At 40.8% G+C, this 72,089-nt stretch overlaps 2 protein-coding genes across 4 annotated transcripts; both read right to left on the reverse strand.

The window, feature by feature from the left end:
• Positions 1-15,418: 15,418 nt before the first annotated feature.
• LOC147635275 (E3 ubiquitin-protein ligase APD2-like) lies at positions 15,419-37,223 on the reverse strand. Of its 3 annotated transcripts, XM_086802510.1 has the most exons (11): positions 36,898-37,221; positions 36,633-36,750; positions 35,953-36,059; positions 18,671-18,790; positions 18,428-18,524; positions 18,211-18,285; positions 17,942-18,027; positions 17,445-17,588; positions 17,087-17,156; positions 16,203-16,512; positions 15,419-16,102 (listed from the first exon to the last, which is right to left on the reverse strand). In XM_086802510.1, exons 2-11 carry the CDS (start codon positions 36,730-36,732, stop codon positions 16,024-16,026), a joined length of 1,188 nt encoding a protein of 395 aa, XP_086658636.1. In that variant the 5' UTR covers positions 36,733-36,750; positions 36,898-37,221; the 3' UTR covers positions 15,419-16,023. The 3 variants fall into 3 exon arrangements, with proteins under 3 accessions (XP_086658636.1, XP_086658637.1, XP_086658638.1); XM_086802511.1 differs by lacking the exons at positions 35,953-36,059; positions 36,633-36,750; positions 36,898-37,221 and adding an exon at positions 19,082-19,193 and having other exon boundaries at positions 18,671-18,994; XM_086802512.1 differs by lacking the exon at positions 15,419-16,102 and having other exon boundaries at positions 16,318-16,477; positions 36,633-37,223.
• Positions 25,189-32,891, reverse strand: LOC147635276 (uncharacterized). Its single transcript, XM_086802509.1, has 4 exons — positions 30,978-32,891; positions 30,512-30,851; positions 30,253-30,414; positions 25,189-30,164 (listed from the first exon to the last, which is right to left on the reverse strand). The coding sequence occupies exons 1-4, from the start codon at positions 31,877-31,879 to the stop codon at positions 29,709-29,711; spliced, it is 1,860 nt and encodes a 619-aa protein (XP_086658635.1). The 5' UTR covers positions 31,880-32,891; the 3' UTR covers positions 25,189-29,708.
• Positions 37,224-72,089: the final 34,866 nt, after the last annotated feature.

Below are 72,089 nucleotides of genomic sequence, written 5' to 3' on the forward strand. Positions count from 1 at the left end.
CTCAGTTTGTTCGTGGAGTTCGTCCGTTAAGCTTTCCCGCTTCTCCGCCAGCCCTGCCCTCCTTGCCATCTTCGCCTTTCTGCCGCCATTTTCAGCTACTCAAAACCCTGCACCTTGGTCTGCAAGATTATGGGTAAACACCCGTCGCCTCCCTTGAAGACCTCACCTTGGTCTGCAAGATTATAGGTAAACCTTGGAGATTAAGTGTTGACAAGTTGACTAAAAACCTCATCAATAGGTTGAGCCAACACTAGAAAGGACGATAATCTTGTAACCCCTAGAATTTATATATAGTCGCAACTAAGGTAGACACCCCATTCGTGACAGCTCTAGCAAGGCTAAGCCCTTTATATCAGTAAAAGGAAGAATCTAGACAAAGCTAAAGCTAATGCTAAAAGAGAAGTTAAACTAGGTTATGTTTTATCAAAGAGGAAGATGATCTTCTAAGTACTTCAAGTAATATAACATCTAAGATCGTCTTATCCAATTCCAAAAATCCAAAAGAAGTGTAGGAGGGGAACCACATGCCTCTTATGGCCTCTCTCAGGTCAAAGAAGTGAACCTTGCTCGGCCCTAAATAAGACCCTAGGCCAATGCACATTGCCAAGGACCTCACTCAAGAACAAGAGGGAAAATGGATAGCCCTCATTAAAGAATAGGACGATATCTTTAAGATCGCTTTGCATGGAAATACATAGACATGCAGGCTATCCCATATCCTTGTTGTGGATGGTGCAAGGCCCTAAAACAAAAGACCTTGCCAAAGCGTACCCAAGAAGAATGAAAAAGTAAGAGCGCGTGTTAACCTCAAAAAGATTAATTCCACCATATTATGTGATCACTACCTAAATTAGCTTATACCAAATACGTGTTGAGCTTCTCTTACTCATATCGTAGTAGGTGGAGACTTGGCACCATTGCTCTCAAAGAGATCAAAGGAGCTGTTGGTCTCTATGGCACCACTTGCATGCCTTGTCATGCAAAACCTAAGGATCAGCAAAGGTCAAGTGGGTGGTGGTTGAGGAATATAGATTAATGCCCGATTGTTTATCAGCACAAGCACTTTTGGCACTAAAGATGGTGTAGTACCTAGTGGATGTGCTTCAGTCAATCTTGAGAGGGTTACCATCACTCGCACAAGGATATGTTGGTGGTAAAGTTATCTTTATTTACATAATTTTTTAAATATTTTCTTTGTCAATCTTGTACCATTATTAAATATATACTATAATAGATGTACAATTTAATAGATCTATGATTATAAAATATCACCATTGATTAAAGATTCTAATAAGTAAAGTTTTAAACGTATATTTGGAATGATTTGCAATGTTTGGAATGCAATATGTTTTGAACAATAATCATATACTTTATATTCCACATCCACACAAAAGCCTACAGACAGCTGATAACTGTTAAATTTAGAATTGTTGAGTAAAGGTGCATTGCAACACATGTAGGGAGAAAAAATCTTATTAAAAATAATGAAGTATGGTATGAAATGATAAACACATTTAATGTGTCCTAGGATTTTTGATGATGCATGACACTCACCAGCAAAGGAGATAGTGAAGGCTTTGATAGAGGACATTTCCAATGGCCACTAAGGTCTGAAGTCTTCCACTAGCTCCTTTGACAAAAGATTTTTTCTACCCTTCACAACCAAGCTAGACATTGTTGGAATTGTCTTTAACAAGGAAACTCTTGTGATAACCTTCAACTTCATGAGCCTTTCAGGACTACTGGGGGAGTAGACCTCAAATAGCGAAATCATTTTTTTCAAAATGCTATTAAGCTTTATGTGCACATAAGATCATATTAGGGAGTTTGGGAAAATCCCATTACTTTGGGAATTTTCTTTTCAATCTAAATGTTGGTGTATCTTGAGCATAATAATTCCACAGTTGTCGGAGAATGTGGATTTAGAAACTACTCTTCAAGATCTTTCCAATGATATGTCTTAAGATCTTTCCAATGGTATGTCACATGAGGGGGTTTTGACAAAATCTTAAAAGGGTTTACCATGCCCCCCATTTTTTAATCTTGTAAAATGGGAATTGGGATTTTCCCAAACTCCCTAATATGGTATTACATAGTTGTGAAGGGTGAACAAGCCACCAGTAAAGCTTCATACAAAAAAGGCCTCAACATCTAGAGGTCCATTTTTGCATGAGATAGGCCTCCACACCTTAGCCATTAGCAAATCACAAAAAAAAAATTTGTCAAGTTTTTCAAGACCTGGCGTGAACAAATTACCTACTCTTCTTCATCCAACTACAAGTCATGTGAAACCTGTGATAGGTTGGTTGTAACCTAAGAGTGCTTTTTGTGGATGCTCATCCTACCTAGGACCAGATAGTTGCTCCTTGAGCTTCTCAATTTCTACACCAATATGGCATACTTTGGAGCAGCTTGGGAAATGGAATCCTAGATGGTAATGATCATCCATACTTATGCCATCATAACACATGATTTCATAGATAATAAGAGGTAGAGCACCTTCTACTTCAAAGTCAATGACATCATTGCTTAGGACCGATAGTTTCTCCTCAAGCTTCTCAAAATCTACATCAATATGTCATGCTCTGGAGTAGCCCGAGAACTGGAATCCTAGATGGATGCTCATCCTACCTAGGACCAGATAGTTGCTCCTAGGTGGATGCTCCTTCTACCTAGGTAGTCAATGCTCCTCCTAGCTAGGACTAGATAGTTGCTCCTTGAGCTTCTCAAAATCTACATCAATAAGTTGTGCTCGGGAGGAGAAACTTGGGAAATGGACTCCTAGATGGTGATGATGGTAGGAATATCATCCATGCTTATGCCATCATAGCATGTGATTTCATAGAGAAGAGGTAGAGCACTTTCTACTTCAAAGTCAATGAAATCATTGCTTGTATCTCTAATTAGGATGCAATAAAGCGCATCCTATTTCATGTCTACAAGCTCTAGTACATCTTGTAGAAGGAGGTACTCCTCACCTTCTATGGTGACACGAATCAAAGAATCCACACATTGTGGCAAAGTGGCCACATATGGGTCTTATGAGGGAAGGAGGGATGGTTGTGAGTCTTGGGAGACAACAAGCGAGAACTCTCCATAGCCTCTAGCTAAAAATCCATTGACATCTCAACTAATCTTAACAATGTTAGCAGCTAAGATGAAAATAATTCAACTAGGTGAATCATAGCTTGCTCAACATAATAGAGTGGGATAGAGGTGGTCTAAAGATACAAAGGAGCATGGTAGAGAGCTCTCTTAATAACCTTCTTAAATGGATATTTCCAAGCTTCACAGAAAACAAGATGTCCAAGGGGACCCACCTAAGTGTAGAGTCAACTACAAAGCATGTGACATTGTCACATACAATGTAAAAAGCAGTCATGGTGTTGAATGATCATGCTCTAGGGTAAAAAAATATATGCTCTAGCTCTATGATTTTATAAAACCTAGGATAGATAGATCTAGTCATTGAGATGAGAATAGCAATGAGACAGCGATACACTTGTCAAAAGGCTGTGCAAGCAACTATGGTTCATGAGAGATATGAACATACACAAGATAATGAAAAATAAGGGGCACTAAACATAGACTAGAGGAGGAAGGACAACCAAATGAGAAACAATGTAAATAAAATAAGTTATGAGTACTTATAGCAATTCTATGGCTACTTATAGTTATGAGTACTTATGGCAGTTTTCTGAGTACTTCTAGTTATGAGTACTTATGCTAGTTTTATGAGTACTTGTAGTTATGAGTACTTATGCTAGTTTTATGAGTACTTGTAGTTATGAGTACGTATAGCATATTATAACAACTTATAGTTATGAGTGTTAAAATTAAGGGGGAAAGAAAAGTGAGCCATTCATAATGAAAATAGACTTGATTGCATTGATACAAATGAGTTTGTACATAGTGCTTATATAGCCATGAGAGGTATACTCATTGTGACTTGATACATTTTTGGGATGACATCGTCAATGAGGTAGCATAATCACAAGTGGCTAGCAAAGGAGGTGATTCTAATACATTTTATCCTATGTGATATGTTACCATATTATAGTAGTGATGTGTGTGAACACACTTAGGACCGCCGGGGTACTTTTTCCCTCACTAGGAGGTTTTTTCCCCCGTGCATTGTATATACGCCCATTATCTTCTAGGGCTTGTTATCTTTCATTTTCGGCACTCATAATACACTACTGTGTTGTGCTCAAGCTTCCTCATCTTCTTGAAGTTGTGTGTGCATTCCTGCAACCCTAATTCCAACAATTGGTATCAGAGCAGGCTTCCTCCTCCCGGGCAGCATCACCGGCACCTGCCGCTTCATCTCCTCCGATTGCAACGAGGTTTCACGAGCGTCTGCAGGTTAGTATATGCCGTGGGACCGCCCGTAGGGCTTGGTCGTTTCAGAATTTTGATATGAAGTCATTTCGCCCTCCGTTTTTGCATTCCAAGTACTGCGCAGGCAAAATCGTCCTACTGTGCAGATTTTCTGTCAAGATTAAAATCTGCAGGACAGGTGCCCATTCGTCTGTTTTGGGCTGTGCTGCATAGCACAGGTCGATTTTATACAGGTTTACCTCTTACAGACAGCATTTACATCTAGTAGTACAGTCATTGGCCATGGCTGACAACAATGATGTATTCCGCATGTTGGCTGCTGAGGATAAGTTGGATGGCACCAACTATCCATTGTGGGCATATATGATGCGACATGTATTGGTAGCAAAGGGGTTATGGAACATTGTGCAGGGTATTGATGCACGTCCTATTGTGGCTGGGAATGCTGCAAACACATCAGAAACAGGTACTGTAGATGATGGTGCAGGCACAAGTGCTGTAGCAGCTGTTCGAGAACCACCACTTTCAGCAGAGCAGATTCGTTGGGATGGTAGAGATGCGCAGGCTCATGCCTTGATTGCGCTGTCTGTCAAACGTACCATTATCCCACATATTCGCTCCTGCAGGACTTCTAAGGATGCTTGGGATGTACTTGCCACATTGTATCAGGCAAGAAATGAGGCTCGTGTTGCTTACCTCCGAAAACAGTTGGAGAATGAGCATATGAACGAAGGTGATTCTATGGATAGCTTTTTGACAAAGATCAAGGATTTCAAAGAGCAGCTCATTTCTGCAGATGAAATCCTGTCAGACAGTTCACTTGTGCAGACTGTTTTGAATGGTCTACCAGATTCTTATCAGGGTTTTGCTTCCACTCTTCGCTTGATGATGAAAGGCAATCCCAATGCCTTATCATTTGAGGAGTTAGTTTCTGTTTTGCTGCAAGAAGACCAGTCAAGGCAAAACAGGAATAATATGCGTGTCGCAGATCAAGCTTTCGTTGCTAGTCAGAGAAGCGGGAAAGGTAAAGCTGGCTTTTCTTCTAGTAAGCAGAAATCTGCAAATGCTGCGCAACCAAAGAAGGAAGACAAAGATGAGAAGAAGGGTGACAAACAGAAGACATTTTGCAAGTACTGTAAGGGAAATGATCATGTCATCAAAGCGTGTCCTAAGCTGGCAGCGAAAGAGGCTAAGAAGAAAGAGGCTAGTATGGCTGTTGCAGATGCCTCTCCTTCTAACAATGAATCTGCTAATGTTGTGCTAGATACAGAATGGGCATTCAATGCGCAGTGCAGTTATGACCCATCTTTGCATGACACATGTATGTCTGCAGTAGATTCAGATGTATGGTACTTTGACAGTGGTGCCACTAAGCATATCACCTCGCAGCGCAGTTTATTCACTTTCCTTGAGTCTGCTCCCACAGGGAATACTGTCACTTGTGCCAATAACTCCTCTTATCTCGTTAAAGGAGTTGGACAGATTGTGCTGAATGTTGCAAATGGCAACACCTTTACACTTTTTGATGCATTGTATGTGCCAGGGATCAAAAAGAATCTGCTGTCAGTCTCCGCATTTGCCAAAACAGGTTTGGTTGTAAAATTTGTGGATGACAGATGTACTGTTCATGATCTCTCTTGTGGTGACATCATTGTAGCATCTGGTTCACTATGTCGAGGGCTGTATAAGCTCAATATGGATGGCAAATGTGTAGAGGATTCAGCATGTGCTATTATGGATACGCAGGCTATTTCAAATGCAAAACTGTGGCATGCACGTTTTGGTCATCTGAATTTTGCAAGTTTGCTGCGCCTGCAGAAATCTGAAATGGTGTCTTCTTTGCCTAAGCTTGAGGCACCTGTCAAGCATGTTTGTGAGGGCTGCATATTGGGTAAAATGCAGCGTGCTTCCTTTCCCAAAGATGGATCAGTGAGAGCTGAACGCAGATTGCAGCTTGTTCACAGTGATGTTTGTGGTCCCATGCAAACTCCATCATTTGGAAACTACCTTTACTTCGTGACTTTCATTGATGATTTTACCAGGCATGCATGGGTATATCCTTTGAAGGCAAAGTCCGAAGTGTTTTTGTGCTTCAAACAGTTTTTGGTTATGGCTGAAAATGTGTCAGAAAGTAAGATGGGCACCCTCCGTTCAGATCGAGGGGGGGAGTATATGTCTTCAGAATTTAATGCATTTCTGGCTGAGCGTGGGATAAAACACCAATGTACAGTGCCGTATACACCACAGCAAAATGGTGTGGCTGAGAGAAAAAACAGGTCTCTCATGGAAATGGCAAGATGTATGGTTAAGAGTCAAAGTCTACCACATGGTTTTTGGCTTGAGGCTGTCATGTGTGCCACTTATGTACTAAACAGGTGTCCCACCAAAGCATTACAGGTTGTCACTCCATATGAGGCTTGGCATGGCCGCAAGCCATCTGTTGGCCATTTACGTGTTTTTGGTTGCCTGGCATATGCATTAGTGCCTGTGCAACATCGCAGAAAATTGGATGACAAAGCTGTCAAATGTATTTTTGTTGGATATAGTGCTGAGAGCAAAGGCTATCGTTTGTATCATCCACAGACAAAGCGCATTTTGGTTAGCCGTGATGTTGTATTTGTGGAAGATGCAGTTCAGCCCTTGGTTTCATGTACTAAGGAGACAGATATCAGCTCACGTGATGTCTATGATACATTGTTGCCTCTTTTCAGTGGTGCACAGTCAAGTGCAATACCTCATGAGGCAGTTTTTCAGCCTATGCAGGTTTTAAATGATGGCACAGATCAGCCTATATCTGATGCAGATGTGCATGATGCACTTGAGGATGAGAGACAAGAGATTGAGGGCTCTAGGAATATGCCTAGATGGCTGGTGCAAACTTTGCGTGACAGCAAGTTGGATGCCCCTTTGTCTAGTCGCACTCGTTCTGGCTCTCATGGTGCCTCTTATGCGTCAGATTGTTATGCATTGGCTGTTTCTAGTATGTGCGATGAAAGTGAGCCTGTTTCATTTGATGAGGCACAAAGTTCAGAAAATTGGATGGCTGCTATGCAAGCAGAATACGATGCTATTATGAAGAATGGTACATGGTCTTTATGTGACTTGCCCCCTGGCAAGAAGGCCATTGGCACTAAGTGGGTATACAAATTGAAGCGTAAGCCTGATGGCACAGTGGATCGCCATAAGGCTAGGCTTGTTGCAAAAGGTTATGCTCAAGAGAAGGGCATTGATTTTGATGAGACTTTTGCTCCCACATGTCGTATGACCACTGTTCGTAGCATCTGTGCATTAGCAGCTCATAATGGTTGGAATGTACATCAGCTGGACATAAAGACTGCGTTCTTAAATGGAGATTTGCATGAGGAGGTGTATGTATCGCAGCCTCGTGGTTTTGTTCAAAGAGGGCAGGAAAACAAAGTGTGCAGGTTAAAAAAGGCTTTATATGGTTTAAAGCAAGCTCCACGAGCTTGGTATGAAAAAATACATGCATATTTGACTGCACATGGGTTTCAGAATAGTCCAACAGAAAGCACTTTGTATGTTAAACGTGTGGATGGTGTACATCTAATCATTGCTCTCTATGTCGATGACATGCTGCTCACAGGACCAAATAAGAGTCATATTGCTGATTTTAAGGCTGATTTGAATGCCTCTTTTGAGATGTCAGATTTGGGGCATTTGCATCATTATTTGGGGATACAATTTAAGCAGTGTGATGGAGGTATTGCTTTGTGTCAGACAAAGTATATTGAAACATTGTTGCGGAGATTTGGCCTTGAAGACTGCAAGCCTATTGCTACTCCAATGGAGACAGGTTTGAAGTTGAGTCTTCATGATGCTGGAGATCACTTTGATGTCACACTCTATCAGACAGCTGTTGGTTGCCTCATTTATGTATGCATTACGAGGCCAGACATTCAGTTTGCAGTCTCACAGGTGAGCAGATTTATGCATAGCCCAGGCATTAAGCATTGGCAGGCAGTGAAGCGTATCTTTCGCTATTTGAGTGGTACTCGGCATCTTGGGTTGTTTTATCCCAAGGGGGGATCATTGCCGCCAGATTTACATGCTTTTTCAGATTCTGACTGGGCTGGTTGTTATGACACACGAGTGTCCACGAGTGGTTTTTGCTTCATGCTTGGAAGCTCATGCATATCATGGTTGAGCAAGAAGCAGCCTACTGTGGCCACTTCTAGTTGTGAAGCTGAGTACAGGGCAGCTTTCACAGCTACGGTTGAGTGTGTGTGGCTCAGACGCCTTATGGCTGATTTGGGTGTTGGGCAGCCATCTGCCACCACCATCTTCACTGACAGTCAGAGCGCATTGGCAGTTGCGCGGAACCCAGTGTTCCATGCTCGTACGAAGCACATTGAGGTGCACTACCATTATGTCAGGGAGAGACTCTCTGCAGGAGAGATCAGTTTGGCTTATGTGCCAACACAGGATAACCTTGCAGACCTTTTCACAAAGGCTCTGCCTCGTGAGAAGTTCGAAGCTTTTCGCAAAGCTTTGGGCTTACTCCCTTTTGTGGATTCGTCCACATAGCTAGACACTTCCCTATACATGAGTGCTAGCTCTTGTTCACCGCATCACTCCAGGGGGGATTTGTTACCATATTATAGTAGTGATGTGTGTGAACACACTTAGGACCGCCGGGGCACTTTTTCCCTCACTAGGAGGTTTTTTCCCTCGTGCATTATATATACGCCCATTATCTTCTAGGGCTTGTTATCTTTCATTTTCGGCACTCATAATACACTACTGTGTTGTGCTCAAGCTTCCTCATCTTCTTGAAGTTGTGTGTGCATTCCTGCAACCCTAATTCCAACATGATATAGCTTAGGGAAAATGATTGGATTATTTTTAACACCCCCCTTAATCCAAACATTTTACCCAATACATGGGCTATTACCTAGTAATCCCCCTTGATACAAGAATGAGATAGAGTCTCCCCTTAATGACATTGGGTGTGTGTACTCTTCTCCATCATACAATCAAGGTAATGTAGGATAAAAGACAAGGTTTTAGTACACAAAAAGAAAGAGTGTACTAGAAAGCATGGGATTCATCAAAATCATGACCAACAAAATTACTTTCTTCAGCAGTGGCAAGATTGGCTTTTTCTTTACTCTTCTTGTTTTTGTCTTTAAAATAACATTTGTGTGGTGGATGGTTGGTTTTACCACAATGCACACAAGGGTTATTAATAAAGCATCCTTTGTGAGATGGTTGGTTCTTCTACAAGTATTCTTCTACAAGTAGCACACTTTTTATTGTTGTTGGTAACACCATATACTCCTCCCGAAGTGAGATTATTATTGAAATTCAGCTTCTTCTCCTCCTCTTGTATTGAATTGATTGTACTCTCCAAGGAAGGAATTGGTTCCTTCTCTTTGAGCATAGTGACAATGTTGTTGTATTTGATAGGCATTGCTTTAAGCAATATAGCTATAGCATCCTCATTAGGCACATGGGCGATTGGATTATTTTTAACAACAATGAGTACTTATAGCAGTTTTATTAAAATTCCTAAACTTTAAAACTAATTATGAACTATAATTTTATCAAAAAGTAATAAGATTCTCTTGATTAAAGGAAATCTCTTAGGATTACATGTCATCAATTAGAATGACTATGCCATCTCGATGATGTGTGGGGATTGGCATTACTTGCAAGTTACATAATTTTCATTTCTATTCCTAGTCTTCCACCTTGAGATCAGAGTTTATAAGGGGATTTCTTGTTATATATTCATGGAAGTACTATAGTAAGGCCATGTACTAATGTTATGGGCACTTTTGTCCCAGCGGGTTTTTTTCTCATGGCCATCCAAGTGTGTACGGACACCTTAGGGGGGTTAGCTAGTATATAAGCAACCACATCCATTGTTTAGGGTTGCTGCTCATTTATACTTTCTCCTTTATACTTGCCAAGAGCTTCATCTCTCTTTGAGCTAGCCATTCTCTCTCATACTCTACACCCTTATGTTCTTCTCATTGAGTATTGTGTGTGTATGAGTTTAACTCCATTATGAGCTAACAATGGTATCAGAGTACAAACTTTAATCTCTCAGATTCTTCATTATTGAAGCTTTTTCTTGATGAAGCTTTGGATTCCTTGCAAGTTTCCATTAAAGCTTTCTTGCACTACTATAGCCGGTATCAACACTTGGTAGTTCTTTCTCTCTTTATGCTTAGAGTGTACGCTAGGTGTTTGGAGACTTTACAAGGAGTGAAAGGTGACTGACTGGTTGGTGGAAGACTTTCAGAGGCTTTATCTACAACGTCGTGACCAACAAATGACAAATGTCTGCCTCCATTGCCAATCCTTGCCATCGACAATAATAGCTCGTCTCCAACAATGGGCCATCAACGACTTCAATAATGGGCAGTCAACAATAGCTCGTCTCCAACTACTACTATCAACAACTTCAATAGTATTCACGATACAATGTCCGACCATACCGTCATGATCAAGTCTCCGTTAACTCACCCCTTTCACCAGACAAGTTGACATGTGGTGGATAATCTTCCATGTGGTAGATAATTCTTTGCAATTGTTGACCAGGTCAAGTTCGATCAAGTGATTCGACTTCTTCAGTCGTCCGATTTCTACATAAATCCTAGAATTCAGCACGATTCAATTGTGTAATTCAGGACCAGTTCAATCGGTGATCCAACCTTTACAATCGCTCGATAAAGGGTGCATTCACAAAAGATGGCAAGCTTAGTGGCTTAAAGTCCCATGATTGGCACAAAGTTCTTCAATTTGTACACTTAAGGGATGCCTCATCGAAGAAATAAGAGCTACCAAATACAAGATTAGTACATTGGTGCGTTGGATCTCCACCAAGGAAATAAGGCGAGATACCTTAGAGTCGGCACGTCTAAACTCCTTGGAAGCCATGTGCATGATGGTAGAAAAGTTTCTACCAACAAGCATATTGACCATTTAAATGCACCTCTTACTTCATGTCATCAATGAGGTTGCGGTTGCAGGGACTGTCCATAGTTGATGGATGTTTTTTTCTAGAGAGATTCATGAAAACCTTAAAGGGTGAGATTTAACACAATTCAATCATCCAATTAAAACGGCAATCCAACTTCTTCAATCACCCAATTCATTTTCATCAATCGATTGATTGATCTTTTTCGAGTCGACAATTCAAATTTTTCAATCAGCAATTCAACTTTTTTAATAGCTAATTAACTTCTTCAAAGGGGTGTCATGTCCATTTTTTAGCATTTTGGCCATAAAATACTTGAGAATTTTTAAAATGCCCATAAAAAAATTACACAACTTTAAAATTAAAAAAAATTGCTTCGACCGACCCTGATGTCACCAATGTCAGCTTCAAGTGCATGTAATTAAGCGCTTCTTTGAGCCTTTTTAAGCGTTTCTTTGATATAGCATAATCAAGCATCATCGTCAGTCCATTAGAAGGGAGATTCCACGATTACAGTCTCTTAATCATAATCTTGGTAAAATTTTATGTATCGAATTTGCCCACTTTGCTCTTGGGTAACCTGTGCATGCGCCCCGAAAGAGCAAAAGCCTCCACGCCAATGGATAGTAAAATTTGAAATTAGAGAAATTATTTCCCAAATGGTTAAGGAATTGGAAAAAATTCCACAAGACCATATTTTAAAGGTCTTTGAAATCTGTACAACTTTTCCTTTGGCGGCTTTAAGTCGCCTTAAAATCGACCTGCAAAACTGTGGCTCGAAAAATTATGCAAAATATGAGCTCAAAATGGCAAGTGCACCTCTGTTGCGGGGGCCAATTTGGGCATCAAGATGGATGAATCAAGTCTGAGTCAGTGAAGCAAAAATGGAAAAGCCATTTCTACAAACAAACAAAAAAAAAACTCTGCCAGAACGCACAAAATTGATAATCTAGACCCATATTTACATTCTAGACAAAAATAACAAAGTTTGTTTTGATGAAAAATAAGTAAAAAAATATTAAGCCAAAAATTAGAGCATTGTTTGCCTCAAAGGGGTCTGTCCTCAGAGCTCAGCAAAATGAGGAAAAATCTGTAACTAGATCATCAAGGTCCTCTGTAGGATGAAATGTAGTGCTCAATCTGTATAGGATGAAATGTAGTGCTCAATCTTAATTCAGTGCCTATTGCTTTGAATGTAGGTTGCTAAAAATTTGAGGTAAACATTAAATCCCTTTCTTAAATGATGTTCTTGGGCATCCCATGAAGCTTATATCTCCTTCACAGAGACTCTACAAAGCTCTAATGCTTCATCTAATCATGAAGAAATGAGTCACCTTTGTGAGGTGATAAACTACCACATAGATGGTGTCATAGCCTCCTCTATATAAGTGGGTGGGATATTTCTTTTCATGGTCTCTAAATTTTTGAATCTCATATGCAATCACTCTCCCATTCTAAGAAAGCACACAGGCTTTCAATTTTGAAAACCTTTAGGATACAATTCTTAGTAGTCATGTCTTTGATAGACTGAAAAGCTTCTTGACATTTATCATCCCAAATAAATTTAGTAGTCATGTCTTTGATAGACTGAAAAGCTTCCCAAATAAATTTAGAATCATGGGAATCTTTACAATGCAATTCTTCCTATCATGCCTTTGATAGCCTGAAAAGCTTCTTGACATTTATCATCCCAAATAAATTTAGAATCATGTTGGGTTAAATCTGTCAATCTTGGAGAAGTCTCTATAATGACTTCTCTCATATTGTGCTAAGCCTAGAAAGCTTTGTGCAAATATCCGATGCACTTGAGAGAGCCGTCCATTGAAGGATAGCCTTGACTTTGCCTGGGTCCATGTGCATATCATCTCTGCATATCACATGGCCTATTTAAACAATTTGCTCGTTGGCAAAGGAACACTTGGATATTTTGGCATAAAGCTTATGGTCTCTAAGCTTCTATAGGGCTTTGCTTAGGTGAACCTCTTGACCAATCTCATTCTTAGAACTTAGAATAGACAGAGATGTCATCTAAGAAAATAAGAATGATGTCATCTAAACACTGAAGATACACATTATCCATGACACACATGAAAATCATATGGGTATTTATCAAGCCGAAAGGCACGATCATGAACTCGTAATGGCTATACAAGTTTTAAAGGCAGTTTGAAAGTTTCTTTATCTTTAACTTTGACTTGATGGTAATAATCGAATCTCAAGTTTGTCTTAGAAAAGATTTTTGCTCGGGCTAACTGACTTAACAAATCATCAACATGAAGTGAATGATATTTATTCTTAATAATCTGCCTATTGACTCCTCTATAATCCCCACAAAAACAACATATACCACAGGTGTTCCCAATGGCAGCACACTCAGTCTAATGAAGCCCTTCTTTATCAAATCCATCTATAATTAAGTGTAATCTTGTACATTAAGTCGATAAGGGGCAAGCACAACTTCATGAATCCAATGATCTAGGAGGATGTATGCAAGGAAGCACATGTTGAAAAGCATCCACATACTCCTCTAATAGTCTTTTTAAGGAACTCTTCCTCTTCTTTCTTGGTCTCTTTGTTTCCTTCACAAGGATTTGAAAGGTATTACAACACGAATTTTAGTTTCATGGCTGATATTTATAACATGTTACATTCATCCATCTCCCATGTGGCTAAATCTTCTTTGCTCTCAATTTTTTTAAGGAACATGAATCTAGACTGATTGTCTATGATAGCCTGGTAGCCATGAAGCATATCCATATCAAGGATTGCATCATACTTTCTCAGATCAAAAATCTAAAAAGTGGTCTTGGACTAGACATCGCCTAATATGAAGTCCAGGGATTCTACTTCTCCTCAATTCCTGCCACTAGTCATCTCAATAGGTCTTCTGGTCTTCTTGTTTGGTTCAAAGTTCAAATTTGCTATTATCCTAGGAGATAGGAAAGAATGGTTACTGCCATAGTCAACAGGAAATTCAAGTTTATTACCAGCTGTTCCTTTTACCAGCTGTTACAGATGCTTGGGTATGCACATTTCCTGATTCAATTGCTGCAAAGACATGCAAGAATGGTTCAGCAGCCTTATCTGCTACTAAGTGGTCAAGGGTAAGCTACAACCTTTATCTTATCTCTAGCATTTAGCCAAGGTTTCTAACACCTCACAAACAGAGGTGTGTGAGGGGCATATGAGTAACTTAACACAGACTAGACTTCTACTACTCTGTGAAATGTTGCTATCTGAACAGATAATGCTTTGTCTAAGGCTAGGTGTGGCTATAAACAATGCTTTCATCCACTACTTCAGTGACCAAACCCTTGGGTATATGAACTTCGATTTTTTGGTGTCAATTTTGCAACCAAGTTTTCTATGAAACTGAAAAGGGATACATCTTTAAACAGCAAACAAAAGGTTAACATGGACACCTACATTAAAATTTCTTTCTTGATTCATTCAATTACCTTGTCAATCCATTAAATGATTCAAAATATCTCCAAGACATAAGCCTAGACCATAATAAAAGTGATGTGGCATTGTTCTATTTATGTTAGGCTGCATTGGCTTCTTGATGTTAGACACTTGGAAATTTGTAGCTAGGCCTTCTTGACATTTACATTTTTACCATGTCAGTGGTACCTTGGAGATATTATTTATTGAGAGAATGAAGTATGTAGTCCTTCACACTTCAATTGGGAAACTAATACACGTACATACCAGCTACACAGGACCTTTGGACGATGTACTTAGTAAAGAAGTCTACATGTTCTTAGAAAAGCTAAAGTCATTGTACTGAAACTAGGTTTACTTTCTATCCCACGCACAACAAAACTGAGAGAAATTTGGCCAGGACTGATGTTAATCATAATCTATAACCCATACTTAGGAATATATTAGCAAGGCTACATCATATACTTGTAAAATAACTGCATCTCTTGTTGACATTTGTATTGCCTCCTACACCAAAAAACCTCTAGCTACGAATCCTTGTGCCTATCTTGCTGATGATTCAAGTACAAAAATATGCAAAAGACTTGGTGGGTACAATACCTTATGGGTCTCCCATGCACAATTGCCGACGACTCATGCATTGTGTGCTGCTGCCTACTACCATCGAAAACCAAATACATGATGAAGTTATAGCAAGGTAATTCAAATATACTGATGACATCCCCAAAAATGTGCAAGTAAGTACTCCAGTCCATCTCTATTTTTGTCCCTTAGTCCCACATAGAACTCACCTTCTGCAAACAAAAACTTCCCATATTACATGCTCATGTCTATTAAGGTAAAAGGAGAATAGGGTACATGTCCATATGATAACGCAAGGGACACAATGCCTTCCGGCAGCAAAGCAAGATGTCAATTGAAAATCTGGTAGGAGCGTGGAATGTGAGATGACTGAATACTCCCGTCAATGATGGCGTTTGTGTAAATTCAGTTAACTTGACTTGATGCAGGCTACATGATCCTGTGCTCAAGAAAACTCTTCATAGACCAGCTGTTTTCAACCATTCATAATCTCTGAGCCATGTGATCACCTGCTTGAGCCAGCCACCACAACAACTCAATGGAGGGCACACCTGCCTATGCTTGGAACACCTCTTTTTTGACTACCCATGAGCAGCGGGTCCTCCCCCCACTCCCTTACGATGTCCCTCCGGCCCAAGGTAGGGAGAATTGGACCCAAGACATCTACTTGAGACTTCAACAAACACTACACTGCGCGTAGCAACAGGGAACTATACTTGGAACACCCTACTTATCTTGCTTATTTTCACTCTGCAAATAGGGCAGGAGCCCGTCTCACCATTCCTTATCCTGCATTCCATCATAACCTCTCATTAGACTTGTCACTTGGCAAGCGACTCATATAATTTTTAGTAAGCACAGTTGTGTAAGGCCTTGCTTTACAACATACCGTTTTGCACATGCCAAGCATGTGGCGAAGTGTCCGCATGGGATAAAGAACACAGTCTTCGGAGCGTCGAGGCATATCACACACAGCTGTGAGTTACACCCATTGTCATTCAAGGAATTGACTGCATCCTCATCATCAAAGTCAGCGTCAGAAACGGCATCCATGTCATCAGCTTTCGGAGATAGTAGAGGATTCCGTATGTCTTCATCCGGAGTAGGCATCTGCTCTTGCTCTTGCTCTTGCTCTTGCTCACTTCGATCAAATCTGCCCACAAGCTTAAGGAACGCCGCAACCAGTAAGAGAATGGCAGCTGCAAGGAATGTGCATTGTTGTTTGAGCACAAACACGATGTTTTTCTTTCTTAATCTTAAAATTATCTGAGACACTTGTTTTTTTTAGTAAATAGGTTTTTCTGTAGTCGCAAGGTTTGGTACCCACTCAAAAGCGGCTTGGTCCTCCGCCCCCAACTTCCAAGGCTCGGCGTGGTCTTCCCCCCCAAGGCTTAACAACTGGTGGTCCCACAAGGAACCACAATGTCAAAGACCCACAATCAACGGGCCACTCAGAGGCGGCTTGGCCTCCCCGCCGGAAGGCTTTACAACAATGGTCCCACAGAAGGATTTACAACTCGTGGTTTCACAAGGAACCACAATATCAAGAGGGGTCCCTGCAGTGACTTGACTGCTCAGAGGCGGCCTGGTCTTCCCACCCGAAGGGATTACAAACTCGCGGTCCCACAAGGAACCAGGGGGGCCTGCAGGGATTTGAACTCGTCTCGGGACCTCCCCTCCCAAAATTACAAGCCCTCACCAACTGGGCTGTACACCCATTGGCAAGATTTCATCTGACTTTTCCTCCAAAAAAAAGAGCAATATTGCCCTTACCTAATACGGTGTAAAATGAGATCCAGCGGACTCCATACGATAGCTCCAATTGCCAGCTCAATGTACTGTTCTGCAAGAGAACATGCAGCAAAACAAAGCTTCAATCTCATGCACGACAGATGGTGGTAAAGATAAGCAATAAAAAGAGTATTTTTCATGACTGAACATGCATTTCAAGCCAAATGTGAGTTCTGCAGAAGTGGTTTATTTTTAAATAACAATAATAATAAAGCATGCACATGGATTACTTGAACAAAAAATAGAAATATGCATGCACATGGAACACATCATTGGATCCCAATGTCCAAGAATCCCCCTTAGTCCTGAGGAAAGAACATCGGCTGCATCAGAGACAAACCTCCGATACAGGTGTGGTTAGCAAAGCATATCGTTTTCCAACCAGTGGAAGCTGAACTTTACAGCTTTTTTTCCCCAAGGAGCATTTGGTGTCAGCAGATTCAGTGCTGTACATTGTCGCATTAACCTCTACCTGTAGTTCAATCTGCAAGATAAGCACATGAATAAGCATACCCTTTGCACATATAAACACCCTATAAAGGGCTTTTCCCACACCCAAGTTGAAAATTCATTAAACGCAGAAGATATCCATGCATTCTCATGCATGGATATCTCATGAAAATTCATTAAACGCAGAAGATATCCATGCATTCTCATGCACTTTTGTTCATGCCATGCTGATCATAATGGCCAAGTTTTAGAGAGAAATCCTAACTGTGCCAATTTTTGCACAGGGAAAACTTGATCAATTTTCGTTTAATGCAAAAGGCCAAGTTAATTGTGCCCATGGGAAGGAGGTGCTTTAACACAGCTAAGGACCCCTTAAGATGCACTTACAGCTACAGGCTGCTGATTCAGATTGCCAACAGCAACATAATAGTCTCCATCTCGCTTGACCTCATACTCCAAGCCTTCAACCTGGCCTGCATGTTAAACCAATTGGAAAGTCCATTGAACTGTAGAATTTGCCCACCTAGTGTCAAGGTAGTTAAGTAGATTTGCAGCATGTGCAGTCTCAGCACTACCCTTCCCATGTTACATTGCTAACTCAAAATTGTAATCCAATGATGCAAAACCTTTCCACTAGATCCACCATAGAAACTCACCATGCACATCTCTCCATACTGCCGCTGCATGAGGATTTGTGGGGTCCTGAATCCAATGTTTTAGACCATTGTACCCTGTAGAAATCAAAGACCCATTCTTAAAACAAATAAATAAATCAAAGACCCACTTCACTGCACGACATCAAGGGTAGTCTGCATGTCTTTGAACATTGGGATTCAGACAATAAAAGCAAGAAAATTGACGCCTGTCTGCTACCTTCGGATACAGTCAGCAGAACACCGTAGAAGCCCCTTGATCTAATGAAGCAGGTTACACGAAGCTTTGAGCCTTGGTTAAGCCACACGGAAAAATCCTGCTTAGAAGACAAAGATAAAAGCATTCTCAACAATGAAAGTTTCTGCTACCTGACCCTCTGGTAGTATTGGCAAAAGTACTCGCTTGCTTGATTACACACGCTCAACTGACTTCAAATCCCATAGTTGATAAGAGAATAATGACCTGATGGTATCCTGCTTCCAGGAGTACCGTGTGATTCTCGTTCCATAAAGACCTTGAGCCAATAACTGGTCGAACAGAAAAGCTATGCAGTGCTGGACCTTTTTGATGGGCTCCACTAACCTGAAGATATTGTGAAACAACTAAATGAACAGCATACATACTCAAAGCACTGCCTAAAAGTAAGAATCTGAGAGTAAAGATTAAGAAAGGCTGCAATAGGCTTGCCATTACACAAACATATACCCCCACTGCTTTTGTCACATGCATCAGCTCCTGACACCATCAAATCTAGGTTATTGGAGTGACTCCATGGCACTGTAAGCCCTATTGATAAAGAGTGAGAGGTCATGAGTGTTGTGAGATGGGGCATGGAAAGGGATTAGATAAGGTAGTACAAAGCTTGAATCGTACCAAGAGCGATGTCACCGGACGCATGACAGCCAACATCCAACCAGCCTATGATTTTAAAATAAAATGTTGTCAACGCTTTTGATCCCTCTTTGAATAGACATGTAACACACGGAAGCTCTGGGAGTCTTCTTTCAGCCCTAAACACTCTCGGAAACCATCTGATGCAAAATGCAGATATAGAGAGAGAGTAGAGAGAGAGAGAGAGATGTGCTGGAAATTCAGTATATTGCTATAGTACAAAAAGGTACTCTTACACACAGCCCTAGGCTGCCTGGAATAAAAGGTGAATAACACCCAAAACTGTCCCCCTATGGGACTCCTACTGATCCAAACCCCTAGAGGGTTGAATGAATACAATATGGGCACACTTTGCCTTTTATAGTATTCTTGAGCAATGTAGAAGCTGGCCGACTGCTGTCGGACCAGCCGACTGGGCCTGAAGCACACATATTGCTGGTCGGGCTGCGCTTCTCCATGGATTGAGGTGCTTGTTGCAGCCGACCTGATCTGGTATAGCCAACGATGCCCTCCCTTCTGCCGACAACTCCTTCCAGGTCTTCTTCAAGCTTTGCTTCATGTCCAACCTTCTGCTCCTTGTGCCCCAACTCTGGTTCTCTTTTTTTGGTTGCCTTCCTCTGGATTAGCCCTGAGAAGGTACATGGCATTGATCATGCACATGACATCCCCCTCTGCTAAACTTGATGACGGGATTCCAACCTGCTCTTGGATGACTATCATCATCCCAAATCTTTTCCCGAAGTCCCTCTGTCATCCATCCATCCCTGACAACCCTTTTCTTTGAAGGCCCACCCTGTTCTCCAAACCACTCTGTCTCAGACTAAGATCTATGCATCTGTTCCATCTAGTCCACAATCCTTTCCTGCCTTGACTCTGAACACCGTCTTGGTCTTCATTCCTGAGAAATGAGTCTGGCACTCTCACATCACTCTTGGAGGATAAACCTCCCTTGGGACTGTTGCCCGAGAACCTATCTGGCTCATAGGACTGCCATACCCTTTGGCTTTGTGGAACACCACCAACAAACCTCCTGGGAGTTCTTCCCGCTTCTGTGTTCCTTGCCTTGGGCTTCGTATCCGTGTATTTTCCTGTACCTTGGACCTGTACACCATCATCTGGGACTGAATCAGTGTTTAGCTTTGCTGAGCCTGATGCTCTAATACCAATGTAACACGCGGAAGCTCTGGGAGTCTTCGTTCAGCCCTAACCACTCTTGGAGACCATCTGATGCAAAACGCAGATATATAGAGAGAGAGAGAGAGAGATGTGCTGGAAATTCAGTATATTGCTATAGTACAAAAAGGTACTCTTACACACAGCCCTAGGCTGCCTGGAATAAAAGGTGAATAACACCCAAAACTGTCCCCCTATGGGACTCCTACTGATCCAGACCCCTAGAGGGTTGAATGAATACAATATGGACACACTTTGCCTTTTATAGTATTCTTGAGCAATGTAGAAGCTGGCCGACTGCTGTCGGACCAGCCGACTGGGCCTAAAGCACACATATTGCTGGTCGGGCTGCGCTTCTCCATGGATTGAGGTGCCTGTTGCAGCCGACCTGATCTGGTATAGCCAACGATGCCCTCCCTGCAGCCGACAACTCCTTCTGGGTCTTCTTCAAGCTTTGCTTCATGTCCAACCTTCTGCTCCTTGTGCCCCAACTCTGGTTCTCTTTTTCTGGTTGCCTTCCTCTGGATTAGCCCTGAGAAGGTACATGGCATTGATCATGCACATGACAAGACACTCCTGTCTGGCCAGTATGATATAGATGCTACTTTTGGCAGCGCTTTCCCATAATGCTGGGCACCTCTGGTAAATACAAGCTTGCATCTCTGATGAGCTTTTTCTTGCACATAGCTGGTAGGCATTTTTTGTAAGATTAAAAGCACTCTTTATTGATTTAAAAATTATTATCTGCTGGTCTCTTGTACACGCGATATATATAGAGAGGAAGTGAAGAAAAAGCAGCTCATACACTCCTTGCTCTCCAATTGTAATGCAATCCTTCTTCCAGCTGTACAGATACTTATAGGTGCATCTGTGGACTATATCACAGGGTTGTGTGGGTGAGTTGTATCGATGGGCAGTACTACAAGGCATTGTGGACGGAGTGTGTGTGGCACAGCGACCATACAGAAGTGGCCTGTGCAGGCAGCTGTGCTGCTGCAGTACAGATAGCAATAGAAGGGGTTGTATTGACTGATTTGAATGAGTAGCTATATGAGAAGATTGTGTGAATGACCTGAGAGAGTTCCCAACACAATGGCTGAAGTCAACTTGGAGCTCAGGAAGCCACATTCTCAGCTTCTCAAAAGATGAGAGGTAGCAGTCAAAGAGTGCCCACCTACATGGCTCACAGAGACACTTTGAGAGACATGTGGAGAAAAGAGTTGAAAAGTCTGCTTCTGTGTAGCCTTTCTCTTCAAGCAACTAAACAAGAGACTCGTCCTTTGTATACTACCGCAGAGGAATCTCAACATGAGGTGGCATAAAGGATGCCAATGCATGTGACAAGAAGTGCACTAGTTAGGAGTGTTTTTTCATAAGACCTCGCAGCTCTTGTGCTTGAAGTATTACACAAATCAGACTTTGGAGGAACTAAGGAATTCAGCCAAGCTAGCCGAAAATCTTCATGGCACTGCACTATGGTGAAAGGTCAACTTGAATGCTCAAAAGTGAAGAGGCACCATTTCTTCCATGTCTGGCCAAGTGGCTGAAAATAGGCAAAAGTCTGGGCAGCCACCATAGAGGAAGCGCCCAGGGAATATTCAATAAATCATCTGAAGGGAGCAAAACAGAGAAGCAGAGGGGAAAAAGCAATGCATACCAGGACTGTCCACCAACATCCAGAAGCTGTTAGGGCCATCTCTCAAGATGCAAACCCGTACCCTACATCTTGGTCTCAAAGCTCTCACGTGATGAAGAAGATGAAGCACTCTCAAAAAAGGCAAGAAACCCTAGCATGGCATAGAATGTTTAATCAACCAACCATTTATATACCACTGACCTCCAGGCATCCCAGTGTGAACCTGACCAGGCACACCATACTCATACACCCCGTGTCCTTCTAGTCCTCCGTGCTACAAATCACAGAGTCCTTAGCAATGACAATGGTCAATATGGAGGAGTGTTCACACTTATGCTAAGTGGTGGTATGTCATCCTGCGCAGCCACGGATTTTACACTTTCCAGCACTCCGGTTATTGGGGCCGTAACATTCTCACCCCATTGTAGAAATCATTGTCCCCCATAACAAACTCCAGAATATTTCCAAAATTGATATTCCGTTCTCCAAGTTGCATCTCACAAGGGATGTCCTTTCCATTTTACAGGGAACTCACGAAAAGTCCAATTTCACAATCAACTTATTCACAGAGAAGACCATCACATTGAGCCCCATTTAGTATGGGGCACCTATGTGCACTTCGCTAGATGGTGGCACAAGTTCTCTCTAGGCATTGACCCACTAGCAGGCGCAACTAGCTTCCCAGTTACGGTTTGTTTCCCAGACCTTCCCAAGAAATATTTCGAGCTCCTCTTGGTGATTGGGCGCTCTATCAGCCACGTTCACCTCCTTGCAAAACCTTCCGGCTCAATTTATCTCTAGCGCTCTAATAGTAACCTTTGATGCTCCAATATTAGAGTCGCCCTAAGACGCAGCAGCAACAGTTACTTGGGCAGAAGGACTAGCGCTCGTAGCCTCACCACAACAGCTTGCATTCCCCAGCTCAATGGTTCTCACTTCCTGCAACGGATCGAATTCTCCAGTGATAAAAGCTAGTACAGGTTGTCGTAGGAACCATTAACTCAAGCTGTGCTAGGTGAGTTGTGCTTTCTTTGCTTTGCCTATCTTTGTGGGAGCGCTAGCTATGTGTCTGCCACTCCTGCTCCATGTTTGTCCGTTGATCTTGCGCGTGCTGGGGAGAGGCGCCACCCCACACATGAGGAGCAAGGAGGTGGTTTGAAGGCAGGGGATAGTTGATAGGACTCTGGAATAAACCAAATCGACATGATGGGAAAGAGAGTGCCATGTGGCCCATTGAGCGGCATACGAAGGAATGCCTAGGGAAGTTCGAGAACTATTGCAGGAGGTGAGAACCATTGATCTGGGAGATGCAAACTATTTTGGTGAGGCTATGAGTACTCAAGAGGTAGGAAGTCTTGGTGCCCAAATAATGCTTTTCCGCCTTGCCGATAGAGTGCCCAATCGGAGAACTATCCATTGCAAGAGGTGGTGAGACCATTGATCTGGGGAATGCAAGCTATTTTGGTGAGGCTACGAGTACTCGAGAGGTATGCAGTCTTGCTGCCCGAGTAATGATCCCCTGCCTTGCCGATAGAGTGCCCAATCACCAGGAGGAGCTGGATGTATTTCTTGGGAATTCATGGGAAACAAACCGTATCTAGAAAGCTATTTGCGCCGCTAGTGGGTCAATGCCTAGAGAAACACAGTACCACCATCTAGCAAAGTACACATAGGTGTGGCTCAACGTTGTGGTTTTCTCCGTGAATAAGGTGATTGTGAAATCGGACTTTTTGCGAGCTCCTGTTAAAATGACATTGAGGATGACGATTTCCAAAAGGGGCTGAGAAAGTTAGGACCCCAATAACTGGAGCGTTGTAAAGCATGAAATCTGTGTGGCAGCTTAGGATTGCATATCACCACTTTGCATGTGAAGTGTGAAGGCTCCTCTTGTCATGTGCACGATGTGTATCTACCGTGTGCTACGCGCACACAAGACTAGCTTCGAGGTTTGGGGAAGCTTGGAGCTAGGCAAGCTGATTGGCGAGCTGAGTTAGGGATAGACTAACGGGCGAGCACCCAAGCATAGACGGGCGAGCCCAAGTGTGGACGCCCGATGACCGGCCAAGAGCCTATAAAAGGGTGGCCAAGGTTAGTCATTAGTGATATAGAGTCTCGCGTGACTTTGTGAGAGCTCTATGGTCAGGAGCCTGGATCTAGTGTGCAGACGTGCACCTGCTTCATGCAACCAAGGCCAGCAGCAGTCTCGAGGCCCACGAGGGTAGCTTCGTGGCGGTATGGGACGTCACGAGGTAGAGATTGGTCGGTACATCCATCTAGTTAGCTCAGCTCGTGGCTCGATGGGGACAACCAAGTCTTGTGGGCTTGCCCACGGCTGTCGAGGTTGGGAGGTTAGTCAGGCTTGCACCCCCGTCATGTTTGTTTCGTTTGTTTGTAGGTTTCGAGTCTTGTACCAGGAGCGTTTTACGAGGAGATCCTATCGGGATTTGACAGTGGTATCAAAGCAAGCCTCGTGAACGAGCAAGTCCGTAGGTAGAGAAAAAGAGGTCGAAGGAAAGGTATGAGTTCGAGACGCTTGCTGTTTTTTCTGTCATACTGCTGTTTTTCAGATTCAGTATGTTCATGTTGCTTTTTCATCGTAGGAGCCCGTGATGATGGAGATTGTGGTCTAGTAGGGTTGATTTGCTTAGCAAGAAGAACGGTTGTATGTTTGCAACTGTTTGAACAGTTTGGAGAGAGAAAAGAAGAAAAATCATGTCGGCTGTTTGTGAGAGAGAGAAAGAGAGAGAGAGAGAGAAGTGACGCCTGGTGTGTTTCGCAGCCCTGAAGCTTGTATACGTAGCCAAGGCAGGTGGAACTGCAATCGTTGGCGGCTGGTATACACAGGTAGGCAGGCGGGCCAGTGCACGTAGGCAAGTACATGTACTCACTGGCGGCCAGGTAGGTTTGTAGTCGCTGGCGGGTGGTACACAAGCAGGCAGGCTGGTACTCGCAACCAAGCGGTACACGCCTCCAGTCGGGCGACTACGCACGCAGGCGACAGTCGATTGCAAGCGGTTACACACGCATAGGCGGCAGGCAAGCAGGTGGCGCTAAAATTACCGTAGAGAAAACGCAAAAAAAGCACACGATGGGTGGCGGGTTTTTTTTAGCTTTTGCTATAAAAAAAAACAAATAAACAAACAAACAAACCCCCATGCGATGCTTGTTTTGAACCTTAAAAGAGGGGTTTTAAAAATTCATTGCTTTCCAAGTGTTTTTTTTAAAGAAAAGCAGAATATATATATATATATATATATATAAACACAAAAGCAATGCATAAACACACATGCTTTTCGGAAGGTTTATAAAATATCCCTCTAGAGGGCTTCGTGCCACACATCTCTCGAGTTCTAAAGCTCTCAAGCTCTCTAGCACTCTCCTTGTGCAAGATAAATATTTTCTCTCCTCTAGCCCTCTTCAAGATGTCGACCCAAGAATCCGAGTTGGAGCCCCTTATCAAACGTTAAGATGACCTGCCGGCTACGGAAGACAACGATGCCGATCTTTTCAACGATTATGTGTCAAAATCCGATTTCCAAGAGTTTAAAGTTGCTCTCGAAGCTTCTTCCTCGAAACGTCAAACACAAATCGCCGCGCAGATGCAGGCTTTACAAAACTCCATCTCTTTATTGACCACTGCCCTATCTACTCTTTCGGGTATGGATACCTTGGCATCTGCTTTAGGCCCCGATATTACTTCGAAACAGTTCGGGGCGAGCAAAAGCAACGTACCAAGGAGATAGTGGACACTTGGCTACATAAGTGGCAAGTCCATTTTCAGTTCCATCCATATGACGATGGGAAAAAGATCCAATTAGCAGCATGTTTCCTCTCAGGCGAAGCTTTCCTTTAGTGGAAGGAACTCAACGCTAAACCAACGACTTGGGCACAATTCGAAGACGTCTTCAAGAAAGAATTCCTCAAGAAAGAGGATGACTATGATGTTGTTGCCCGGTTTACTACTTTGACCATGACCTCGTAGAACCTCACTTATGAGGTCTATCTCTAGAAATTTAGAGACTTGCAGATGAAAGCTACGAAGATGGATCCCACAACTCTTTTGGGGTTCTTCGTAGCCGGTTTACCCGACTCCTACCGTTTACAGGTTAAAAACAACAAATGCAAAACTTTGGACGAGGCCATTCATTCCGCTCGTATCTATGATGATACAATGGTCTCTTCCAAGTCTAAACCCGTTACCGAGCAGGGGAACAAGCACAAAAGGAAGTTCTCCGCACCAATGACTAGCACGACTGAAGGAAAGTCTTCAGACCAACCTTTGAAGAATTCAACTTCGATACCAGCGAAGAAGAAACGTCTTCTTAAGGCTTTGAAGCTCAAGAAGGAGGAACGTTGCTTCATCTGCGAAGAAAAAGGACATTTGCGTAACGAGTGTCCGAAGCAAAAGGATGCAAAGACCAACACAGGACCCAAGCCAAAGGCAGCTAACCAGTTGTCTTTGACAAGTATGTCAGTTACTGTACTTTCTCGCCCTAGTACATGTTCTGATTGTCTGTGCAACTCTTAAGTTTTTGGCTTGCATGATCTTCTCCGAGTTTATGGAGAAGTGAATGGCCGTAGAATCCACATTCTTCTAGACCCTGGCAGCTCACACAACTTTGTTAATTACAAACTTGTGCAGAAATTGGGTCTGGACACAACACCTAGCGATCATACCTATGAGGTACGCCTACCTGCGGGTCGGCAAGTATGGGATCGAAAGATGGAGACGCTACCAATCCGGATTCAGAACTACAAAGATACTCTGGAATGCTATATTATGCACCTAGAACATGTAGACTTGTTATTAGGGATTGAGTGGTTTAAGACTCTTCAAGTCCAGATAGATTGGTCTAGTCATATTTTTTCTTTTGAACATAGGAACACCTAGTATAGTATCTTAGGTGATTGTATACATCCCTCTCAGGGACCTCTTGTAAATACAATTGATTTTGGTAATATAATGGATTTTTCTTTGTATTGTGTATTGATTCCACTTTCTTCATTTCTCATACCTTCTATGGATGTCAATGAATTAAGTGTATTTGAAAGCAAAGAATTACAGAAGATACTTGATTCGTTTCAAGATGTATTTCCTAAGGAACTGCCATCGGGTTTACCACCTGAAAGGACAGTAGATCATCGTATTGACATGATCCCTGGTGCTCACCCTATTAGTATTCCATCTTACAAGATGAGCCAAGCTGAGGAAGATGAGTTGGCTAAATAACTCGAAGATTATTTGAGGATGGGCCAGATTTGTCCAAGTAAATCACCTTGGGGTGCACCTGTGTTGCTTAGAAGAAAGAAAGACAACACTTGGAGAATGTGTAAAGATTACAAGCGATTGAACAAGTTGACAATTAAGAACCGATATCCTCTCCCTAGATCAGATGACCTGATTGACCGGTTAGCAAGAGCGAAATATTTCACGAAGATAGATTTACGTACTGGCTATCACTAGATACGTATTCATGAAAGACATGTCGAAAGAATTGCCTTTCGGACTAAGTATGGCCTTTACAAATTTCTCGTATTACCTTTTGGGTTAACCAATGCTCCAGCCACTTTTCAGCAGATGATGAACAACCTTTTTCGTAAACATTTGAAAAAATTTATGGTTGTGTTCTTGGATGATATTTTGATATATAGTCGTACTCTTGAGGATCACGTTAGACACCTAACGATTGTCTTAACTATTTTAAGACACAATCGACTATATGCTAAATTAAGTAAATGTGAGTTTTTCATGACAGACATCATTTACTTGAACCGCAAGATCACTAGAGATGGATTGAGCATTGCCTACGACCGAGTTCAAAAGGTTCTGACCTGGCCTATACCGCGAACAATGAAACAACTTCGTTCTTTTCTCGGTTTTGTTGTTTTTCTTCGGAAATCTGTGCGGGAGTATTCTCAGCTCGCACTACCGATGATCGACTTGTTGAAAGGTCATGGACTTAAGTCAAATCGGCCTATCATTTGGAATAATGATCTGGATATGGCCTTCAGACTTTTAAAAGATAAAGTCAAGGAAGCACCTATCTTAGCATTACTTGATCCTAGTCGGCCTTATATTCTTGAAACTGATGCCAGTGACTATGCCATCGAGGCTGCTCTATTTCAAGATGGTAGACCGGTTGCTTTTGAAAGTAAAAAGCTAGACGACACTCAATCTCGTTGGCCAACCCTTGAGAAGGAGCTTTATGCTGTGATTCATGCTCTCAAGGTTTGGAGACATTATTTCTATGGCTCCAAGTTTGTGGTATTGACTGATCATCAATCAATCAAGTATGCGTGATGCGGATGATTTGAGAGGAAGGAAAGCTCGTTGGGCGGAGCTAATGCAAGATTTTGATTTTGAGATCCGTTATCGGAAAGGATCCATGAATAGTGTTGCAGATGCGCTTAGTCGAATTAGAGAGATGAATACTTTGTCGTTCACCAAGATTTCTACTGACTTATTTCAGTCATTGAGAGATCTTTGCAAGACTGATAGTTATTTTGGTCCATTTTGGCAGAAGATCCAGGACGGGAGCTCAGTGATTGACCAAGACTCAATGACTGAGCAACCTACCATTCAGACTGCAAAAGGCCAATGGATGATTCGGAATGGTTTACTATTCCGTAATGACAAAATTTGTGTACCAGAGATCCCGGACATTAGGTCCAATATTCTTAAGAAGTGTTACGACGCCCCTTCTGCTGGACACCCTGGGATACACAGGGCATTATCGTTAGTGAAACACACACTTTTTATTGGCCAAAGATGAAAGGGTATGTAGAAGATTATGTTCTCAAGTGTCAAGTTTGTCAAGCAAATAAAGCTGAACGCTTTAGACAGGCTAGGTTGTTGCATCCTTTGCAAATCCCAGGTAATAAATGGGAAAGTATTTTCATGGATTTTATTACCGAATTGCCAAGAACACATCAAGGCCACGATTCTATTTGGGTTATGGTAGATCGTTTGACAAAAATGACTAGATTTTTACTGACCCGGAAGACCATTACAGCTAAGCAATTAGCAAGGCAGATTATCGAGCAATTGTTTAGACTGTACGGGTTACCGTAGAACATAGTCAGTGATAGGGACTCTAAGTTTATGAGTGATTTTTGAAAACTTGTTTTTGAGAAGTTGAAAATAACTTTGAATTTCAGTTCCTCGTATCATCCTCAATCTGATGGCCAGACTGAAAGAGTGAATCAGATCTTGGAGGATATGCTTCGAGCATATGTATCAAGGTTGATGTGTACGTACTGTACGTAATGTACGGTACATATTTGTACGTTGTTCCGTACAGATAAAATTTTTGTGTACGTAAAAATACGTACCATTGTAAAAAATATCAATCTATATGGCATTTCATATCAAAATAAACATAAAAAGATCCAAATACATTTTAAATTGTGAGAGAGACCTACAAGACAATCTAATAAGGTCTTTGCTAATACGCATTTGATTAGTAATCACAAAACCCTTGCCGCATGTTGTAAAACTTGTTACTTCAGAAATCAAACATCAGATACCAAAACCAGTTTTCAATCAGATGACAGAGATCAATCTTCAATCACCAATCACCACTCTTAGAAGTTAGCTCTATATAAACTGATGAATCAGTGTTTACACAACAAAAGTCTCGACTCTCATCCATGTCAAAAGGCTGCAAATGCATCAAAACAAACTGAATACAATGCACATACTACATAGCAAGCTGCAACACTACATCATAGAAATGTCCTCAAAAGGCCCATAAGGGCTAGTCCAGAGTCTAGACTCCACAATGAAACGTGATCTAAGAGTTAAAACTCCTCATCAGATGATAATGATGATGATGCACCAGAAGAGAGCAAGTCCCCATCTATCAAGACATTGCTCTCGTCGTCATACTGAGGCTCTGCCATCACGGGCACATGTGATGATGTGAAAGATGTATCATGAGATCCATGTGCTACATCATCATCTCCTGGCTCACTCTGAGTATGAATGAGAGTGACAGCCTCATTCGCCCGAGTCCGCTGCGTACGAACAGGCAGCTTCCCCCGACGAATGCTCCTCCGTCTAGCGCTCTCTGAATCTGCAACCTCCTCACGCAAAGATATCACCAAAGCCCGTGCGCGTGACCTTGTGACACGGCGATCGATGCTCTCCAACTCTCTATGAAGGAGTCGTATAATATCTGCCTGCTCGTCTCTGACACGCTGCTCCACGTCGCCCTCAGTAGAGGTTGGCACCATCTTCACACGGGTCGGATCTGCCTGTGGAAAAGCAAAATCCGACAAGTCAAAACCACAAGAAATGACTTATATTGAAATGTGTCAAAAGACGTACGACAGTTAAATATACCTGCTTGGGTGCCCCCAAAGCATGATAATCTCGCACGAGCTTCATGTTAGCTCGGCAATACACTAATCGCTCCAGCTGAGCGGTACTAAGTCGATTGCGGATCTTCGTGTGAACCAAGGAGTAGGCACTCCAATTGCGCTCACAAGCACCAGCAGAACAATCCTACGATCACGAATCACGATACGATTTCGGAGTCAAAACCCTTAATGAATCAAACTTTAAAGAAGGATGCAATTGTGAAAGAGTCAAGAGTACCTACGAGAGGATTCGGAGAGCAAGATGAGTCAGCTTTGGAAGACCTTGTCTTCCATAGCTCTGCCACCACGTGAGGAAATTTCGTCGCCTCCTCTCTCAAAACCACCGCTCTAGCAAAGGATGGTCCTAGATTGTTCATAAAACTCACCATCTCTGCATCAACCTCAAGTTGCTCATCCTCGTCGTACATTATGTTGATGTACTGGTCTTTCTGCGTGAGCAGAGTGCTCTCACTAAACAGCTCTGGCTTCTTGTAGAAGGGATGAAGCAATGCAGCCATCCCATGAATGAGACGGCTCATAAATGTCCATCGCCGCTCTACAATAGCCAGGATGTCACCACGGCTACAAATTGACAAGCCAACATTCCAACAGTCATTATATAATATAACTTTAAACATATTGTTGCAATGTGCATATTATTTAATATTAATATAATCAACCAAGAACAATATCCAAGTGTACACTCACTGAGACTCTGTCAATGTCGTACAGGTGGCAATATGGCGCTTCATCTCCATGAAGAGATGATAGACCAGTCCAAGAGTAGAGCCCTCCATATTTGTGATTCGGAGGAGGACATGGATAGGCTGCAATGCCACCGTCAAGCTCTGTACCTCTGTCCAAAAGGCCTCGTCAAGCACTTTCCGCTGAATGTATCTAGTGGCCTCTGTCTGTGCATGGTGCATAAACCTCCATTTCGGGTCCACCACAGTCTGTAGTAGTGGGTCCCGCAATCTAAAAAGCCTCTGCAAGACCAGGAACATATAAGAAAACCTGGTCTTCGAGGGTCGCACCATATCAAGTGCACTATGGCTCCTGAAGATAGCCAAAGCCTGATGTTTTTTTCGGAAAAATATAGTAATCTTCATGGCATCTGCAACATCACGTTGCACCCATGGCAACTTTCCAATATCCTCCATCAACAGGTCCAAGCAATGTGCAGCACAAGGAGTCCAAGCAATGCGAGGAAACTCTGCCTCAACCAATTCACCCATACGCTTGCAATTTGAAACATTGTCTGTCACCACTTGGACCACATTCTCTGGCCCAACATCCAAAATTGCATGTCTGATGTGGTGATAAATAAACTCAGCACTGATGGATTCTCCTGCCTTTCCTGCATCCACAGCCCGCAAGAAGTATGTGCCAAGACATGAGGACACCAAAATATTGATAATGTGTCGTCTACGCATATCACTCCAGCCATCAAATATGATGGTGCACCCAAAAGACTGCCATCCTGCCTTGACAGGTACCAATGCCTTGTCTATCAAGGCTTTCTGCTCTTCAAGCATCGTGGTACGCATTTTGTTATACTCCACCCCGGACCACGAGTTTGTGTGGCCAACCTCTGCTATGGCCCTCACCATTCTCTTTCATTGATCAGTCCTCAGTACATTGAAGGAGATGTTGCACTCCACAAGAGTGCAAGCAATCTCCATCTCAGCCACTTTTTGTCTCTCTTTCACCCACGAAAGAGATGACACACGTGAAGGCAAAGTACTCTGTCTCAACACATGTGCATCATCATCCTCATCACCCTCCTGCATGACACGGGCCCTCTTTCTGCCCCCTGTAGACTGGCTATCCTGTGTGGAAGAATCACCCATCTCCCCCACAAGCGCATCATGAAGTGCATCTTGAGTGTGTTGGCTGCCCCTTACCTTCTTTGAACCCTTTGCTGTTGATGAATTCTCAGCAATGAGCTTGTCTCTGATATCCTGCGACACCTGCTTGCACCCACCACAATTGCCGGTGGTGCCAACACATGTCAAGTGTATCACGACACGAGAAATTGTGCTCGTGAGCTCGAAGTTGCAATACTTGCACTGCCATCTACGCGTGCCAGAACCAGCTGGGGTCGGCGTATTAATAACACGGATGACATTGGTGTGCTCCTACCAGTAGGGGTTGCATGGCTTCGGCATATTGGATCCTGGAAGCTATGTGACACAAACAAAGAGAGAGAGAGAGAGCTTAGAGCATAGTACATACTCCAAAGAAAGAAAGAGAGAGAGAGAGAGAGGGAGAGCTTAGAGCATACTCCAAAGGAGGAAAGAGAGAGAGAGAGAGAGGGAGAGGGAGAGGGACCCCGGACTCGGAAGGGAGTGAGAGAGAGACGAGATTAATCATGTAGTACATTGGCCGCTCGCGGTTGAGAGAGAGAGAGAGAGAGAGAGAGAGAGAGAGAGAGAGAGAGTACAGTACGAGACAGAGATGCATCATGAGGGACCAAGGCCATGAGCGAGAGAGCGTGAGAATTACTTGGTTGCAATGTGCACAGTGTGCAGAGACGGAGCGAAACAGAGCACTGTAGGCGAAACAGGCGAAATTCCAAAATAAGGCCAAATTCACACGTTGAAGGTCAAAAAGGGGGGTTTTTTTAAAAAATAAACGTACGGATCGATTCGTACGCGTACGGATCCGTACAGTACGATCCGTACGGTACGGATCGATCCGTACGTGCGTACGGCTGCAACCTTGATATGTATCCAAAAGGCAGAGTTCATGGGAGGATTATCTTCCTATGTTAGAATTTGCATATAACAGTACTAAGCATACAAGTACAAGTTTTAGTCCTTTCATGCTTATGTATGGTTTTTAACCTAGATCACCTATTACAATGGGATTCTCAGGACTTCAGCATGATGCAGCACGTAATTTTTTGCAAGATATGCAAGAAATGTTACAAGTTGCGAAGGAATCTATTAGAAGTGCTCAAAGACCGAGACAGATTTTATTCTAATAGACATCGTTCACCCAGAGAGTTCTCTGAAGGAACGATGGTGTATTTGCGAGTTTCGAAAGACTCCGAGACTTTACGGACAGGTCGATCTCCGAAATTATCTCCTAGATACTGTGGACCATTTTGTATTACACGACGGATTGGTTCCGTTGCATATAAATTGGATTTGCCTTCTCATGTGAAAGTTCATCTTGTATTTCATGTCAGTAGACTTAAGGAAGTACAGGGTAGAACAGACCAGTTAGTTACTCCTCAAGAAATCATAGATGTCGAGGACATGACAATTGTTCCACACAAACCTGAAAAGATTCTTGGATTTCGTGAAAGAAGATTGCGTAATACGCTTATCACGGAATATAAGATCAAGTGGAAGAATCATGTTGAGAAGAACGCTACATGGGAGACATTGACTACTCTTCAGAGAGATTACCCTGGCTTTTTAGTGAGCTCTTAGAGGAAGGGGAGTATGTCATGTGCATAGTGTGTATCTACCATGTGCTACACGCACACAAGACTAGCTTCGAGGTTTGGGGAAGCTTGGAGCTAGGCAAGCTGATTGGCGAGCTGAGTTAGGGATAGACTAACGAGCGAGCACCCAAGTATGGACGAGCGAGCGCCCAAGTGTGGACGCCCGATGACTGGCCAAGAGCCTATAAAAGGGTGGCTAAGGTTAGTCATTAGTGATATAGAGTCTCGCGTGACTTTGTAAGAGCTCTATGGTCGAGAGCCTGGATCTAGTACAAACGTGCACTTGCTTCATGCAGCCGAGGCCGGCAACAGTCTCAAGGCCCGCGAGGGTAGCTTCGTGGCGGTATGGGACGTCACGAGGTAGAGATTGGTCGGTACGTCCATCTAGTTAGCTTAGCTCGTGGCTCGTTGGGGACAACCAAGTCTTGTGGGCTTGCCAACGGCTGTCGGTTGGGAGGTGAGTCAGGCCTGCACTCCCGTCATGTTTGTTTCGTTTGTTTGCAAGTTTCGAGTCTTGTACCAAGAGCGTTCTACGAGGAGATCCTATGGGGATTTGACACCTCTGTACTAACGAGGTTTTGGAGTGACCATTGTCATGCCTAGGGTTTAATGATTTGTAGCACAGAGGACTAGAAGGACACAAGACACTCCCGGCTAGCACTTCGCCTGCAAAGCAATGCTCTAGAGCATCCAACACTAAGGAAGGCAGATGAATATGGCGATTTGGCTACCCACGCATATATATGCACCAAAGCTCCTAGTTGGCCAATGGTACTGATTTGCAAAAGACTCACATTCCGTCCTGACCACATCAGTACAAAGACCTGCGAATGACCAACTTCCATCAGATCAAGCACTTTTAGTCTGTCCAATCATCCATGGAAAAACATGGCAAACCACTGAGTATCTTCCAGTAGCCCACGAGAAGAACACTCCAGATAATGGCTGAGCAAAACTCTGATATCCCAACTCCAACCACTAATGCATCGTCTTAGATGGAGCACAAGAAATGCTTGCACCGGCTCCAATGCACCCTTAAGGAAGAAAGCAGAACCAAGAACAGTACTCCTCAGAAACACTATCAAATCTGTATCCATCAGTATTGCTTAGCACCTGTATATCGAAACCACCTATGTCTTGAGGAACATACTCCAAGTAATAAATCCACTGATACACCGAAGTCAAACCCCGGTTGCTGTAGGGTTTCTTGCTCTGTTCACACATAACTTAGTGGTAGTTTAGATTTTAGCATACCTAGCTGGATTCAAAGACAAAAATCCAGCAACCCTTTGTCTTTGATTTCTCCACCCGGGTGGAAGCAATGGTTATCAACGCAAAAATTTTCCCAACATCAAAAGTAATGGAGCGAGTGTTTGAAGGACGATCTTCATTACAATCAATTGTGTCTAAAGAACATATGGTGCCAGTACCATTTGTGTCACAGAGTCTGGCAAAAGTGAAGAGTTAAACCCTCACGATTGTTATCAAACACTAGGTTATGTTAGCCACTAGGGCTGAGGTTTGTGTGAGTGGTGACGTGTCAAAGGTCCCGAAACTACTTTAGCTTCCTTCCAAAGACTTTCCTTTCTCCTTATTCCAGTTACAACTAACACTCAAAAAACCTTATCTATGTCTCCAGCTTAAGATTTTTTGCCCAAGCCCCACTCCATCATCATAAGCATCATCTGGAGGATCAACTCCATACGCGTATCTGATCAATGGCACTGGCAGCGTACAAAAGGTGGTGGGGAAGCAATGCCCAAAGGTGATCTGTTGCCACATCACCAGAGTGGGTCTTCTTCTTGCACTAAGAGGTTTAGTTTTCCGACTCATTTTTTTCCATGGAAGCATGCTTCAACCTGAATGCAAAACAAACTATATATTGACTGAAAGAAAATACACATGCAAATATGTGAAGACAGCTTCATCGGTACCATCCCAACTCCACTGCAGGGCAGCCGTGCATTGTCAGCCATAAGAATCTGATGACCTTATAAGTGTCATGGCTCAATGTGTAAATGATACCCACATCATTTAAGTGGGCAGACAATGTTGTTCAGTTGTGAAATCTATATATCCAGCCATGCAGCTCATTGGGAAAAGTTTCTTTCACTTCCAAAACATACTAGGACCTTGAACTAGTTACAGCATAGAATAGAATCAAACACGGATCAGAGCTAAAAAGAGGTCTATTTGATCACTCGTCAAGGTCTTAGGTACACAATTTACCTTGATATGTCTGACAAACAGTGAGTTGGCTTCAATGAGGCGTGAGTAATTGGGTCCAAGCACCATCGACTTTGCTCCATAACAGCCCATGGTTATGGCCAATGAAACTGAGAAGAACAACACAAAAGTATTACTTGCCTAAGAGATGCCCTCACAAATCAGCCGGGAAGCACAACCCATGTGCTAACTTTAGAAACTCATGCTACAAACTCTTAAAAGAGGGGCAACAAGGCTATGATTTAAATAGGTAGATGAAGTTTACTGGAAGATGAATTGGCATGGGTTGAACATAAGACATCAGTAATGACAGGGTGAAAAGGTGTTAACCTTGCAAAATACTATCAGGATAGCAGCTCATTCAGGGGAAAACAATTCATTGCAAGAGAATGAGCATGGTATGGAGCCAATTAAAATTGAACCCTTTTTTTTGTTTAGGGCAAGCACAAGCTGCACTATGGCAGCCCGGTGCACATGCACAAGAAGATTCTACCCTGTTAAACTCTCCCATATCACACAGCTGAAAAACGTCGTACATGAAACTATGCATTGTATGCACGGCATGCATGTGAAGACAGGAGAGGAGAGTAGGGGGTGAAGCAAAATAAATAAATTGAGAACAACCCTGAAAGGCCACATGAAAAGGAAAACATGCGAATCGTAAAAGAGACGAGGACACTCACCAAACAACCAAAACAAGACAGGGACGGCAAAGCAGGTCCAGTAATCCTCTTCAAGGAGGATCTCCTCTCTGTGAGCGCGTGATCCACTTGCAGGTCTCATGTTTGCTAGAAACAGAACCTATTGGAGAAGCCAGAATTGAGGAGAAAAACAGGTGGGTTTCCCCTTCCCTTCCACTGGGACGTTAATTCTTTTCAAAACCAAGCAACTACACGCCGGCCAGTTTGATGCATGACATGCGGAAAACGTCTCAAAAAGCAAACCTACTGTTGGAACTGAGGACCCATATGCTCAGAGATGCACAGAGGAGGACCCAGTTGCTGAAAAAGAGAACCCATAAGCTCCACAGCGCAAATTAACTGTTGGAAACGGAGACCAAAATGCTGGAAATGCAGACAGGAGAGGCGCCAGAGGCAGGTGAGCTCCAGTTATCGAGTGCATAACAGCCCTGGAGACAAGGAGGGTGATCTTTCCGTTCGTTGAAAAAGACGATGATGGGGGCTGTCCGGAATTCGGGAATTCAATGGAAGCGGCATCACGAGGAGTGCGTGGAGCTGCAGCCGCATTCAATTGCTCTCCCGCGTTCAGATTTAAACAAAGTCTCCATGCCATTTATATGTTTTGGTTTTTGATTCGTTTACAAGTCTCCATGCCATTTAATCCTGAATTTTTATTCCCCCTTGACTCCGCTGAAAATAAAATTTTAATAGATACCTCCTTTATAGCCCACTTTCTTTCTTCTTCTTTTTTTTGGAATCTTTTGTGCTCATGTGCGTGCGTGTGTGCTTTTTCATGCCGTCGTCAACAGCCAGCACATCTTGAACCCAGCACCTCCTGCATGGGACTTCAACACCTTACCACTAGGCTGTGTCTCCATTAGCAAATATAGCCCAGTTTCTATGCTAAGTTGAAAATAAAATTTTAATAGATACCTTGGCAGCAGCTTAAATATAGCCCAGTTTCTGTACTGGTCATCGTTACGTCGCGAAGCAACTTGACAGATCAGAATCCTACCTGTTGAGTTCACAACCACAGATTGTGTGGCCTACTCTGTCTTCGCTCATAGAATTAGCAACCAATCAGAAACTAGCCCTATGACCATGAGGTTTAGATACCACTGGCACCCTCAAGGCTTTTAGTTGTAGGCCTTCACATGAAGCCTAAAATTTTGGCTGAGAACTTTTCAAGGCTACAAATATTTTTGGCCTTGTCTCATGCAAGACATTGCAGGAAATGGGGAAAATTGTTCGGTCAAAGCTGATGGGGTCAATCATCAAGAGATCTAAGGGCAGAGGTTTATTTTGGAATTTTTTCTTTTTTGGTGTGGATATAATTTGAATATCGTTTATTGTATGTGTAGATATGGTTTAGAATAAGTGATCCAAGGGTGAATGTTTTCTTTGCAAATTTGTTTTAAAAAGTTATGGATTTAGAATAAGATACGTTTTAATTAACATTCATTGTTTGCATAAGTATAGCTATTACACAGTGACTTAGTGGAAAGACATGATTTGCAAAGGGGTATTTGCAACTTGTTAAGTTTTCAAAAGAAGGCCAAGTGGCACAAGAGAGGCCTCAAAACCCTAGTAAGAGAGTCCACAATTCGTAGAGAGAGGGGGGGGGAGCACTAAGTTGCATTATTCAAATTCGACAATTTGTTTTTATCGCAAATAATGGCCGAATTATGCGTTTGTCTATATTATTCGATCGAGTAATTTGTTGTCACATCATCACGGATTTTGTATTGTTTGTTTTGGCATTTACGTTTTGTATGAAAATCTTCGATATGAAAACCTTTCGTATAAAAATATTTTTTTGGTCTATATTAAACTAAGAAGGAAACTATAAATAAGCATTAGTTCTTTAGGAAGGAGAAATTATGCTTACTTTGTCTACTCAAGGAATTAATAATATCCATAGTGAACTTCCTATTTTTTGTTATGTATGTCAAATTATGTTGTTGTCTTTTAAGAGTCAGTAATAACCTTAGTAAACTTTTTTCCCTTTTTTTAAATGATAAGTATTCTTTAAGGTTTTAATAGTTAATTTATAATTACACCACTTCAAGTTAAGTATTTACAAATTTTGAAGTATAGAAAAATATTTTGCTATTTTAGCACAAATTTATTATTAATTTTCATCATTACAAAATAAACATTTTGAGCACGTATTTTTACAATTTTGACATAGTAGGTAGACTCATTGGGCTTGTTTCGATCAAAATGACTACAAAAATGACCATATTTGGATATGTTTTTAGTTTAAAATTTTACTTTAGAGTAGTGTTTTTGTATGACTAGCGCTTTTATACGAAATAAGAAAAACTTTCTCGTATAAAACAAGCGAATGAAAGAAGTAGAGAGAGAGAGAGAGAGAGAGAGCTCACCTTTGTAGCCTAGCCTGCATCCCATCCAGTGCAAAAATGTAAAGCCTTCATAGGGCATCAAAACCCTTCGAACCTTCTAGAGAAGGCCTCGTAGAAAGTAGGGTTGCAAAAAAAGGCCACTATTTTCAAACTTCCTCTAAATTATAGGTATAGAACATACATTTTTACTTAAATTTTAAAGGTCAAGCTAGTTTATGGCCTTCAAATTGAAGGTTAAGGTAGGCCTTCAAATTTCAGTCTTGATCCCATCCCTCAACTCCCCTTTCCTTGGAAAAGCCCATTTTGTAGCTAGTTTTTTAGAGGTTCTCTCTTTGTAGCCATCTATATTGGCCTACTATTTGAGCCATTTGGCATGGCCATCTAAAAGTGACTCCTCTACCTCAGAGATAAGAGGCACCCTTGCACCTTGTCCTTTCTTACAAAGATGGGCCCTTGTAGGCTTGTAGCTTACACGTTTGTCCTTGCATCCTACCCTCCTTGTAGCCATACCTTTTTTTTTTCCAAAGTGACCCTTGTAGCATACATGCATATCTACACTCGGCTCTACAATCCTCTCTTCAACTTGGCATTTGAGCTCTTTTGCATGATCTTTGAGTAGCTTGACCTTGGTCATTGTGGTTCAATGCCCTTGCAGCACAACATCCCTCAAGGATGGGGATCAAAACAGGCACTCTCTATTTGGAGCTATACATGGTGATGAGGGCTCTATGTTGAGTGCCGAGGAGTTGTTGAGCGAACTCAATAATGATAATTGAAAGTTTTATTTGTTCCAAAGCATTAGCATTTTGGGAGTTGATGTGAAGGTGTGTGCTTTGGAATATCATGAACATACCCAATTTTGATCAAACTTTGGCAATGATGCTTGTATTTCTAGTGAATATAGTATGTTGTCAACGGTGTTTCACAAAATTGAACACGATTAATGATGATAAAATGAGGAGCTTGGGCCTTTCCATATTTAACACTCTTGTGCTCGTATCTCTCATGTCACCTCCATCTTTAGATGGGTTGAATGGGAGATGATATTTGGCATGTGGGCTTTTATGAAGCCAATAAATACCTCAACAAATAGCAAGTAGCTCTTCCAATCATTTAATTACATACTGTTGTAATGTCAGTAATTGTAGCTTTGTCTTGTGCAGTACTTAAGAGAATACTGTCAAAACAACTTCTATGCTATCGTTAAGGTCTCAACATTTGGCTCTAGATGCTATAGTATATTATAAATATGGACTTCTTATTGGTAGTTGTAAACTTTCTAAATCTTTTCAACCATTTCACCCAAAAAGTTTGATAATTGTAAGCTTTCTAAAGCTTCTCAAACCTTTTTCACCCAAAAAAAAGTTTAATATTTGAATGAAATTTTGAGTAATGAGAAATTTGTGATAATGATAGATTATCTTTATTTTAACCTTATGGAACCTATTCTAAAGTGTATTTCAAAGTGTGTACTCACATTTTAAGTTATAATAGACCTTAATGATGCTTTAACCATGAGAGAAGTTGTATTCATCAAAACCATAAAAGGAATTGTATTTATTAGAACCATAAGAGGAATTGTATCTTTTTCACATTTAAAGGATAATTTCCCCATAGTTAAATTGTTAAAGGAATTGTATTTTTTTCACATTTAAAGGACAATTTCACCATAGTTACATTGTTAAAGAAATTGTATTTTTTCACATTTAAAGGATAATTCGAATTTTTCATTTTGGTGATTGAATTGCACTTAACTTGGTTATGGGAGAATTGTCTTACATGTCATAGTCTCATTGAGTGGAATGGAGGTCTAAGACATCTTATCTACTAGCTTTATTTCACACAATCATGTAGAGAAGTTGACACCTCAACAACCCTTAAAGCTTGTTTTCACCAAGAATCTCACCATTTTGGGTTTGGTTCACATTTGAATAGATGGAGATATGTTTGCATGAGTTGGTGCAATTGGCAAGCACATAAATCTGTTTATAATATATACGTGGGAGCTGACAAAAAGTGCCCACCACATGCACTTATCATGGAAGCACTTTTTTGGGAAAAAATCATTTGATCATGCCAATAATATAGCATTTGAATCAAATGATCCTCAAAATCTAGGGTATCTATGCCCTAGGTGCAAATTTTTAAATAGCCTACAAGTCACACTAATCTTGTACTAATTTGAACTTTTCATATTGATGCTTGTTCCCCTTATTGTCTAACCATGAAAAAGGAAATGATAGTGTGATAGCCACGACCGTTATATAATTCTTTTCACCATAATGAAGAGAACGGTCATAGGAGGTCATCCACTCTCCATTCCACAGGTGATGGAAGCATGTAAACTTGAAGGTGGATAGATAGTAGTCCCCCATTTACGTCCCAAAAAAAACATTCATTGTTGAATTCTCTACCAAGGTTTCTTGAGCAAGGTGAAGTGAAAAACCTCAAGGGATAGTCTTAAGGGAGCTCCTAGTCATGATATAGGAAGGAAATTCAATCTTTCAGTCAAGCCATCGACATGGAAGAGGGCGGGGGGGGAGTATGAAAACCCTAAGAAGCATGAAGAGAAGATGTCTTCTTGAGTAACATCTTCTTGATGTTACTCAATCTAGTAGTGGATAATGATATGGGCAAAAGTGTTGGTATAATATGTTCTTTCTTGAGGCATTTAAAAATTTGCATAAACATCCAAAACCCAATGCTAACGTATCTGTTGATTGCATTGTAGTTTAATTCATTATGGACATGGGATTGGGGTTAACATGATGCAATTAAGATGATGCTAACATATAAAGTAGATGGTGGAGAAAGTGCGCACCTGGGATTGGGGTTAACATGATTCTCCTATCCTTTAAGATGATGATAACTTATAAAGTAGATGGTGGAGCAAGTGTACACATATTGATTAGGCATCCTTTTTAATTTCCTCATGAACTTGCAAGGCACTTGCCATTTTAGTGCAACATTCGTCCTCCACATGATTAAAATCTAGTCCATATTTCATGTACTGATTTCTTGGCTTAACATCCTTAATCTCATCCATACTAGATGTGTTTTAATCCTAAACATGATTAATGTATCCTTACAAAGTTGAACTTTGAGTTTTCAATTTAAAAAAAGGAAAGGTATACGATCAACTCTTCAAAAATAGGAAAGGCTTACAATCAATTCTTAACAAAATAGGAAAGGCATATGATCAACTCTTAACAAGGTGATTGTACATCTTGTGTAATGTGGTTAGATTTGATTTACAAATAAGTAAGTGATTGAGCTTTTCTCAAAAGTAAATACATGAACAATGTAACATAGAGTTGTAATTTGTAACTAGATTTATTATTATTTTTGGATGGCTTGAAATTAATAGGAAATGGATTTTTACACCCGGCTTATGTATACAACTAACACACACCACTGCCAACAATTTGTACAAGGGTGCACACATCCACAAGATCGAACCAAGGACTTTTGGACAAACACTTGTCCTCTTTTACCAAACTAAGCTACTGTCGTGGTGGTTGCAAAGAAAGTATAAAAAATAATATGACTTTATCTTGCAATATAAGCATATATATGAAATTAAACTTAGTACTATTTTAAGAAATTAAACTTAGTACTATTTTAAGAAAGTATAAAAAATAATATGACTTTATCTTGCAATATAAGCATATATATGAAATTAAACTTAGTACTATTTTAAGAAAATGTTATTACTGGAAATAAAATATACTTTTAAGCTTGAACCAAAAGGCCTTCTATATTGATTCTTCATGTTACTAGAAAAAAAATTAGGCTTTTAAATAGAGTAATGATACTTTAGCTTGAACAAAAGCCTCCTAATTTTTCATGTAAGGAAATCATTTTTGGAGGGTGGATTGTATCCTAATGCCTCCTCAGTAGGGCCAAGACAAACAGTTTACATTTCTTGTTATCACGAAAGAGACAATGACTTTTGGTGAGCACATTTTGTTTTATTTGCTACAAATTACATGTGTTGATGGGAATTATTAAAGTAGAGTGGATAAATAATAGTGATAATGATTACAATAGAGTGGACAAACAATAGTGATAATGCTTATAATAGAGTGGACAATCAATAGTGACGATGCTTGTTCATGCATTGTCCTTCAAAGTTGTGATGATTTATTTAGTACAAATAGGGTGTGAAGCACATGTCTTGTGGGTGGAGAGCATTGAAAGAAAATGGACAGACAATAGTGACAAGTGCCTTTCCTTTAATTACAGTAGTTTGGTAGCCTAACAAGACATAGATATGTCATTTTTAAGTCTTACAAACCACACATATGTATATATGTATGTATGTATGTATATACACACATACATACATATAGATATGTAGATAGAAATATATATGTATGTGTGTGTGTGTGTGTGTGTGTGTGTGTGTACATACATATAGATATGTAGATAGAAATATGTATATATGTATGTATGTTTACCTATTGGAATTAGAATCTATCATATCTTCCTTTAGTGTTTCTCTAACTGCTTTAGGGCTACTTAACATCCCATACCTATTGGAATTAGAATCTATCATATCTTCCTTTAGTGTTTCTCTAACTTCTTTAGGTCTACTTAACATCCCAATGTTCATTTGTATTGATTTCTTTTTTTTTAAAGTTAATCTTTCTACAGTCAATTTTGAATATTCGTTCACTCTAATATTCCTTCTTCTTTTTTTTCCCTTTGTTCATATTGTAATATTCGTTCACTCTAATATTCCTTCTTTCTGTTTTTTTTCCCTTTGTTCATATTGTAATCTTGCTTTTACTAACTCATGTGCTTCTTTTGTTCTCTTCACAAACTAAGGCTAGATGAAAACTTCTTTTGATGGGTGTGATGAGTCCATGCCTACGTACTAATATAGGACCCTTGCTATTGCTTCTATGAGAGAGAGGGTGTTGCTTATTTTGTTCTTGGGCTATTGATGTTACTTTCTTTGGTTTATAATTTTACATCCTAGGTTATGTAGAAGTTTCACATGGCTAGGGCATCTTATATAGTAAATGATTATGTAGAAGTTTCACATGGCTAGGGCATCTCATATAGTAAATGATTACCTCAATGATCAAGGTGTTGACCACCATGTTTAACATGAGCTTATCTTTTGTAATATGTTTATTTTTGTAAGTGTAGTGACACACAATGTGTTTTCCCAAGTGTTTCATAATTTATAAATAAGAGATAATGGGTATTTGGGTTCTTGTTTTATAGCCTTATCGTCCTACCCTTGTTGAACTCTACTCATTCAAGGGAAGCAAGTAAGAAATACAATGATCATGGGGAGCTTACCTTTCTCCCAAGCTCGGTTCTCTTGAAGTCCACACAATCTCGACTTTTATTGAAGCTCCACGCTCCTTAATCCCCATTTCCTGCTTGCCATTAATTGCATCCACCACCTATAAGGACTCACACACCCTCTAAATTCTACTCTCTCTCACACAATAAGTATAAAGGAACATGCACCACGAATTTCTACTCTCAACTCTCTCACTTACCATGCATATATAAGAAGACAAGAGCAAGTAGATAACACTAGACTCAATTCTCATAAAGGGGAATTGTGTTTTCCATTATGAGAAAGTATATTATATGAACTAGCTTTTATTCACACTAGACTCAATTGGCATAAAGGGGGATTGTGTTTTCCATTATGAGAAAGAATTAGCCTTTATTCACACTTGGGCGTTCAAAACTTATATGTTAACTAGAAAGCTTGGACGTGGCCAACTTCTCATAAAGTTTACAATAGTTTATAGTGTCATGTTTATAGTCCCGTTTACATAACTTTTATTGACTTTAATCTCATGTATAGCAAAGAACCCATAGAATGGGGTTGATATGCCCACTACGTGATGCAAATCTCATGTATAGCAAAGAACCCATACATAACTTTGATCTCATGTATAGCAAAGAACCCATAGAATGGGGTTGATATGCCCCCTACCTGATGCAGATCTTGTCCTTAGGAATTTGTCTATGGTTTAAATTCCAAATCATCAAGGGCCTATTGGTAGTGATTCCTACACTCCTTCAAACTTTGTAAGCTTTTATCAAGTATGGAAATAGCATCTAGAACCCTATGTCAATCATATCCTCAAAGGTAGTGTGCATGTAAGTTGGGAGGCATTGCAGATGATGGTAATAGTACATTATGACACTTTCTTTTGGACTTGGATTCATGTCAAACTAGAGTATTTGTGTTGAGGCAAAAAGACTTATGTTTTTCCTTGGGTTGATGAGCAGCACCATGATCATCTTCATAAATCTACATGTGGCTACAATGGCTAGATTAGGAATGTTCTTCCATGCCTTGATGAGTAGGTGTTGGTGTTGGAGCTATGTTGTCAAAGGTCGGCGAGCATGTACCTTCTTTGGATAGCACGAATTGACCCTAAAGCTCATTGGGCATATACTCTTGCATGATCTTTGATTTTGAGGAAGTCCCTTTGCCATGCTAGTTGAATTTTGAAAGATTCAATGTGGATGCCATTCATTTCATCTTATATGATCTTGTACCCCTCTCCTTACGTGTGCTGTTCCTTTTCCATAAAAGCTTTGATGGGGATGTGGTTCACTTCATCTGATATACCCTTGTATCATCTCTCATAAGGTGTATTCACCACTCATCATTGGTTGGAGCTCAATCAAGTCTTGAATTGGATCTTGAATTGGATATGGCATCTAAGCTGAGTGTGGCATGTGATTGTATGCTTCTGGAAAATTCCTTATGGTGGGACTAAATGGTGTGAATTCCATTAAAGGTTGAAGCATCAATTGAGATCCAAGCAAAGGATTTTCAAGATGAATCACAAGTTTAGATTCCTCATGGGTGTAGATAGCATCGTCTCTTCCTTATGTTGCTCGTAGAGTTATGATTGTATCTAGATGAGAAATGAAAATTTTAGGTACCTTTATTGTTGGTTGTGTTGATGGTTCTTTCTCAAGGTGTAGAGGGTTAATAAGTGAAAAATAACGAGGGAGAGAGGAAGAATAGTTAGATTTTATGTGGACCTCTCCTTTAGCCTCTCAAACACTCTTGCATAGGTGCTTAGCATCAGAGAAAAGTTATTTACCTTTATTGTTGGCTGTGTTGATGGTTCTTTGCCAAGGTGTAGAGGGTTAATAGGTGAAAAATAATGAGGGAGAGAGGAATAATAGTTAGATTTAATGTGGACCTCTCCTTTAGCCTCTTCAAACACTTTTGTGTAGGTGTTTAGCATCAGAGAAAAGTCATTTTTAGTAGATTTTAAGCATCTTTATGTGGATTGTTGGGATTAGAGTCTTTGAGGTTTCTTAATTATGGATTAGACTATGATTAGCATATTTCTTCAAAGATTTCATGATATTTTGTAATTTAATCATGGTTGGGAGGTTCAAGCTCTACCATAGAGTGTATAATTTTGTCAAAAACAAAGTTGCATAACATTTTAGATATCGAATCATAGGCTCAAAACCTCCTTTTAATTTCTTTGGCTTTGTATAACCAATAGCTTTGTTATGTGGAAAAACCATCTGGCTTTGTGGTTCCCGATTTCGAAGGAAGTAAAGTTTGTAGGTTACATAAGGCACTCTATAGACTTAAACATGTCCCACAAGCATGGTACCTAAAGATGGTCTATTGCCCGATGATAGAGAATTGTGTAGACATCTTCACAAAGGTGCTTAGTTAGGGACTAGATTGGGTGGTGGCATCTTCATCAACTCGGCACATCAACTCGGCATTGAATCGTAGACCTACTCAGTCATGTCATGGCCCCACAAGTAGTGTCCAACATGTCTCGTAGATTAGACTTGAGATAACGTTTTGTGAGGGTAGTGCACATGCAAATCCAAGACGTGACTGCTCATTTTTGTGAAGCCTCAACACACGCAAGAAAACATAGTATAGATGTTTGCATGCCAAGTATGTGTTGGCTGTATGCGTAGGAGACGACGTGAGCAGCTAAGATGTGTGGTCTCACAAGGAACATTTATCATCAATAACCAATCAAGAGAAATTATGTTTGATACATTAAGTCAAAGAATGAATCATAATTAATCACACAAGACACATCCATTCTTTCTACCATTTGTCCTTCCACGGATTTATCAAATTAAATCATAATTTTTTTTATAATAATCATAAGCATGAATTCTTCCTTTTACCATCATTTAAGGCCTAGATATTGAATGAAATCCATTGATTTCTCCACTCAAATCCTTCAATTCATATTGGGCTTAAAATTGGCATAGAATAGGCATGGATATCCATATTTTTGGCTTCTAGATGAGAGAATCACTCAAAGAAAAGGCATTAATGTATTCCTCTCACTTAACCATGACCTAGAATGACCAAAAACACATCCTATAACCTTCTTTTCTTGTGAAGGGTGTCCCATGATCATTTGTGGCTTTTCATACCACTCTCATATTGAGAAACCTTAGGCTTATGGATAAATTAATGATCCTTGCATCATTGGTCAATTAAATTATCCATCGAAGTATGTGGGATTATTTTGAGGCCTAACAAACATCTTCTCTCTTTATATACACTCAAAACAAGCTATGTGGTAGTGGTATAACTAGCAAAAAAACATCAATAGTGATAGAAAATGATGGGACTTTGTAAAGTGAATGGGAATGAGTTGGAAAGGATGGAAAAATTAGTAAAACATCAATAGTGATAGAAAATGATGGGACTTTGTAAAGTGAATGGGAATGAGCTGGAATGGATGGGAAAATTAATAAAAAGGTATTTAGAGATAATGTTTGGATGGATACATAACATTTTGGATTAAATTTCTTTAACATTATGTATAAGGGAAAGAGCATATTGGAAATGTGTTTGAATAGGAATGGAAAAAGTTCTTCTTGAGGAATTTACTTCACTTCAATTGTCTTAAGGTGCTTTGAACATTTAAACATGTCTTTGGACCAATTATAGACTCTTCACATTTTCTTTACTCGCATTTCTTGCTTGCACATTTTCTCTCTCGCACATCTTTGACATTATTAACCACATTTTCATATTGGGCAATTGTAATTCTCAACACAATCATCTAACCAAAAAGTCATCAAAAGAAAAACGGTTAGCACAATGACTAGATTGAATGAGATAAATTATTGGTGCCCCCTTCCATTAGAATGATTACAAGAGCATTAGAGCAATGAAGGGATGTGTGACTAACATTAGAATGCAATTACATGTTCAAGTTTTACTTTCTAGACTTAGGGTTGTATTTATGCAGAAGGTTAGCAATATGCTTAACATCAAAATGCAATTATATGTTCAAATTTTACTTCATGGACTTAGGGCTGTATTTATGCTTAAGGTTACCTTGAGAAGTTTAGCATTATCGCCCACATAAAAAGTAGATGCATTTTGTAAAAAACGAAGGGCATGCGTCTTCTAAAAAATAATCCCAAAGTGGGGACTCAAGGCACTAATGTGGTAGAAGAGAATATTAAACGCCTCCTCCGAGAATTGGTTTATTTGCATCAATGTGTAGGGATGATAGGCAAAGTATTGGTGTAGTATTTGGTACGAAGTCTTAGATGTGCTTGTCTATGAAAATATGCAAGAAACCCTTAAAAATATGCACAAAACGGGTAGTGGGATCTTTTCTATGCAACCAAGATTGAAAGAATGGGGTATATGATTGGACACACACGTGACATAAAAAAGTCACTAGAAATTTTTAACTAATTGATGATAGGACCATAGAAAGAATCACCAAGCACCCATACACACTAAAAAGTCATGAGAAATATTCAGCCAATTGATGATAGGATGACAGAAAGAATCACCAAAAGCACCCATCCACACCAATGGGAAATGGATGCATCAAACTCAAAGGCATCATTAGAGGAGTAAGAAGAAAATTAATGACAGAGGGAATAGGTGCAAATGATGATGCAAGATTAGAAGTGTGAAGTCCACAAAAAAAAGTAAATCCAAAAATGACACATCTCGTTCCTCAAACATAGCATCCACAAAAGGTGGAGGGGTCTCAATATGAAATGTAATTGGCCAACGTGGACAAGGTGATGGAGTGGGAGAAAGTGGGATATCCACAATAAAGGAGGTGGATGTAAAAATGGTATGGACCACCTTAGAAATATGCAAAGGACACTTAAGGAGAATGGTATGAGGGGAATCACATGGTAGCGTAACTTCCTTAATCAATCTATGCTCAAGGAGATGATGAAAGGAGGGAGTCTTAGGGCAGTCATAAGTCTTATGTCTCCACTCCACATCTTGGTACAAAGATGCATCCAGGAGAGGACATGTATCAATATAATCAAACAAATGTTTTAACATGCGGCCATGACAACCTAGAGGGACTCCCACATGCTACTCAACTTATCCATGCGGATATCAAATCGTTTAGTGAGCTCTTGTGACTTAGGAAGGAGGCCCATCTTAACATGTAAGGCAACCAACTCCTTAGCATGAGTAGAAGGCATCGACATGGAAGGAGGAATAACCACATGCACACTTAAATAGTCCTAGAGGTGAGAAATTTTAGCCTCGTGAATTCCACAAGTCAACTTAAATTGCTCTACCTGGGAAGCTAATAATGTGGAACTCTCCCTCAACCTAACTAACTCTTTCTCTTGGGATCCAACTAACTCTTGTAATATCAATTATGCACCCTAGCATTATGCTAACTCAACCTTTAACCTAGCCACCCCCTTATTAAGAGAGTCAATCATAGACACCTACTTTTGAGTCAATACATCCTTATTAAGAGAGTCAATCATAGACACTTACTTTTGAGTCAATACATCCTTAACCTTAAGTTCTCCCTCTAGTTTCTCCACATGGATCAAGAGATCACCCATCTTCTTCTCTGCCTTCACGGACTCTTAAAAAAAAAAGAGTACTAGAGGCTAAGGTAAAGGGGAACAAGGAAGGACATCACACTCTCATCCATGGAAATTGTCATCCATGACATCGCATCATCTGCATATAGAGACCCACCCATCAATTCCCAAATTTGTGGGTAGGAATTCAACAATATGTCTTGGTGGATGGAATGTGAAGCAAAGAGGCTCTTTGGATCATGTAATGCATGCATCAAAACTAGTGGTAAGAATGGATGACAAGCTTGGGAGGGCTCTTCTTATGAGGTGGAACCAAGTCCACACCTTCACACATGAAGAACGTCTCCTCTTTGGGGTCATTTTGGGCAACTCAAGAGGGGCTTGGGAATTACTAGCACAAGAGGCATCCTCACTGTCTATAGGCAACACTAAAGGAGGGTGAAGGAAAGAATGCTTGGAAATGGAGGAGATCGTGCCGCCAAAAAACATTGCAAAACGTGAGTCAAATACGTGCAAAAGTAGGTAGTCTTTCATTGGAAAATGCACAAAAAATTCTCCTTCATTTTGGCACTCGAAAACCCCTCCTAACTAAATTTCTTGCCGGTCCTAATCTCCACTATGGCACTAAACATTAAGCCCTCCCCATCTCAGGTAAGAAAACAGTCCACTAGGAGCTCACAAAGCTCAAGCAAGAGAGGGGGTCCTTCACAAAGGCCATAGAAATGCCATTGGACTTCATGGACATAGTGCAAACAAGGACATTAGAGACATCAACAAGTGCATGTAGGATCTTCTCATTACTCAACACATTGGTTTGGCCACTAGGAACTAGGATGGTAGCGTCACCAAGGAGGCCCAAAACTTGATAAATAGTGGATGCATCTAAAGAAAATGTCAGACCATGTATCTCATAGTCTGTCTTATCACATTGTGTAAGCTATTGGTCACAAAGTGTAACATCCACATCCCCAAAAGGCAAGGACAAAAAATTCATGCAAACCCACCTGATGAAAAAACTCAACACTCAACAATAAGGGGTATGCATGCACCACCAAAGGCTTAGGGGAGAAAATGTATCTCAAGGAAAATCCATGAGTGCACACACACATTACCACAACAATCATAGCAAAGAATAGCCACAAGACTGCACATCACAAGAGTCGATGATGACGATGATGCTCACTTCACAATTGATGCTCCACGTCCATGTGTCCCACACCACAAAAATGAACCGCAAAAAAATAGTGTACACTCCAAAGATAACTAGACATATAATGAAAACAATAGAATGCACTCCAAAGATAACTAGATATACAATGAAAACAAGAAGTTCACATAATTATAACCACAAATGTCATATATGTGTGTAAGGGAGTTCAAAAAAATAGTGAGCATGTGTAACTCAAATGGTAATGTGAATGTGAGTGAAAATGTGTGAGTTGATCATGCCAATGAATATTTTCATGAAGGGGACTATGGTTCCTTGATAATATATGCATATATAATTGCAATCATCATGTTCATTGTTAACATGAATTTTAATGCTAGTTACCACATTAACTATGGCTTTGTAGAAGCAAACAAGGCCCTACACATCATTGTTCTCTCGATCAATGTGATGGAGATGCATGCCACGGAAAGTCCCCATAACACACATCAAAACACACTAGCACGCTCTATTTGTGTGTGTGTGTGTGTGTGTGGTGAAGGGGGAAAGAGAAAGAGAGCTATGCGTGTGTGTGTGGGGAGAGAGAGAGAGAGAGAGAGAGAGAGAGAGAGAGAGAGAGAGAGAGAGAGAGAGAGAGAGAGAGAGAGAGAGAGAGAGCTTAAGCCCTCATCGAGGAGAGGTGAAGATCTTTTGGCGTGGCCATCAAGGTAGGGACATGAGCATGCTTGGAAGAAGGAAAGAGAGAGTGGCTCTTGCCATCCTCTTTTGTGTGTAGTGAAGGAAGGGGAAAATGAAAATCAACTTATGTTGACCACATTTTGGGATTGACCTAGCATATAAGTGTCATGTAATAGCAATCTACAGGTTATAATCATGAGAATAGTTGGCTATGCCACAAAACCATGTAATTTATAACCATTGAGTTCATCTTTTATTAAGATTTGGGCACCTAAGTGTGAATAAGGGCTAGATATATAAATAACACTATTCAGGTTGAACTAGTAGTGGAGGAGGGTATACCACCTCTAGAGCCTACTCTAGAAGAGCCTCCTGCTCTCACAGCACCTCAAGAAACGAGGAAATGTCACAAGGTGATGCAGAGAAAACTTACATCACAGCTAAAGTAGATGTAGTGCTACAAACCCCAAAATTCAAGGAGTACTCGTTGTTACAAGGAGGGAGCTTGGGAGGGGCAAGGAGGGAGACTGGGAGGGGCAGTCTTGGATGATGGTGTAAACAGAAACATGGAAAATGTATCAATACCACCTGACCCAATATGAATCGATATGCTAGAGCCACAAGAGGCCAAGGTAGGGGGATAGACAGGATGGTGTACAAGGCCTCACCAAGGGAGGGGGATAGACAGGATGGTGTACAAGGCCTCACCAAGGGAGCCAATGAATCGATATGCTAGAGCCACAAGAGGCCAAGGTAGGGGGACAGACAGGATGGTGTACAAGGCCTCACCAAGGGAGCCAATGAGAGTAGCCCCTCATATGGGAGTTGCAACACCCATAGATTTATTAAGGATGGTCGAAGAAATAGGAAGGGAGGGTTGCTAGGAAGTTAGGTACTGCACTGGCACCACAAAGAGCAACACCAGTCAAGCCCCATGTGTCAAAGTTTCAAGTGATGGTGATGCCATACATCACTTGGAAATATTCAAATTGGTGTGCAAGATGTGTGGACCTATCAGTGACCAAACAAAAATTTTACATTTTCCCTTACACTAGAAGGGAAAGTATTGAGATGTCAAGCTCAACATGAGCTGACACTCATGAGGTACCTGCATGACCATTCGACATTTATATCACTGGTGGATTTGGTAGCTGACACCGACATATCTTCGCCGCCGCCAGAGATTCTACAGTTGGACTACACCGACTAGTCCACATCTACCCACCACTCCTCTCTTAGCGTGTTCACATTATGGACTGCTTATATATACTCTATTATGTGTGTTAGTCACTTTATATTCTTAGTAGACCTCTTTTGTTGTATGAAGATGAAGAAGAATTTTCAGTCTCTCACCTTGTGTGCTCTCTTCTAGGGTTTGTGAGAGAGTGTGTGTGCTTGCAAGAGCTCAAGCTCTCTTCTCCCCTGTATCTTTTCTTGGTATCAGAGCCTGGTTCATGTTAAGGACTGAGCAGCAAGCAAGAGAAGCATAGAGGAAGCAGTATGAGGGTAAGAAATTCATCTACTCTTTTCCCTTTATGTTGGCTACTACTACACCCTTGGTCAGGAGCTCTGGGAGGCATTGGCAAACGAACTTCGATTGAGGAGCTTTCTTCGCGAGAGCAAAGATACAGGGAAACTATATTGTACATTGGACGTCCATGTTGGATGATATTTTTTTAGCCGAAAACGCATTTTGGGCGCGTCTAAACCTCCGTTTTTCAGTTCGCATGCATTCACTAGCACAGCGGGTAAGTTTTGATTCTCTGCAGAACTCTATTTTTGGAACTGCAAGAAGGGCAATTGGTTGTACAGACACTGTGTGTGCTGCAAAGAGGTCTCAAAGTTTCCATTGGGTGTATGTATGCAAAGTAAGGTCATTGGTTTGTGACAATTTGGGTGCAGTATAGTACCGCCGCCAAAGAATACAACAGTTTGTAAAGGTCAAGCAAGAGTGCTGTTTGCTGGTAAATTTGTGTTGCAAAAAAGATATCAAATGATACACAAGGTAGGGGGAGTCAACGAGGTCATAGTAATTGGCAAAGGCAACATAATGATACACGAGACTGTTTTTACTATGGTAAGCCTGGGCATGTGCAAGCAGATTGCTATAAGAAGTAGAGTGACATGCGAAATGGAAAAGTGCAGCAAAACAACTATGCATCCTCTAGCAGAAATAATGAGGATAATGAGAGGTTGTTTTTTATGCAACATGTGGTTAATGCTGTGTCTGGAAATGATGTAGTAGTATGTAAGGATGATGTATGGTATGTTGATTCACGTGCTTCGAATCACATGACAAGTCATGGGGTGAGTGGTTCAAGGAAATGAAAAGTCTTGAAAGACCAAGTTTTGTTGAAACAGGGGATGCCACTGCTCATCCAATTGCCCATGTTGGGGATGTGCCATTGTCTATGCCAGGATGGTAAGGTGAAGTACCTTGCAGATGTACTTCATGTTCCGAATATTACAAAGAATCTGGTTTTCGTTGGCCAGATGATTGAGCAAGCTTTGCAGGTTCGTCGGTTTAACCCTGATGGATGTTATGTAGAAGACTTTAAAGATAAGTGCAGGTTGGTTGTAAAAGGCAACAGAGTGGGCAAAATGTTTACATTGAATGTAAATATGCCTGAAGTGAGTGTTGCAATGTTTGCAAATGGTTCAGGAGTTGTTGTAGATACAGACATTTGGCATAAGAGAATTGGGCATGTCAATGTGCAAAGAATGAAGTCTATGCAGACTAAACAAATTATGACAGGGTTGCCTAAGTTTAAAGTTGAAGGTATGCAGAAAGTTTGTGAAGCATATCAATTTGGAAAGCAAACAAAAATGCATTTCCACATGATAGAAATGTGAGTAGGAATGTACTAGATGTTGTGCATTCATATGTATGGGGTCCTGTGCACGAAGACTATGTCTATGGGTGGCTGCAGGTACTATGTAACATTCATTGATGACCACATGAGGAAAGCGTGGGTGTACTTCATGAAGGAGAAGAGTGAAGTGTTCACTAATTTTTAGAATTTCAGAGTTAGGCTGAAACATAGACAGGAAAGCATGTAAAGTGCCTAAGGTCAGATGGAGAGAGAGAATACTTCTCCAATGAGTTCTTTGAATTCTTGCGAAAGAATGGCATTCAAAGACACTTTACATGAAGATACACTCCGTAGAAAAATGCAATTGCCGAGTGGAAAAATAAGCACATTGTAGAGATAGCATGAGCATTGATGGCTGAGAAGAATATGCCACATAGCTATTAGGCAGAGGCTGTATCTACAGCAGTCTATATCATGAACAGGACTCCTACTGTAGCCATACGTGATGTAACACCAGAGGGGAAGTTTATTGGCAAGAAACCTGATTTATCTCACTTGAAAGTTTTTGGATGTATTGCATATGTGCATGTGCATGTGCATATGTGCATGTGCCAGATGAGTTACGTACCAAGCTGGATCCAAAAGCAGAAAAATATGTGTTTATTGGGTATTCCCTTGATCAAACGGGATATAGATGTTATAATTCTGCTACACGTGATTTGAGGATAAGCAGGGATGTTGTATTTGATGAGATGAGTAGCTGGTATGCATGCTACTACTGAAAAGGATGCTGTTGGGCCTGATGTAAGTGGAAATGTGGTTGGACAGAATGCAAGTCAGCAATCACAGTCATTGAGTGGACCAGGAGAGTCCTCATCTAGCGGTTCTATTGATAGACCATGGAGTGGTAGGCTGCGTCATAATACCAGTCCTGAAAATGTAGCTGGTACATCACATAAAGGCAAAGAGAAAGTGGTTGAGCCCCTTGGTATGCCTGATATTTCTGCAGGGCATTCTCTTGTTGATGGAGATTCTAGTGGCTCGGAGATGAGCCTTGATGAGGAGCTTGGGATTCCAGCAAATGAGGACAGCTAGTGTGAAAAAGGCTATGGAAGCCATGAATGCAAAGTTTACGAAGATCTAGAAGATTCAAAAACCCTGTGGAGGTTGACTTATGATGGTTATGTGGCACATCACTATGCTTATATGGCAAAAGTTGTGCAGGTTGTAAAACCCACACGTTTTGACGAGGCTATTGGAAATGTGTTTTGGGAGAAAGCTATGGATGAGGAGATGGATGCATTGTATGGAAATGAGACATGGGATTTGGTGCCATTGCCTAAAGGCAAGAAAGCTATTGGCTGTAAGTGGGTGTATAAGGTGAAACATAATAGTGATGGTAGCATAAGCAGGTACAAGGCTAGATTGGTAGCCAAAGGATATGCGTAGACACATGAGATTGATTATGAGGAGACCTTTGCCCGAGTTGCAAAGATGGCAACTATGAGAGTTGTGATTGCGGTGGCTGCAGCTAAAGGCTGGTTTTTACATCAGATGGATGTCAAAAATGCGTTCTAGCATGGTGACTTGCAAGAAGAGGTGTATATGGATTAGCCACTAGGTTTTGAGGATACAAGTCACCCAGAGTGTGTGTGTAAGCTTCATAAGGCCTTGTATGGGCTGAAGCAAGCTCCACGAGCGTGGCATGACAAGATTGTTGAGTATCTTGTCACTATTGGTTTTCATATGGCAGATACATATCACTTTTTATATGTGCGCAAGAGTGATAAGGGTATTGTGATCATCACCATTTATGTAGATGATAAGGGTATTGTGATCATCACCATTTATGTAGATGACCTTATTGTTGGGGGTGACAACTTGGAAGAGATTGAGCATGTGAAAAGTCTTCTCAAAAGGAAGTTTGAGATGAAGAATTTGGGAGATCTGCGCTACTTTTTGGAAATTGATGTCATTCGCACACCTGAGGGTATTTGGCTGTCACATAGACAGTATGCATTGGACATGTTGTCCAAGTATGGGATGGCTGATTGTAAGCCAATCTCGGTGCCATTAGATCAAAATAGTAAGCTTAGTGTAGATGTAGGTTATGTGTGAGGATCCCACTATGTACAGGAAGATTATTGGGGAGTTTGATCTATGCCACGATTAGCAGGACATATTTGAGCTACACTGTTGGCTTAGAGAGCCAGTTTATGCAGGTTTTGTGTAAACCACATCTTGACAGTATGCGATGCACACTTCAATATTTGAGGGCCACTGTTGATTATGCATTGTTTTATGCAGCAGGTGTACCATTGGAGCTATATGGGTACACAGATGTAGATTGGGCAGGTAGCATCTCAGACAGGAGATCTACCAATGGATTTATGTTTTCACTAGGGAGTGCTGCTGTGACATGGAGCAACAAGAAGTAACCCATAGTTGCCTTGTCGAGTAGTACAGAGGAGCTACGGTGGCAGCATGTGAGGTAGCTTGGTTATGCAAGCTACTTGTTGTTTTGCTGATTTAGGGTTGCATGTGGAGAGAAAGATTCTCATATATTGTGACAATCTTAGCAGTATATAGTTGGCTAGGAACCAAATTTTTCATGCGCAGACGAAACACATTGAGGTGCATTACCACTTCATTAGAGAGAGAGTCTTGGCAGGTGACATCGACTTTGCCTACGTCAGCACACAGGATCAGGTTGCTGACATCTTCTCACGAAGGCATTGGGAGCTAAGAAGCTTTACAGATTTTGAGATATGCTTGGAGTTCATGAGCTGGAGTTGAGCTTGAGGGGGAGTGTTGAGATGTCAAGCTCAACACAAGCTGACACTCACGAGGTGCCTGCATGACTATTCGACATTTATATCATTGGTGGCAGGTTTGGTAGAGCTGGCACCGACATATCTTCACCTGAGATTCTACAGCTGGACTACACCGACTAGTCTACATCTACCCACTCCTCTTAGAGTGTTCACATTATGGACCGCTTATATATACTCTATTATGTGTGTTAAGTCACTTTATCTTCTTAGTAGACCTCTTTGTTGTGTGAAGAAGAAGAAGAATTTTCAGCCTCTCACCTTGTGTGCTCTCTTCTAGGGTTTGTGTGAGTGTGTGTGTGCTTGCAAGAGCTCAAGCTCTCTTCTCCCATGCATCTTTTCAGAAAGCACATCAATGGTACTGATCGCCTTAAGCTAGAAGATAGGATTACCTTTGCATGACTTAAGAGTGTGTTCATACCCAATTTTGCACGAAGTGGAACCTTGTTGCTCAATTGTATAACATCAAGCAAGAGGAGCATGAGTCAATGCAAGACTACATCTCTCATCTGAAGAACCTAAACTCCACGTGTAAACCTAGCGAAAGGTTGACAGATGAGAAATCGCTACCATGCTTTCATAGGGGAGTTAGGGATACTAAAATGCATAACTACTTGTTGTTGGCCAAACCAACATCGCTTCATAATTGTTGCAAGCTATCCATTGACTTTGAGGATAACATGCTTGAGTTATCACAACCTGATGATACCAAATTTGTTACTCCGGTAGCTCTGTCGTGCATGCATCGGGCCAAACAAGCACGTCAACCTCAAAGAAGCATATAAAGAATATGACTCTAGATGAGCTAAGCACTACACTCCTAGATAAGATAAAGCTAAAAGAGGTAAAAGATGCACCTACAAATCAGCATTTATACCCTTGATGAGAGTTGGTGTGGTGCTCAATATTTAGGCAAAATCATACGAGCACTACAACTGAGTGTTATTAGTTGAGGCCTCGCTCATTGATGTATTGTGCACACTGTATACAACTTGGTAACCATGATATGAGTATGTGTAGGTACCCATATCTAATGCAATAGATGCAAGTACCTCAAGTGCCTTAGTTGCCTTCACACACACGGCAACAGTTAGCTTTACTTGTACCACCTAGAAAAGGACTTACGCTAGGGACAAATCTTTCAAACATGCAAAACCAGATGAGGGGAATGTATAGAGTACCTGAAGTACCTATACCGCCACCCTATTCTACCACCACAGCAACCAGCACCTCGCATAATCTCAGTCAATCAAATGATTGTTGAGGAGTGTTGGAGGAAGGAGAATATGCATGGGAGCCTCAACCAACTTTAGAAGAGTTAGATGACAATTGGGAGGTAACCCCATAGTATTCCCTACCTCAAGGGAATACCCCAGTGGTGCTAGTATTCCAAGGTGCAGCGTATGGGAGATTAATACCCCAGTGGCTACCGCTATCAAGACCTCACTGAGTGTATGTGCATAAGATTAACACAATAAACTCGCAAAAACTACTCAAGTTAGCACACTCACCCTGGGTTGAGTTGCGTAAAGTGTAGAATTGATCATCTGATTAAGGACGGTTCTTATAAGGGCATTTGGAGAGCCTTCAACAACCACTAACCCAACTACAAGACTTTGAATGATTGGGGTGCAATCTAGGGTGGTGATAACACCACTCAACATCATAGCTCATACGCAAGCATTAAAGATCCTTGAAGTCAAGGGAGAACCGTTAGCTAAGTCTTCTATGTGAACAATAGGAAGGAGAAGACAAGTAAAAAAGGTAGGATGAGAAGACTCTACAGTGGTAATCTAGGATGATGAAGGAACGATTGAAACTGCATCCACCACTGAGTCAAACCAAGAATAGGAGTTTATAAGAAAAGATGAAGAAGTAACATGGAAGGAAACTAAACTGGTTGAAGATCCCCAAACATTGAGAGGAGTCGGTGAATCCCCAAATGCCGAGAAGAATATCGAAAAGTTAGAGGCTGCATAAGCTTTATTCTAGGAAAGTCAGAATATGATTGAGGAATAGCTACAAGCTAGTTGGGCGCAATTAAAACAATTTATCCTAGATAGAATATCACGAAGGAAGCCAAACAACTAAATGTGCCAGAGGCTATTTCAGAACACAGTGAGGGAGAAACAGATGACCTATTCACATGGATGTTTGATGAAGGAGGGGATTATCCTCTTTATGATTCTACAAATCCTGTTTTAAGCTCATACATTGACAAGGCTGTATGGGATCAAGCATGCAGGGATGTGGCCAAACTATTTGCCTTTCTCTTTGCATAAATCAAGATGCCAATTGGAAACTGGCTAAGACGAAATTCCAGAATGTGGATTGATCTGAAAGACTAGATGGAAGTCTGATCCTCTCATCAATAAAGGAATACCATTACATCTTGGAGAAGGACGAGATATGGAGGAAGGAGGAGGTAACTTACTTAAACTTGTCTAGACTCCGGTTAACCAAATGGGAAAGTATTATGAGAGTGATGGCACAAATGCAACACTTCTAGTGGTGCACAAGGGTTATCAAGCTCTTGCAATCCTATATGGGAGAGCTAGAGTGAGTATCGTCATAAAACAATGTTGGAAAAAATGGGGAAAGCCAACCATAGAGCAAACGAACCTCATTGTAAAGATGGACAACGATACCATGTTACGACCCATGGGAGTTCTATAGAATCTCTGTAGAATATGAAAATGAAAGTCTTCTCTTTCTTCTATTACCATACGTTTGTAGTGATGAATTTTATTGGACATGCAGAGTTATACGATGTGATTCTTGAAAGGCCTTTTATAACAAGTGCCAATTGGTACATGATTGGGCCACATACCACATCTATTTACGCAAAAGGATTCACAAATCCTAAAAGTAGACATGAAAACCTAGAAGACGCATCCCATGGACCAGGACCATTTGGGAGCGATTCAGAAACTACAAAAAAAAACTACCTCGTTGGCAACTATGTGCAACCCATGAACCACTAGAACCATCACAAGAAGAGGACATCTTGTATGCTTCTCTTTTGAATGGTGATTTTTGTGAGAATTGGATGTATATATTGGCTATAATAGATGTCATGAGTAAGAGTAGGACAAAGTTTGTGAAACTTGATGACAAAGATGAGATGCCAGTCACATAATGGGACCATGAGGAGAGCAAGAGGGAATTGAATCTAGTGAAGATAAAGAAGCCTTGATTTTCACCGCCGCAAAGTTGAAATTTTGGAAATGGTTGAAGAAGAAATGTTACCAAGCAAATTGCAACAAGATTCTAAGAAGAAGACCCATGGATGCACAATGGTTGAGATACGTCGAAGCTATTGATGTTCATGAGAAATTTCCTAAGAATTGGGGAAATGAGTTAAGGTAATGTTATTGACTCCATGAGAGACGAAAGTCAGCCAAGATCTCCAGTGCATTTTGGGAGCATAGACACTGTTTGCACATGTATTGCTAGTCTTGGGTGTATGTACATATACTCTAGTTACATTTGGTTACATTTGGTTACATTTGATGACATATAAGTTGTGTTGAAGTACCACTGCAAGTTATAGCAAATACTGATGTGTTAAAGGTTGCATACAAAAATTATATGTTTGTAGGTTTCTGGTTGTTGTAGGCAAACATGTCTAATGGGCTTAATTAGATTGCCAGTGAGAAGATGGATAAGAAAAACTTCCATGCTTGGAAGTTTTTCTTATCCATCTGGTTGTAGGTTTCTGGTTGTTGTAGGTAAACATGTCTAATGGGCTTAATTAGATTGTCAGTGAGAAGATGGATAAGAAAAACTTCCATGCTTGGAAGTTCAGAATGACCAATATCATGATGGGTAAAGGATTTTGGGACTATGTTGAAGGAGACAATGAGGAGCCTCTAGAGTTGCTTGAAGAGAATGTTACTCCAGTGGATGTAAAGGCATTCAAGGACTGGAACCAGGGTGCAAGGAAAGTCATATATTGGCTTTCAATCTTAGTGTCACAGACACAATGATAGGACACATACAGGATGCCAACACTCTACATTGCAGAACCTAGTGCAGATGTTCTAGACCAACACAAAGGCAAGGAAACGTGCAACTAAAACAAGAGTTGCATACTGTGAAGAAGAAAAGCACGTCTATCAATGAGTATGCTTTAAAGATCAAGGGCATTGTTGAATACCTTGGGTCTATTAATGTATCGAGATGAAAAATGAGGATTTAGCGAGCGTCTGTGTGAATGGTCTTGGCAAAGAGTACAAGCTATTCAAGACTTCCATTGTAGTCAGGGAGAATGTTCCCAACTTTCGAGAGTTAGTTTCTAAGTTGATCATAGAAAAGTCTCTTGGTGAGGACTATTCTTTGCAAAATAAGAACACATCAGAACATGCCTTCTACTCCAATTCAGGTAGTAGAGGAAGAGGTAGAGGTCATGGTCGAGGCCAAGGTGGTGGTGGCCGACATGGAAACCAAAATTATGGACAACAACAGTCCAATGATTCATAGACAACAGCAGAAATCATACATAGGTGGAAGAGGCCAAGGACTACTTTTAAAAGTAGAATGACATTAAAAGTGGAAAGTTGTAATAAAGCAACTATGCATCATCTAGTAAAAAGTAGGGTGGTGATAACAGAAGTGAGCAGCTACTTGTGATGCAGCACATGCTTAATTCTACAATATGAGATGTGTCAGGATCTAAAAATATATGGTATGTGGATTCTGGTGTCTCTAACCACATGAGCAGTCATGGAGAGTGGTTTAGAGATATGTAAAAAATGGAAAAATCAGGTTATGTAGAAACATGTGATAATACTATGCGTTCCATTACACATGTTGGTAAAGTGCCATTGTCTATGCAGGATGACAAAATGAAGTACTTGGCAGATGTACTTCATGTTCCAAATATTATAAAGAACCTAGTTTCTATTGGACAGATAATTAAGCAGGGCCTACAAGTGAGGTTTAATCATCAAGGATGTTTTGTGGAAGACTTCAAAAATTAGTGTCACTTGGTTGCAAAGGGTAAGAGAAATGGCAGGATGTTTACTTTGGATGTGAACATGCATGAGGTAAAGGCAACCATGTTTGCGCATGGAACATGTTTTATTCCAAATATTGACATATGGCATAAGCGTTCGGTCATGTGAATATACATCGGACGACTGAAATCTATTCATGCTCAAAATATTATGCAGGTCTGCCAAAGTTGAAGGTTGATAGCATGGATAAAGTATGTGAAGCATGCTAGCTTGGTAATAAGCAAGCTAAACATGCTTTCCCATATGAAAAGCATGTCAATGAAAGACTATTAGATGTTATACATTCAAATGTATGGGGACCGACCAAGACTGTAACAATTGCAAGTTACATGTAGTATGTTACATTTATTGATAATTACACTAGGAAAGTGTGGGTTTACTTTGCGAGAGGAGAAAAGTGAGGTGTTTTCTCACTTTTAAAGATTTAAAGTCTTGGTTGAGAAGGAAAAAGGCATACAAATAAAATGCTTAAGATCAGATGGTGGGGGTGAGTATTTCTCCAATGAGTTCAATGATTTCTTGAGAAAGCAAGGAATCAAGAGACAGTTCACATGCAGGTACACTCTGTAAACAAAATGGTGTTGTAGAAAGAAAAAATAGGCACATTATAGAAGTGGCACGTGCCTTGATGTGCAAAAAGAATATGCCACATTATTTTTGGGTAGAAGTAGTAGCAACTACTGTGAACATTATGAACAGGACCCCCACTATTTTTATTAATGGTATGACACTTGAATAGAAGTTAAAGTGGATGTGTCTCACTTGAAAGTGTTTGGATGTATTACATATGTGTATGTTCCCGATTAAGTGAGAACAAAGTTAGACCCAATGGCAGAAAAATGCATCTTCATTGGTTATGCTTTGGAGCAGAAAGGTTATAGATGTTATAATCCTACCACTTGTGAGATGTGAGTAAGAAGAGATGCTCTCTTTGATGAGATGAGTAGCTGGTATGTACCAATAATGAAGCTCTCTCATATGTTCACTATTTATGCTTCCGCTTGTGTTATCTCCTTCATGGTATTATACACGTAGGTCCAGGCTGCTCCAAAATCTACAAATCTGCCCTCCTTTCCCTCCTTTGCTATGTGTTTTTCTCCATATCTCTCTCGGCTACAGATCCGTGAGACAATAAGTGGCCACGTTTCCCAACTGTGCTGCGTTTTCAGGTCCAGCCAGCCTGCTGTTTGTTTGTCGGCTAGTTTACTTGGCTGCGTTCTATAGAGGCAAATAGTGGAGTTGTTGGCTGTGTTTTTTGCATCGGCATTTGTTTTTGGTGAGTTCTTTGCATTTGGTGCTGCTAGATAAGTGGCCCGACATTGTCTTCTTCCTCCATGAGTCCCTGCCCTTCCGATAGGAGGTTCCTAGTGGATCTTGGACTATTTTGCTATTGTCCAGCCTCTTTCTCTCTCAAGTTTGAGAGAGGGCTGATTGTTCATGGTGCCTCGCTTTGTTGGAAAGCACTTGAGAGAAGAGTTTGAGAGCTGAGATTTGTTCTTTGTCGCTATGGATATGACTCCCCCCCCTGTATGAACAAGGATGACAAGTTGAAAGGACCCAACTATGCTCATTGGAAGCTTTAGATGTGGATCTAGTTTATCCACAATGGTTTTTTGGACATTGTTTAGGGCACTAAAAGGAAGCCCAAGCATCCTTAAAACTCTAGGCACAAGATCAGGAGGATGAATTTGCTATGGAATTACAAGATTGGGAGAATCGGGACTCGAAGGCGCATTTTGTGCTTGTGCAGATCATCATCAAGGAGGTCTTACCGGCAGTGCAAATTCTCACTAGTGCTCATCAGGTATGGTCAAAATTGGAGGATCTCTTTGCTCGAGATTCATCGATGAGGGAAGTTACCTTGAAGGGAAATCTCTACGACTTGTTATTTCCTGAAGGCAATTCAATGCAATCTTTTCTCATCATGAAGGCCAAGGTTATCCATGACCATGTATTGGCTATGGGTGCTTTTGTCCTCTTCTCAGCTGGCTGCTCTTATCCTCACCAAGCTTCCTGTGGACTATGATGTGATTTCTCGATCTTTGTGATGCCATCTCAGGAGGAGGAGAACCCAGATGGTGTACTTCTCTAGTACACATGCAGTTTCCTCCCATGTACTTCCAGCCACCAGAAGAGGCTTGTGGGTAGGAGAGGGGGTTGATTGTTGCAGCTCCACTTACTGGTGCATGGGGACCATGATTTGGAGTTCCAAGCATTAGACATCTCGCAGGACATTGTTATCTTTGGTACATCAGAGAAGATTATGAACTCGATCTATTCCAAGTTCATTGTTCAAGGCTTTTGGGACGTGATGTGTTCTGTCCAATGTTGGGGATTATGGGTGCGGTGTGTCCAGCAGCTTGTCATCTATTCTTGGATTTCATTGCACACTTGTGTGGGAATTCGTGGCCAAGCAAAGTTCCTTGCTGTTCATGGTGGCATCTTATTTTGAGGAAACATGTTGGCAGGTGCTCTCTTCGAGGTGATTCCAGTATTCGCAATGCTGGAGGGCCCATGGTTGCATCTTCATCGACTCTTGCACACTATGAGCTATAGAGGGGGTGTTAGAATTATGCATCTCTGTGTTTTGGGGCTTTACCATTTATTTGGTATTTTACTAGATTGTCTCCTATTTATTTTTCCAAGGCATGTCGGCCAGCCCTAGAGGCAGTCGACCAGGTCCCTATTGCACTATATAAGGAGTTCCTCCCCATTATTCACTCATTCATCCACTTCCCTTGCACATTGTTCAACACTTAGTTACTGGCCATTGCCATTGTAAAGCTTTACTGCTGTTATAAAAGGTGATCTTGTCCATTTCCCTCAATCTCCTTTGCACTCTCTCTCATATATTTACTGTTTATGTTTTTGCCTGTGCTATCTCCTTCAACCATGAGAGATGTTATTGCTATGGTTGCAGCAAAGGGTTGGTCTTTACATTAGATGGATGTAAAGAATGCCTTCTTGCATGGTGATTTGCAAGAAGACGTATACATGGTGCAGCCACCAGGTTATGAGAGTGATGCATACCTAGATTTTGTGTGCAGGTTATGCAAAGCCCTGTATGTCTTGAAGAAGTAGGCACCTGAGCATGGTCAAACAAGATCCAGGAGTATCTTGTTACCATTGGATTTTATATATCCATGCAGGTTTTTCACTTTATGTGAAAAAGATAGATAGAGGGATCATACTATTAGTCATTTATGTGGATGACTTGATTATCCCTGATGATAGGGATGCTAACATACATGATGTCAGGAGGCTTTTGAAGCAAAAGTTTGAGATGAAGGATATGGGTGAGTTGTGGTATTTCTTGGGCATAGATGTGGTGAGATGACCTCATGGCATTTTGTTATTACAGACGCAGTATGGCTTAAACATGTTATCCAAGTATGGTATGATAGGCTGTAAGACTATTTCAGTGCCATTGGAGTAGAACACAAAGCTTTCCATAGATATAGGTGAGCTTTTGGAGGACCCCACTATGTATAGTGCATAGTGGGTAGCTTGATCTACATGACCATTACCAGGCTAGCCTTGAGCTATGTTGTTGGACTTGTGAGTCAATTTATGCAAGCCTCTAAGAAGCCACACTTGGATGTGGCTAAATGGATTCTCAGGTACATAAAGTCCAAGTTGATTATGGACTTTTCTATGAGGCTGGTATTGAGATACAACTACATGGGTACACAGATGCTGCTGGTAGTGTTGCAGACAGGAGGTCTACCACCACTGGATTTATGTTTTTGTTTGGGAGTGCTGCTATGAGTTGGAGTAGTAAGAAATAGTCAACAATTGCTTTGTCTAGTACTAAAGAGGTAGAGTACAGGGGTGATGCCATGGTAGCTTATGAGGTAGCTTGGTTTCAGAAGCTACTTGGTGATATGGGTGATCTTGTGGATAGGGCAGTTGTCATTTATCGTTGACAACATGAGTAGCATATAGTTGGCTAGTAACCCTGTATATCATGCTATAACAAAGCACATTGAGATGTATTATCACTTTGTGAGGGAGAAGGTTCTACCAGGAGCAAATTGATAAACTTATTACTATAGATTTCATATTTCATCTACAAAATTTAACACACAGATTGGGTATCACCAATTGTGATCGTACCCAAGAAAAATGGGAAGCTCCTTGTGTGTGCCAACTTGAAGAAGGTAAATGTGATGACTCGGATCATTACCCATTACCATATATGGAGCATGTTCTGGAATGGGCAGCAGGCACTAAAGCCTACAATTTTTTGGAAAGTATCTCGAGATACAACCAAGTATCTATTACACCTGTGGACCAGCATAAAATTACCTTCACCACACAACTTGGGAACTTTTGCATATAAGGTCATGCCATTTGGATTGACCAATTCTCCCATAACTTTCTAGATATTAACGAGTATAACCATTAAATATTATCTATAGAAATGGCTGGAGGTATTTATTGATGATCTCTATGTACATTCATAATGGCTTGATCATTTGGCTTGCTTGAAAAAGGTGTTTGAGAGGTGTCGATTCATAATGGCTTGATCTCTATGTACATTCATAATGGCTTGATCATTTGGCTTGCTTGAAAAAGGTGTTTGAGAGGTGTCGATTATATCACATATCTTTGAACCCTTTAAAATGCCGATTTTGGGTAAATCATAGAGTAATATTGTGGCACATTATGTCCAAAATGGGATCTCCATTGATGATAGTAAGGTTAAACTCATCTTAGAGCTACCACCACTCCATAAATTACAGGGGGGTACAACGGTTCATGGGACATGTAGGCTATTACCAAAGGTTTATCTTGTTCTATGCTAATATCGCCAAGCCATTGTATGAGCTTTTGATTATATTTGAATGGACCAAAGAATGTCACCAAGCATACGATGAATTAAAGAGGGAAATAGCCAGTGCACCCATCTTGAGACCACCAAATTGGGACCTCGTGTTTCATGTGTACATCAATGCATCAAACTTTGCAATTGGGTGTATTTTAGCACAACCAAGGGAGCATAAATTGGATTACTCAATTTTCTTTTGCAAGTCAATAGCTCAATGATGTTGAGATGAATTATACCAGGACTAAAAGGGAAGGACTAGCCATGGTGTATGCAGTGAAAAAGTATAGGCACCACTTATTGGATAATAAGTTCATCTTCTTTGTGGATCATCAAGCTTTGTTGTATCTAGTCAATAAGCCATGCATGATGGGCTGAATTACTTGTTTGCTAGTTGTTACTATTGACAGAGTTTTACTTTACAGTCATAGTAAGCAACGCGCATGTGATTGAGTCTCTTTCTCTTTATTGCACCATTATTCAAACAAGGAGGTGTAGTCTATGGTATGGGTTTGTTTGGGATATCCGTATGGATCAAATAGCTCACATGAGTCTTGTTTCTTAAGACTCATACACTCTAAATATGTTAGCAATGTCACCGAGTCCTACATATTAGTGATTCTTGGAGGAAATGGCTAATGTGGTAATATCAAAGAGGTGGCAATGGCATTGGATATAGTCTATACATACCCTCCTCTTATACGGGGTTTAAATGATTTGACACTATGTTTTGTGTTAGTTAATGAGGATTTGATAGGGTTAATAGGGCTAAGGGTTACCTTTGTGTGGGGAACATAGGTTATGGTGCCAAATTCCACCTTGTTGGATTTCTCTATGGTACCAATGATAAGTGGTGAGAATAGGATTTCCTTATGGTACCAATGATGAGAAGTTATGAGAATAGGATTTCCTTATGGTACCAAATTCCACCTTATTGGATTTCCTTATGGTACCAATGATGAGAAGCGATAAGAATTGGATGTAAATTTCCTTATGGTACCAATGATGAGAAGCGATAAGAATTGGATGTAAATTTCCTTATGGTACCAATGATGAGAATTGGATGTAAATTACGTAACAAACCATATCTTTTCATGGAAATAAATTGTTGGGTTGAAGAACTTGATGCTTGAGGTTACCCAAGTTACCCCTAGGACTAATCTTGCCAATGTTGGCCAAGACCATTAAGCAAATTGTCTTCCAAGTCATCAATACAATGCTCATGTACTTAATCCCTTTATTATGGTAGTTACATTCCTTTTGATATGGAGGCTTTGGTGATGTATCTACCATTTCTTGATTTTGGTGGATGACTTCTACATCCCTATTATAGAAGTTGATGTGGTTGGCCTTAAGGTTACCTAGGCTACCCCTAGGACCAATCTTGCCAATGTTGGCCCCAAGACCATTAAGAAAATTGTCTACCAGCTCATCAATATAATGCTCATGTACTTAAGCCCTTTATTGTGGCAGTTACATTTCCTTTGATATGGAGGCTTTGGATGATGTATCCTACCATTTCTTAATTTGGGTGGAAGACTTCTACATCCCTATCTTGTAGATTATCTACTGGGTCAATTGCTTTGTAGCAACAACACTCATCAAAGATGTAGTGCCTAGACTTGTATATATTATAGATTATCTACTAGGTCAATTGCCTTGCAACAATGCTTCATCGAAGATGTAGTGCCTAGACTTGTATAGATGCTTATAAAGACTCTTTCTCTTTAAAACAATTATGAGCGATTCATTGTTAAGTCTTTCTGAGATAGTGCCTTATATGGAGATACTTGGCTTTTGCAATGTAGTCGTGAATGTATCATTTATCCTACTTGAGGTTATAGATTTGAGCAATGGGACTCCATATGGCTCCACTTGGAGAGAATCCAATAGTGAAGGTATTTCTCAAGACCTTAAAAGTGGCCTTTTCAAGTGGATTTAGAGATCTTAACCACCACTAGATTAGATAAAGGCCAAATGAACAAATCATGATGGGATCATCAATCCTCCCAAAAGCTTTGTAAACTTGATTGACCATTTTCAAGTATTAAATAGGATCTCCATTTTCATCAGATTTAGTAACCAGCTTCTTGAGATGTGCACTAGCTTAGTCTGGCCCTATGGTGTTCTGGTACTTTCTATAAAGCATGTGTGATATATGTATTGCAACCCCCCTTCCTACTTTCCTTACCATCCTCATCATGTCATGGCCTTGTATTCAAAGGTTTATAGTTTCATGCCCCATGGGTTAGCCTATGTGGTCTCTGCCCCTTATGTGGATCAATAGTTATGAATCTACAATGTCTAAGGGCTCATTAGGGTTTTGCCTTGTGGATTATCGACTTGAGGAGTAACTTAAGGAGTTGTTTGAGAACCTTATTGTTCCACCTCTAAGTAGAGAGAGGAAATGGAACTTGGTTTAAAGGTAACTCATGGAGCTGTCTGAGAACAGTGTTGCTCACCCTCCTCTAAGTAGAGAGAGGAACTAGAACTTGGTTCCAAAGTAACTCATGGAGTTATCTCACAACCTTGTTCTCTGCTCCTCCTCTAAGTGGAGAGAGGAATTAGAACTTGGTTCCAAGGTAAAGAAATGTCCAAATTGGTCTCCATGGAAAGGTTGTACTCCCACACTGACACTAAAGTGCATTTGTGGATTTGCCCACCCTGATAATAGTCCCCTGATAATACTATGACTCTTCTTATTTGCCGTGATAGTGGTACTTAGAATTATTAGTATAGGCCAATCAAGGGGAAATCCTCGCTTCGTCAACCCTCACCTATCGTACCGGAAGCACACCATTTTTCACCATACCCAGGCTGGTCATCAAGACCTGGGTAGGTTTTTACCGTGTGAGCCTCCCCGCCAGCTGTTACAACTGAACTTCCCTTAGAAAACACACATACCAAATGCTCCCTCCAGCATTCTGGCGTAAACAGTCCTTTAAGAAAACATGGTTTCTATGCAAGTTTTTAGTTTTGATTTTCTTTTGAATACAATGAGTATATCTTAATTCCGTATTCCAAGACTTCTAGATCACAAGTCTGGATTCCCAAGCAGAATTCCTTGAATTCTGAATTCTTGATCCTCAGATCAAAATCAAAGGTCTCAACTTAGTTTCAGATTCGGTGGGTGATTTGAGTGTAGATTACTGAACTGGTCACATCGTCTTTTCTTGAAACTGACGAAGGAGTTACATCTTGGTCATAGTCTGATTCAGGGTTTAAGTCTGGAAAGGTTCTCCCTGAACTATCTTTCTTGAAGGGTAATATTTCAATTACTACTTTACTGAATTTCATTCATTGAGTATTTTGCTTAACTGAATTCAAAACTAGGAATAAATTAATCATTTATCTAAAATTCCGACTTCGATAGTTTTTCTGAATTTTCTCATTACCATTCTAGAGAATATGAAACGGTATAATTTTCCTTCACTGAGTATTTACTTATTCATTTTCCAATATTCATGGGATTTAAACATAGGATTAAAGAGAACTCTTATTTTGATAAAAAAATTATGCATGCATCTATTTATGCATAAAATCCAACTTCTATGGAAATAACACTTTTATATAAACAAAAATCCTTTTATGCATCTATTTATGTATAAAAATCAATATTGATGAAAGTAACACTTTTATAATAAAAAAAATTCTTTTATGCATCTATTTATGCATAAAAATCAATATTGATGAAAGTAACACTTTTATAAATTTTTTTTAAATCCAATATACATCTTTCTATGAATAGAATTTAAATATAATGAAAATCCTTTTATAAAAAAATAATCAATATGCATCTTTCTATGCATAGAATTTAAATCTAATGAAAATCACTCTTTTATAATAAAAAAAATAATCAATATGCATCTTTCTATGCATAGAATTTAATTTTAATGGAAATAACACTTTTAGAATACACAAATGATGGGTATTACTCTTTTTGAATAATAAAAGATAAAACTTTATTTCACAAAATTTAAGAAAATTTTACCATAACCTTCTTTGTATGGCTGACCATTTTTCAAATTTTCCTAACCTTAAATTACTTAAAAATTATCCCCAAATGGTTTAAAGCATTCTAAACTAATCAAATCTCACTTTTAAAAGAGAAACAATATAAAAAGTTTAATTCTAACAATTTGATTACTTAACTAGGATAAAGAACAATGATTTTATATTCACGTGATCACAAAATTTTTTTGTTAATAACATGTGTTAACATGTTAACATGTTATTAACATGTTAACATGTTCTCAAAAAAGCCGGTGGCAAGCGACCTGGTAACCGGATAAAATCCCACCGGGCTTTTGCTATACCCGACAGTCCCGTCGGGGAAACCTAAACCCCGGCGGGTCCCGGCGGGGTCATCATCCAGCCCGGCGGGGTACAATTTCCTATATATATGGGCCCGGGGGGCCCTTTGGGAGTTCATTTTGCTGACAGCATACACAGGTAATGAAACTTGTGTGTGTGTGTGTGTGTGTGTGTGTGTATGTGGGTGTGTGTTCGTGCGGGCAGCCGCCCACTGTCGCAATGCGCGGCAGGATGTGGGTGGTCCGCCACACGAGGGATGTGTGTGTGGGTGTGTGTTCGTGCGAGCAGCCGCCCATTGTCGCAATGCGCGGCAAGATGTGGGTGGTCCGCCACACGACAGGTGTGTGTGTAAGGCCATTCTTCAGAATGGTGCTTACCCTGGGGCACTTAGTCGGTAACGCGGCTAGTCTGTGTCCTATGGTAAGTATGGCACGCCGTAGCAGTACTAGTCGGTAACGCGGTAAGCATAGTATCGTTATGGCGATGTCACCTTCCCTTCCCTTCCCTTTGTCAAATGCGGACATATGGTCGGTAACGCGGCCAGTGTATGTTCGTATCCTATTCGTATTCCGATAGAATCGGGCGACATTTTGTCGTTAACGCGGCAAGTTGGT

Source organism: Cibotium barometz, chromosome 9 (genome assembly GCF_041138505.1).
Source record: "Cibotium barometz isolate CiBa-2024 chromosome 9, ASM4113850v1, whole genome shotgun sequence".
NCBI classification, from domain to species: domain Eukaryota; kingdom Viridiplantae; phylum Streptophyta; class Polypodiopsida; order Cyatheales; family Cibotiaceae; genus Cibotium; species Cibotium barometz.

Coding starts and splice junctions, on each gene's coding strand:
- LOC147635276 (XM_086802509.1), bottom strand. CDS start 31,879: ATGGTGAGGGCCATAGCAGAGGTTGGCCACACAAACTCGTGGTCCGGG. Junction 30,852..30,977: donor ACGACATTGACAGAGTCTCA/GTGAGTGTACAC, acceptor GTCAATTTGTAG/CCGTGGTGACATCCTGGCTA. Junction 30,415..30,511: donor CTTGCTCTCCGAATCCTCTC/GTAGGTACTCTT, acceptor TCGTGATCGTAG/GATTGTTCTGCTGGTGCTTG.
- LOC147635275 (XM_086802510.1), bottom strand. CDS start 36,732: ATGAGACCTGCAAGTGGATCACGCGCTCACAGAGAGGAGATCCTCCTT. Junction 18,791..35,952: donor TGTTTGTCAGACATATCAAG/GTAAATTGTGTA, acceptor CAATATCTTCAG/GTTAGTGGAGCCCATCAAAA. Junction 16,513..17,086: donor CTCATTTTACACCGTATTAG/GTAAGGGCAATA, acceptor CATTCCTTGCAG/CTGCCATTCTCTTACTGGTT.